At 36.0% G+C, this 72,089-nt stretch overlaps 1 protein-coding gene and 1 pseudogene across 2 annotated transcripts; both read left to right on the forward strand.

The window, feature by feature from the left end:
• Positions 1 to 226: 226 nt before the first annotated feature.
• On the forward strand, positions 227 to 46,488 carry LOC124366484 (PAN2-PAN3 deadenylation complex catalytic subunit PAN2-like). Of its 2 annotated transcripts, none has more exons than XM_046823072.1 (14): positions 227 to 391; positions 7,021 to 7,235; positions 8,091 to 8,260; positions 9,445 to 9,565; positions 14,709 to 14,905; positions 22,613 to 22,820; positions 27,157 to 27,443; positions 30,093 to 30,189; positions 31,587 to 31,805; positions 32,104 to 32,352; positions 33,080 to 33,245; positions 34,756 to 34,917; positions 45,633 to 45,805; positions 46,324 to 46,488. In XM_046823072.1, exons 1-14 carry the CDS (start codon positions 337 to 339, stop codon positions 46,471 to 46,473), a joined length of 2,469 nt encoding a protein of 822 aa, XP_046679028.1. In that variant the 5' UTR covers positions 227 to 336; the 3' UTR covers positions 46,474 to 46,488. The 2 variants fall into 2 exon arrangements, with proteins under 2 accessions (XP_046679028.1, XP_046679027.1); XM_046823071.1 differs by having other exon boundaries at positions 228 to 391; positions 34,753 to 34,917.
• On the forward strand, positions 4,599 to 4,704 carry LOC124367038 (annotated as a pseudogene).
• Positions 46,489 to 72,089: the final 25,601 nt, after the last annotated feature.

Consider the following 72,089-nt stretch of genomic DNA (forward strand, 5'->3'; position numbering starts at 1 on the left):
GTTATTTTGTTGATAGTTCATTTGACCTGCATGTCTCAACCCTCAATAATGTAGATAAAAAAATAAAATTGATACAGAAAACCAAACTGTTGTTCTAATCTGCTTTTCGCGCTTTGTATAACAGTTCCTGAACGATAGTTATGATTATTATTTTATATATTAATATAGTTTAATTGATGTGACAACCATTGTTTCCTCTTTATAAAATTACAACAAAATAAATTAGTAAACAATTTACAAAATGGCGGTGGGTATTTTGAATTGAGGGGTTAGTTTTTCAGTACGAGTTTTTAATTAAAGTTTTAAACTTTTAAATCACTAAATTGTTTTTATAAGATGGATTTACGGTCATCAAGGTTACACCCATATGAAACGGGAGATGATATATTATGTAAGTTATTTGAATTTGGATGAAAGGACATGTAGTGACTGGATTGGTTTTTGCCTGTTTCTAAATTTGTCAAACGGGCTTGAATAATGATTTTAATAAATAATAATATTGTTCGGTAAAGTAGCTTGAATTACTATTTTACTATTTAGATGTGTCTCCTGCCCTTTGTGCTAATAGGTCAAACAATATTCAGTCCTAGCCTCACTCCGCTTTTTGTTTTGGTGAGGAACATCGTAGGTATTACCATATTTTATTTGGCAGTTAAATTTACAGACTGCCAACCTGATTTCAAAAATTCTTTTTATTTATGGATACTATAGACAATTTTAACCCTTGAAATGGGTAAACGAACCTGCACTCGCTCAGTTGTTTTTATTGAATGGGTTGATTGTTTTTATCCGAATGATTATTACAATTTCAACACGACTTCAACTTATAGCCTAGTAATTTTTAATGCAAGCAATAAATAGTCTATTTTACAAGAGCGGTTGAGCACTGCTATCCAGGCAAGCTGTAAATATTGTAACGTTTTTGTGATATATAGGCCATAGTTGGTTTTGTTATTGTTAAATTTATGTTATTAAAATTGTAATGTATTATTTTTACTAACTACCGTACAAAAAATAATACATTAATAGCACATTATTATTATTTTTTTAATGTACTGTAACTACTGTTATGCACAATTGGTAATTATCATATTAACGGCCGGAGCGGAAAAATACGAGTTTTGCGTTATTAACTTATTGGAATCGTCCTATAGAACAAAAAAAATATAAGGTTTGATGGGGTGGAAATGAGAAATAACGAAGTTCTAGAACATAAAAAATTAAATAACTATTCAGTAATATCTCCATGTTCTACATCCACATCTAGCGCCACGTGACCTTTTGTGACCAATGACCATGATTCAACCTCGTGATGACGTCATCGGTTGCGCCGCTATCTTTGCAAACGTAAATGAAAAATAATACTGAAATGAGCAGAATTTTGATCAAAATGAACAATGTTTTTCTTAATTTTGAGCAACAAATTAATTACTTGTTATCGAAATGAGACGAGTGCCTCCGGCCATCAGCGCGGGCTTCGGCAGCACCTTTGATGTTGCCCCGCGCTGATGTCAATTAAAGAAAAACATCCCTCGAGATAGTACCTATCAGTAAAATATAAAATTCTAGAAGGGCTGATCAGAAATATAAATTGAAATGTAATGCAAAGGCAATTATGTAAAGTTAAAAAACTTAATAAATCATGAAAAACTCAAATATAAATATATAGATGGATATTAACAGAGAACACTTACCATTAGTGTGTTGGCGGATATAGCTGAGCAGCAGCAACAAAAAAGTGGATTTTTAAAAATTGCAACATTTAAAACTTCTTTTCTTACTAATTTTTCTAATTTTCCTATTGCAACGAAACAACAAAGTCTCCCGGTTTAAAAACAACACGCGACTGCACGACGAACAAATACACTCATTATTAAAAATTCCATGTTCAATTAAAAAGGAAATAATTTCGTTTCGGTTAAAACGTAAACTCTTTACGTGCCCTACTAAACACTCCAACACACACAATTCACTAGGGTTGGTCGAACTAGTGGATGGTTGATTCACCTACTGAACACGATATCTTGTGAAGCACTGACTCTGCCCCGGAGAACTCAGATAACAGATACGTTATCAGGCTGCTATCAGTCCCGGCCGCAGATAATATTCAAGTAAACAGATTATCCAGACACAGCACACAAACTGAACATTAAAATATTAGAAACTTAACCACTTATGAATATACCCCCTAAAATCATGTTATTTGTAATTTGCACCCCCTAGTACTATATATATTTTTTGTTCAGGAGGGTAAGCAGAATACGTTGGTAACGTCAAATTTGTGATTTGCCGCCCCGGCCTTTTATCTTACAGCTATGGCACAATTATACAATATCGAAGTTTTATAGTATATCGAATCGTTCGATAATAACAATTGAATAACAAGTGTAGGCTGCTTATTAAAGCCTCCCACTTTGAAGATTAAGGGCTGATCTGTCGTTCTCACTGTATTCTCTTGAGAACAATCCATCATCCCATTTTAGTGTCAGGAATAAAGGCCTATAATTTACACATTGTGGATTTATTACTTTTATTGTGTGTGAGAGGGCTCTACGTGATCTTCAAAGCCTACTTGCAAATGTGAGTCAGTCTAAATTTTGTTTGAATGAATTTTTTTGTTAAGAGGCAATTGCTTGGTAAAATTACAAAATGTGAGTGTTATCATGCAATCTGAGACGGACGGGAGCGTTTAGATTTATTGAACATGAACCAGGACTTTAAATTACATTAAAATACAAAACCAATATTTAATACATATTATTGTGAGGCCTTTCGATATCCAAGATACCTTCATCAGACACATCACAAAATAAATACAAAAAGTAAATTTGATTATTAATAATAGTTAACATATGTGATTTAATAATAATTTGTCTTGGGTGGCGTAGTGTGTAAATATAATTAAATTATTACTGGTATTATACTATATAAATTTTGAATGTTATTTTTGTAATTTTCGTTTTAGTAATATTGAATTTTGAATTGGTCCATCTTCTTGATTTAATAGATCTTCTGTGTTTGTTTGATTTATGTAATATGACTCCCATGCATTTAAATATTTTGGAGTGTTAACATGTTTTAATAGTTTTAAGTTTTTCTGTGATATAGTATGTCCGGTATTGATGCAGTGGTGTGCGACGGCAGATTTTTCTTTTCTGTTGAATTTAATGTGGGAGCAATGTTCTTTATATCGTGTATGAATTTTTCTTCTTGTTTGTCCAATGTATTTTTTGTTGCAGTCATCACATTTAATTTGGTATATACCTGATTTATTAATAATTTCTTCTTCATCTTTTGGATTTTTTAATTTATTCTTCAATTGACTTGTTGTTTTATATGTGATGTTTTTATTTGTATGTTTTTTGAATGATTTTTGTACATCTTTAGATATATTTGTCCATGTAGTGCTTATCCAATTTGTGTGTCCAAAGTGTTGTCTTTGACTTTTTGTCATGTTTCTTTTTTGCTTTTTAAAATATATGTTCGACTAAATCTGTTTTTTCGATATAAAGAACATTGCTCCCACATTAAATTCAACAGAAAAGAAAAATCTGCTGTCGCACACCACTGCATCAATACCGGACATACTATATCACAGAAAAACTTAAAAACTATTAAAACATGTTAACACTCCAAAATATTTAAATGCATGGGAGTCATATTACATAAATCAAACAAACACAGAAGATCTATTAAATCAAGAAGATGGACCAATTCAAAATTCAATATTACTAAAACGAAAATTACAAAAATAACATTCAAAATTTATATAGTATAATACCAGTAATAATTTAATTATATTTACACACTACGCCACCCAAGACAAATTATTATTAAATCACATATGTTAACTATTATTAATAATCAAATTTACTTTTTGTATTTATTTTGTGATGTGTCTGATGAAGGTATCTTGGATATCGAAAGGCCTCACAATAATATGTATTAAATATTGGTTTTGTATTTTAATGTAATTTAACAGTGACCAATATAAGCTCCATCTACAGCATGAACCAGGAATGTTTCAAATCACAATGCTCACTCGATTGGGTACAGATTTTGTGTGATAATGATACCAAAATTAACTAATTCATTTACAACAACATTTTGCCAAAATCAATTGACCCTGTAGTTAAGGAAAATTTATGGGTATAACCATATATTTTTAGCATCTGTCTAAGAATTTCTCCTTACACCTTAAGGATTATTGAGATTTAGGGAGAAATTAAAATGGAAGGCTAAAAATGTATAATTTTTTTTATTTTATAATGCATTTCTGTTTGTCCACAGTAGCATTGTGTTTTGCATAAACAACTAGGGTTAAAAGTGGGGCTATAAGTTCAACAATTTAGTAAACAAAATATAATGTTAATCTCTTTTACTAAAAATATTAACTTTTATAGTACTTTTTTTTTTTTTTTTTTTTTTTTTACGATAGGAAAATGCATTATGCACCGTCAGGGACAGGTGTTCGCCCTGGTGTGTGGGACTCTCACCCACTAAAAACCTACCGGTCCAGGCATTGGAAACCCTCTCGGGAACGCATCTCTGCAACTACTTCAAGAGGGTGCCATCGTTCGCCCAATGGGCATTACTTCAACTTTGCGCAGTGGCAATATCGTAACCAATGAAGTCCATCTGAGGTGCGATTATTGCTTATTGAAAACTTTTATAGTACTTAGTTTTTAAAGTACTAACTTTAGTACATTGTAGTGACGCTATTCTTTGTACCTTGTACATATTACAGAATAAAGTAGTTTGACTATTGACTATGCAAAAAAACTGAAATAATCATGTGATGCCGCGCGGCCTGCCGTAATCGGGATTCTCGAGAAAGATAAGATAACAGCGACAACAATACCGATCATAATACCTGGAAATGCATGTAAGTTTGTAATTTTGTAATTAAAGAGTTGTTTTTTTCGTTCTATCATGTTTTGTTTCTATAAATTTATATTTTTGTGTTCTTCATACTGGTGTGGTCGGTATAATCCCAAAGTACCAAAATAAACAATGCTAAGTTTAGGGCTGGAGTGTAGTAAGCAGCCACCACCATAATTAAATCAGGTTACCATATTATCAATTAGAAATACATAAACTGTTGAATACAAAAACTTTATAATTAAAGTTATTTACAATCCAACAAACAGTACTCCAGTGGTTTGCAAGCTACCTCAAGGGACGAAGTTAGACAGTGGAACTAAAAGAAACAGTCAACGAGTTCATAAGTATAGTTCAGTCTAAACTTCTGCCAGTCAGAAGAGAGGTTCCACAAGGCTTGGTCCTTGGACCAGTCTATTAATATTATTCATTAACGACTTCACAGAACATCTAGGAGATTATTGTGAAATGACGATGTTCACTGATGACACTATGCTACTCACAGTTAATAGTGATATAAAGCAACTAAAAATAGACTTCTTCATTGCCTTCAGTTTGGCCCAAGACTAGACAATTAAAAATGATCTTGTTCTCAATAAGAATAAAACAAAACAAATATCATTTGGCAGTAAAAAGCTCCAGATCTCCAAACATCTGACAATGTTAAACATCAACACATACCACTTGATGAGAGCCTGAGCTAGAAAAGTCACCTGAACAACATATGCCTTAAGCTTAGGTCAGCTCTATTCCCACTGAAGAGAACTAAACAGACCAGTAGTCCTGAAGCCACGAAAATTGCATACCATGCACTTTTGGAAAGCCACTTACGTTACAGAGTAACTGTTTTGGTTGGTTCTTCAGATAGAAATCTTTGTGTCCTAATTATGAAGAAGAAAGCACCAGGGATAATGGCAGGAATATGACCCAGAGAGAGCTACAGAATTGTATTTAAAGACTGGAAATTATTGACAGTGACTTCCAGCTACGGTATACACTGCAGAGCGAAGGATCCTCCTAAACAAAGACGCCTGCACAATCACTTCCCCAAACGAGCAGGAGACTACACACTTCCTATTCACCGAACTGCCTTATTTGAAATAAAGCTGACCTATGTTGGAATGAAGCTGTCCAACAAGCTGCTTGACTACCTGAAAGATAACAACCCAAGAACCATGAAGAGAATCCTTACCCATTGGCTACAGAACCAGGCCTTCTACATATTTGGGGAATTTTACTAATGGAATGACAATCTTTGACTTGGCTAGACATCCATGTATTCTTATATATTTTGACCCTTTAACATAGCTCAATGATATTGTATAATAAACAGTATTTTTTATTGTCTACAATAATTGATTATTGCTAGCACTTATTAATATGTATTGTATAACAATATTGTTTCAAATTAATTCGAAATCAAAGTAGCGTAAATTCATTTGTATGGTATTTTAGTAATTACCTCAAGTACAATGATGATGTATATGTGTTATTTATGTAACAAGTTGTCAAATACGTTAATCCTTCTAAATAGTATGAAGTAAATAAATATTACACTGTTTTTTTGTACATTTTATAAACACACATAATCTAGATAGCTTTTTATTCATCGTTCAATTATTACTTTTTTTAAATATAAAAAACAGCTGATAATTTGAAGTACCTATAACGTAATTTGGAAGTGCCGACGGCCCGAGTGATCTAAGACGTTGGACTTTGAGTCTGAGTTAGAGATAACACAGGTTCGAATCCTGTCTGTGACCCTTGCACTTTTTATCAGTACCATCGACCTTGTACTGTATCGATTCTCCCCCATATTCTGTTTGATAAGATCCTCGCACAGGCCAGTGGCCCATGAGGACAGGCAGAGTAGGGCTTAAAAGGGGATCGGCTTCTTTACTTATAATTTTTTTTTTAATTCGGTTTGACATTTTGGTTTTGGTAGTTTAATTAATCATGAATATCGGTGATGGCCGCTTATTATACTGCCAACCCAGTTTAGTTGTCTGTGGCAATGAGAAATGGCTTTATGGATTTATTTTGTAAAAATATTACATAAATAAAAAGGCTTTGTAATAAACTTTATTCAACAAATTTTTTTAAATGGATTGCTAACAATGTTTGAAATTTTTGGCACAGTATACGATGATGTAGTGTCTCATTTCGACGAGAGCCAGACATACTTGAGTGACGAGAGCTTTGTGCCAGTCAATGAGCACTTTGTTCCGCCCGAGTATATCGACGGTGAGTTCCAAGAACGAAGAACAATCTTGGCTGATGGCGCCGAGCAGTTTGGGGTCACAGCAGTCGCCTTTGACAATCAGGAGGAGCTGCTCTGGATGGGAAACCAGGGGGTGAGTGCTCTATCTAGAGGAAAACATTGGTTGTGCTTTCTAGCACAACCGTGATTCCCAAGCTACATTTATACTGGCAAATAAAGTTGAGAATTTGCCCAACTGGTGATGATGTGAACAAGGGTAAGCAATTTTAATAGTTAGGATTGTCACAAGTACTTGTGACAGAAGCATGTCTGGTTGTTATGGGAGTCAATGCAAAATATTTTCATGGATGACAGTTAGTGAATTAAAATTATAATGTCTGACACTGCTCTTCTATTTTATCAACCAACTGTCCGACATTGGTCATGAGCACAGGGCTTACTTTTTTCCTCTCCAGTTCTCATGATCGGCTATCTGACACTGCTTGCGAGAGCTCTTGTACCTGTTAAGACTACCAATTTTTACTGTCGGACAAAACTAGCACAATTTCCTGTCAGTATAAACGTAGCTTTAAGATTAAGCAATGTGTCTTATATGCTTTAGATATTTTAAAGTAAAGTACAATTTGAATTGATTGTGTTTTACTTCAGTCTAATTGACTAGAATGCAGAAATAGATCTACATTATGTAACTACTCTGTAGTGTTAATAACAGAAATGGAATGGCCTTATGCTAAATTATTCAGTAAAAAATTAAATTTTATGGATGGTCTTGTACTAAAGTAATTTTTTTGAATATTGCTACATTGGCCAGAGCTTTTGCACAAAATTTAGATTTGAAAAGTAGTATATGATAACGTTGCTGTAACGTGAGTGAACTTGATCACTAAGATACACTCGCTTTTGTTATTGAATTCTGCTATACTAATATTGGAAATTGTGATCTATACGCAAAGCATATTTTAAAGTAAATACATACTCTGCCATCTAGGGTCATGTTACTTCCTACTATAGTGCGGAGCTTCAGAAGCACACTTCATTCCAAGTCCACGCTACAGAAGACATCCGATGTCTGCACACTTTCGAAAACGGAGTGTTGGCTTTGATGCCTAGTGCATTACGATGTCAGATGCGTCGTGGGATCCCAATCTTTACTCACAGGTCAGTGATATATCTAGTGCAAGTCAGGAACATTTAACTAGGTATGATATTAGTTAATGAGCGGACCATGTTAATTTGATAAAATTTGAACTAAACACTCAGATAAATTTGTCTTTGTTGAACTTTGTTGAAAACTACCTTAAAACTATATTTTACCAGAGCTCCACTTCTTCATTCTTAGTACACAAAACATACCGTACTCAAGTTTTATTCTTGTCAGAGGTTCATTGTCATGAAATTCAACTGCAGATTTAAACATTATTTGAAAAAGATATAAAATGTCAATTTGCCTCAATGAAGGTTATTTACATTTAAAGTTTGGTTTACATCCCATTTTTAAATTTTAACAGTCCTACTCACAGATCATAATAATAACAGAAAATTTATCCCTTTTGGGCATGGGGGGTATACAAACAAAGCTTTTTGCTTCCAACGAACTGCTCTTCACTAAATTTCCTATAAAAAGTTCTCCAATCAACATAGAGAACTTCGAAAACAGAAGTTATACTAGACATGATTTCAAAGATTAATTTTAAGGGTTATTTTAATGTTAATAAGTAAAACAAGAATATATGATACTTTATTTTCTTACGATTAGCACTATTATTAGAGAATTACTCTACTTTTCTACATTGTTGCCACCATGTTCAACAAGCTTTTGAAAACCCTCTCCATGAAAGTGTACCATCAATTCAAATAACCATTGATTGGCTACCTGTGTAACATTGTCTCCATTCCTTGACTGCTAATATTCCAAGGGGACTATTATGAATGAAAAGATAGCATTCAGAAGACATTTTTTCAGAGTTATAACATTAAGAATTCTCTTACTGTGTCAGGCTTACAAAACAATGTGATAAAGTCATTATTGAGTATTGTAAAGTTGGTGTTGCAGTTGTTCTCAACTATATTGTTTTACCCTGAGTTGATTTTAGATTTGGACAAGCAATACAATTATGTCACCATTCAGAAAACTTGATCTTGTACAAAAGAATATGATGAATGGAACACCAGAACAGTAAGGAGTAGTGCAGTTCGTCTATGATTGTCATATATCTAGTAAATATGCAATATTAAACTACAATATGTGAAGTATAAAACATTGTATACAGTATTCAGTATAGAATTTTATTGAAAGTAAATGTTTTTTATTTTTTAACCTAGTATGGTAATGAAATTTTCAGCTCTGAGAACATGGTTCAGATGCAGTGTTTGCTACAACTCTCCCCCCAGACCTTGCTGCTGGGCGGACACACCCATAAACTCATAGAGTTTGACCTGAACACATACCAAGAGGTTAATCTGGTGAGTTGAACAGTAGTGTAGATGCAGTGTTTGCTACAACTCTCTCCCCAGACCTTGCTGCTGGGCGGACACATCCATAAACTCATAGAGTTTGACCTGAACCTATACCAGGAGGTTAATCTGGCGAGTTGAACAGTAGTTTAGATGCATTGATTTTCGTTTTAATGGTTGTGAGGGGTGTGAAAAACTAGGCATAAAAGGAAGGTAATTTAAGAGAGCAGAGATTTGGAAAATAGTTAAAGGGTGTTCAACTTAAAAAGAGGCCCCAAGTCTGTGTAAATAACAATTTATCTATTGACAAATGCATTGTACTGAATAACAACAAATGTTGAAAATGTCATCCATCCATTTCTATACACTTGTAAACTTGTTTCACTATGACCCTAACCACTATTCTTAGCTGTGCTCTGTTTATTTTATTAATTGCATTGGTAAAGGTTTGTCTTCAATTCCTCTAGGGTATGAGAATGGCTCCTGTAAACAATTTATTTTAAGTAGCCTCACAAAAAGAAGTCAAGACTACCTAGATCAGGGGATCGTGGTGGCCACAGTCGAAATTATTCTTCAATCAAAATCCTGTAACATATCCATACTAGAGCGAGCTGTAAGGCAAGTGGCACCATCCTTTTGCAGCCAGCAGTAATGCTCATCCTCTTGCAATAAGCCTATGAACTGTTGGATATTATCTTGGTAGAGGGCAGCATTCACAATTGTTTACAAAAACAAAGGTCTTCTTTGCCTTGAAACCACACACCATATGCCTATTTATTTGGGTGTAGGGGAGTTTCAAAGAAAATTTGTGGATTGTCAGTACCCCAGGTCCGGTAGTTTTGAATAACCTTCAAGATGGAACCAAGCTTCATCTGTAAAGAACACTTAACCTAAAATGTCAATGTTGCCTCTAAGGAATGTCTGACTATTAGTGAACCCTTTTGACATTATCAGCATCCTTCAGTTCATGGTAAACCTGCATTCAATATGGATAACATTTCAGTGTTTTCTCACAACAGTGTGAGCTGAGCCTAATGAAATGTTCTTTTCTCAGCTTAGTCCTTATGTGGAGATCTGATATCTTTATGTGGAGATCTCGTAACTGATGCGCTGATATCCTGAATGAGTTAAAATTGACTGATGTCTGTCATGATGCTTCTCTAACATTGAACCTGTTTCATGAAACTTTTTAACTAACTTCTGCATTACACTTTTAACTGGTGCTTCATTTTTAAATTTGGCCACGAATCGTTGCCTACACACAGCAGGAGATTTCGTCATTAACTAAGTTTAAATTATGAATACACGTTCTTCAAAAGTTAAGCGCATTTTAACCAACTATACACTAATAAGCAACCTAACCTCACTTAGTTCAAATTTCCATGCTTGACCTTCACTGGTGCAACTGCAATACACGGGGAATAAACAGCCATCCACCAATCCAGCTCCAGTCATACCAACATTAGAAACAGTATTTAACCTGTTTCACATAAATATATGCATTTCCAAAAAAAAAAATTAATTTTGTACAACCTAATGAGCAATGTGGCCTCTTTTAAATTGAACATCCTGTACTTGCTGTCATAATTATTAGTTTTAGATTATTATCAGCAACGTAGCTGGCTGGTTTTTACCTTCCAGTTGAACCTACAACGTAATAGTCTCAGGTTGGTGTAATCTTCTGTAGTAAATCAGTCTGTGGTGTTTATGTTCATAGTAAACCACCTCAAGTTGTTACTGTTATCTGTACTAGATTAGACCATAGACAATATACTTTATTTGTACAATTCATAGAGAATTACAAAAGCGCCAATAAAAAAATGTCGTAATAGCATAATTACGGTTTTAAAACATGGTCTCATCAGGTAAGTTCAAATTAGTTATAATGATGGTTCAAAGTTCTCCAGTTCAAAAATTCGTCAATAGAATACAAAGAATGTTTAAAAAGCCATTTTTTCAGCTTGGTCTTGAGGTTCTCTTGTGTTTTAATATCAGCAGGTAGACAGTTAAACAGCTTCGCCCCCATGTAGGATGGTTTCTCTTCGTAACGGGCTGTACGATGTTCTGGTAGTACGAAGTCAGCAGCATGTTGTGTGTTGTATTGGTGTAAATCATGACATCTTAACAAGTTCTTCTTATGTGCAAACATTATTGTCTCAAAGATGTATAATGACACCACGGTCAGGATTGAAAGTCTTGCAAAAGCTGCTCTGCAACTCTTCCTAGGCTGCAACTCTGCTAGAACTCTGACACATTTTTTCTGTAAGACTAACAATATGAATGTTTGCTGCACTGGAATTACCCCAGACCAAGATTCTGAAGGGCAGAAGGGCAAAATACGCAATAGTTGCAGTGCTGATGTCACTTATTGATTTCACTCTTCGAATCAGGTGAAGTCCTGAACTCAATTTCTTACAGAGGTTGTCAATGTGTAAGTTCCATGTTGAGGCCTATGTCAATTATAACTCCCAAATACTTAGCTTCTTCAGCTGCATCGATATTTGGTAAAAGTCCTACTTCATGTTTTCTACTCCCCATGACTAGTTGTTTTGTTTTAGTTTCGTTAAGCACCAGGTTATTAATGTGGCAGTACTGAGTAGCCATGTTCATTGCAACATATGAAGAAACTTCAAGTGATTCTGGATGTTTATCACTAAGCAATAGAACAGTATCATCCACATACATAATAGTGGATGCATATTCTTCCAGGTATGTAGGAAAATCGCTTGTAAACAGTATAAATAAGACAGGACTGAGGACGGACCCTTGAGGAAATCCTTTGGAGGTCATTAGCGGACTAGATCGTACTAAGCGAGTTACACCCTGGTCTGTATATTTTAAATCAACCACCTGTTGTCTATTTGTCAAGTAACTACTGAACCATTCCAAAGAAGTACCTGATACACCAAAAGCCTCCAATTTATTTAGAAGTTGTTCATGGTTAAGACATTCAAATGCCTTACTGAAGTCGAGTAAAAAGGATGTAGTGATATGTCCTTCTTCAAGATGATCTATGATATACTCTATTAGACTTACAATAGCAGTTATTGTAGATTTACCCTTTATAAAACCATGTTGTCAATCAGTAAGCAGATTGTACTGTACAAGATGGTCAACAAGTCTATTTAAGGCTACTTTTTCAAAAACCTTTGAAACTGTGGGTATCAATACTATCGGGCGATAGTTGTTTGCATTAGAGGTGCTACCCTGCTTGAAAAGGGGTATTACTTTGGCAAATTTTAGTCGGGATTGGAATTTTCCTTCTACAAACGACTTGTTTATTAGGAGTGTTAATGGTTGAGCTAACTCTTCACTCAAAATTTAAGTAATTCTGAAGAAACTTTGTCAATTACAGATGATGTTTTTATACGAAGTTGAGCTATTATATGGCTTACCTCTTCAGTTGTAGTAGGTTGCAGTGTGAAAGGTGGAACATTAAAATGAGTTATTACAGGTACAGAAGTTGGTCTTGGGTTAGTTGCTAGAGCATTAATTGGTGTATGTAATTGTTTAATTTAATAACCAAAATTGTTATTTTAATTTAAATAATTCAAGTGTCAAATTACCACATGTTATGTAATTTAGGCTATTTCAAATCAAGTCTTGTCACTTAAGATACTACTCACCAGTTATAAGTCCATAATTTAATTCGATTCACTTTAATTTAAAGCTGACATATATTTAAGCATTTGTCTCGCATTGCTTACCAACTTCATTTACACAATCCTGTTGTTCAACTAAATGAATTTCATAGGAAACACGTGGTTTGTCTTTTAACAGTTGAAAATGACAGTCATTATTATTATTTATCGAACCAAAATACATTACACGGTGGTAGCGTTTACAAATCTTAATGGGTGATCTTGTTAAGCATTTTAATTTATCACTAAACTTCAAATTTTACTTAAAAACATGTGTTTCTTGAATATAACCACACCATTAATAACTTTTTTAAATAGCCCTGGGTCACTTTTTATCAAATCCAGATTGTCTTGTGCGATTTCAAGTCGACAGTTCTTTTGGTCTTCTGTCAGCAGTCAAGGAACAAATTTTGCTGAAACACGGTTTATTTTTAAATCTTTGTGTAAAATGTTACAAACTGATGATTTTGGTATTCCTAAATATTCTTCCAGCTCTCGGACAGTCAATCGACGGTTTTCATTAATTGCTGCACGAACATGTTAAACATTTTCAGCGTTTCTGGCCGTTGAAGGCCTGCCAAATCCACCATCACTCTCAACTGATATGCGGCCATTTTTAAACCGCCTAAACCACTAGTTTATTTCTGTATCGCCCATAGACACGTCACCATAAACTTTCCGTATCATAGTAATCGTCTTTGATTCTGAATGGCCAAGTCTTTGGCAAAATTTAATGCAAATGCGCTGCTTAACACATTCAGTCATATTGAAATGCGACGCACACACACGGCAGTACTGTACGGAACAGAGCGCTGTGACTCACTGAGTGACCGGATCGTATTCAATGCCTAATATGGGAAGGAGTAGGATCGCCCCTCCAATAACCGGTTCGAGCCGGTCGGTTACGCCGTGGCCGCCTACTGGTCGGCGGTCAGATACTTTTTGGACAGACCTCGTATATGTTACCGTTGCTCAGACCAGAGAAAAGGAGAAGGCTGTTATTTCTCCGACAAACGTTGAGGCCCACAAAACAGGGGTCACACACCAGAAACCAACGGAAGTCGTCGTTAGCTCTTCAGCCTCCAACCCAAACCAATATGTTTAAATTTATTGAAATACATTTGTTTTTTACTTTATCAGCTGCCCTTGGTTCACGTTTAGAGGTTATACGTCAACTTTAGCTTACCGTTGTCACAGCGAACCATTTAAAAATGGAATTTTATCGATGTTAAACTGTTACAATTTATAATTTTGAAGCTGCATACAAAATAATTTTTAATATATTCTTAACATTAAGTTTTACATACGTTTTAAGAGAAGTTTGAAAATTTTTTGTGTTGAGGACATTTGAAATATTGAAGTGTGTAATGACTCTACAATTTTATTTCTCAATTTAGTTACAATGTTAGGGTTAAATCCCTTTAAATAGTTAATTTTGCAGCTTAGGGTATAATGTAGGTCTAAAAATATGTAAATTACTAAATGAATTCATAATGAGGACCGTTTTGCAGCTGGATGCAAGCAAGAACGGTTGTGCGATACTGCGGCAACATAACCGATTTGTGTGCTGTGGTGACCCTAGTGGCAACATAGAGCTGCGGGACCCGGGCAGTCTTCGGGTTGAACATTCCTGGGACACTCACACTGGCAGCCTTTCAGATTTCGACATCCACGGGAACCTGCTGGTCACCTGCGGCTTCTCCAACAGGTCAGGACTGCTAACTTTTTAACCGAGAAAGTTATTTGCTCTGGTCTCACGTTAAACTTAGAGTTCATTCGTTTTTGTTGGTTGCTGAGTTATTGGATTATCTCTTAGGATCAATGAACGATTGTAAGAAGCTGCAAAAGCACACTCAGTCCATACATACTTTTTGAGGGTTTACTTTCTCCAATCATGAAATCTGCAACCTCATCACCTTCAGACACTACATCATTTTGTGTCTTTAGTGTATTGTTTATAATTAACAATCAAATAATTTACTTTATAAAAAAGAAGATGCTCAATCAAATTTCAGACGTAGTCATAATACTGCCAAGCCTCCATACCTCACCTTAGATTAAACATTTACGAATGGACTTGCTAAACATGATTTTTATACTCTTTTGGTGACAAGATCTCAGAGCTATTATATTAATAGCTTGTAGTATCTTTATATATAAACTGAAGCAATTACTCAAAGGCAACTGTTTCACCAGTTGTGCATTTGTAACATAACAGGGAATACAGATTCACAGTTTCTTTATATATAAACTGAAGCAATTGCTTAAAGGCAATTTGTCCTAGAATTGCGAGGACAGTCATCTGCTTTGACTCACTTAGAAGTTTATTTGCGATTGAGTAAATGTTTTTCCCTTGGGGCGGCCTACTGCCATGCACTTAAGCCTCAAGGGCTTTTTGCGCACCCCGGAAACACACCATGAGGCCCACCAGTCTACAATTTCAGCAGTTCCACAAACTGCCGAAAACAGCCTATCAGGTCCTCCTGGGAAAATTCACCACCCCTGTCCAAACTACCAAAGATGGCATACCGCTCTCTTGCTATTGAAGGGCAGGTGCTCAGCAGTTTTCTCCTGCTCATTACACCTACAGAGCGGAAGAAGGATGCCTACTCTGTGAAGATGCTTCCTCAGGTGACCATGCCCCGTGATGAGACCAATAACCCGAGAAGACATTGATTTATTTAATGAGAGAAGGTCTGACGCCACCCTGGAGGAAGGTGACTGTAATACCATTCTACTCGACGCCACCCTGGAGGAAGGTGACTGTAATACCATTCTACTCATTCTCAAGCCCGGATGCAACCTCCCGGATGCTCTGCGTGAATCCATTTCGAGACAACCCTAGAGGATTCACACCTTTTTTTTTTTTTTTTTTTTTTTTTTTCTTCCTTGGGGCGGCCTACTGCCATGCACTTAAGCCTCAAGGGCCTTTTGCGCACCCCGAAAACACCATGAGGACTACCAGTCTACAACTTCAGCAGTTCAACAAACCGCCGAAAACAACCTATCAAGTCCTCCTGGGAAAACTCGCCACCCCTGTTCAAGCTACCAAAGATGGCATACCGCTCTCTTGCTATTGCTGGGCAATCAAAGAGCAGGTGCTCAGCAGTCTCCTCCTGCTCATTACACCTTCCACAGAGCGGATCCTCCTGAAGGATACCAACTCTGTGTAGATGCTTCTTCAGGTGACCATGCCCCGTAATGAGACCAATGACCTTGGAAGACATTGATCTGTTTAATGAGAGAAGGTCCGAGGCCACCTTGGAGGAAGGTGACTGTAATACCATTCTACTCACTCTCAAACCCGGATGCAACCTCCACCTTCTCCCATGCTCCGCGCAAATCCATTTCGAGACAACCCTAGAGGATTCACACCTTGGAACACCGCAGAATGTTTGAGGGCCCGTCATAATTGACCCTGAGCCCTGGTTGGCCAGGGCATCAGCTTTTTCGTTCCCAGGAATTCCCTCATGACCAGGAACCCAACAAACGGTCACATTGTTGATTCTGGCAAGGGAGGAAACGGCCTGATAGCAATCCCAAACTAGTTTGGATTTGATCACGCAAGAGTCCAGCACCTGACTGTCCGTGAAAATATTAATCGTCTTGCTCCTATATCGGATACGAAGATTCTCACGAGCACATTCCATAATAGCTGCGACCTCCGCTTGAAAAACTGTTGGATACGGACCCATAGGGACCTCCAGCTCCATACATGGTCTCACTCTCAGAATTCCAGCGCCTGTGTCGCTTTTTGTTTTAGAGCCATCTGTGAACCATTCAAGCTCCGCTGGTGGAAGAGGTTTCCTTCCCTCTGACCAATCATCCCTAGAGGGTACAACAATTCTAAAGGGTTTGTCAAAGGAAAACTTTTGTGGCATCTGATCAGAGATCATATGCAGAGCATCCTCCTGTATCAGGGTGCTAATTCTACAATGCCCACCACTGCAGCCCAACCAGAGTGCCATCTGCTGAAGACAGTAGACACTCCTCCTGGCCATAGCTCGAATGACAATGTCCGGGGGGCAAGGTTAAGACAACAGTCCATAGCCGCGCATGGCGCACTAGGAAAGGCCCCAGTGATTGCAAGGCAGGTCATCCATTGGATACCCGCCAGACGAGCTACCACCATCTTGGCCTCCGTTTTTGGTCACCAGACAACCGCTCCACACATTAGTGCAGGTCTGACCACGGAAACATAAAGCCAGTACAAGAGCCTCGGCTTCAGTCCCTAGGGCCCACCTATCACACGTCTGCATTGCGTTAGAGTCCATTTCCCCCTGGCAATGATCCTTTCTAGACGAGGTCCCCAGTTTAGAACCCTATCTAGGGGGCGCCTAGGTACTTGACCTCGGACATCAGCTCAATGGAAGAGCCTCTGAATAGAAAGGGACCAATGCCCTCTATCTGTTGCCTCCTGGTAAAGGCAACCACAGCAGCCTTGGTGGGGTTGACAGTGAGGCCAACCTCATCAAACCAATTTCCCACCATGTTCAGAAACAGCATTGGTCAGTTCCGTGATTGTTGTGTTGAACTTGCCACTCACAAGAATCACAATATCATCTGCGTACCCCTGTGCAAAGACACCGCTACTATTCAAAGAAATTAGCAGGTCGTCCACAATCAGGTTCCACAGGAGAGGAGAAAGGATGCCACCCTGCGGACAGCCCCTCATAGTCTTTGCAATAACACTTGCTCCCATAAGGGTTGTGACAACCACCCTGTCCGTGAGCAAGGCCATTATCCATTCACACACCTGACCATCAACACCACGTCTTGAGACCGCATTGATAATCACCTGAGTGGCTGTGTTGTCAAAGGCTCCTTCGATGTCTAGGAAGACACCTATGGCTACCTCTTTTGCTGCCAGCATCTTCTCAATCCTGCCTACCAATTGATACAGGGCCGAGTCGCATGACCTTCCTGGAGTGTAGGCGTGCTGATTAGGATGTAGAGGTCGCTCCAAAAGAGCTCCCTCCCAAACAAACCTGGCAACCATTTTCTCCATGGTTTTAAGAAGAAAGGAGGACAGGCATATCGGCCTGAAAGACTTCGGCCGATCCATGCCACCCCTCCCCTGCTTCGGTATGAACACTACTCTGGACACTCTCCAGGATAGTGGAATGTACCTGAGGGCCACGGAGGCTGTGAACAGTCTGCACAGCTGGGGAAGGAGAATATCCAGCCCCCGCTGCCCCCGCTCACCCTGTCACCCCCAGAAGCTTTGTAAGGACTGAAATAGTTGATCGCCCACTCGATCCTTCTGAAGGTCATGACATGGTGCGCCAGACTCCACTGCAAATGAGTGGCGCGCCCCGTATGTCTCCCCTCACTGTCGAGTGGTTGATCACCCTCATGAACAATACAGTCCGGAAAGTGTGTTCCCATCATAACTTTTAGAACTCCTTCTGGTTCAGTAATGTAAACACCTTGATCATCCTTGAGACTACTAAGCGGCGAGACGGGATTTTTTGCTAGTAGCTTTTGTAGCCTTGCACAACCCTGCACACTATCGATATCGGTGCAGAGCTTCTTCCAGGCTAGCCTCTTAGCCGTACGAACCTTATGCTTGTACAGTGCAAGAGCCTCGTGGTAGATCTCCCAAGTTTTGGCTCTCTTGAATAAAGCCCTGACCCTCTTCCTCAACGAAGCCAGTTCAGAGCTCCACCAGGCTACTTTGTATCTATTTCTATTAATAACCGGGCAGCTGAGATCAAAGGAGCCTACTATCACAGAGGTAAGACTGTTGGCAGATTTGTCAAGCTGCACCGTGTTGTGAATCCGTTTCCCATTAGTGGAATCAGATTCTAACTGTGCCCTGAGGTTTTCCTTGTATGATACCCAGTTTGCGTTCCTCAGATTCCTATACTGAACTTTTTCCAGCACCATCTACCAGAAGAAGACTGCTCATCTACCAAAATTACCAAGGTTCTGGAATCTCTCCCGTGTGGACATCTCCAACAACCCTCTAGTCCGACACAGAGATCCTTGCATTTTGTTTCTTAATAGCCCCAAGAATGGTTGCAGAGTCCTTCCCGGCCATGGGACCATCAACCCTGAGGAAGACCTTGATAGATCTTATGAGTTCTTTGTAGACCCCACAGATCACACCTATTTCCCCATGGCCACCGATCCCCAGCCCTGGAGCCAGACCCTGCAGCCAATCTCTGGTCTCGTCATTGCCACACAGCATGACGATAGCCCCCCTTTCCGGGAAGCACCTCTTGAACTGCCTAGACACCCTCTGCTGAGAGAACCTCGTCGAGGATGCGCCCCAGCAGCTCCATAACCTCCTCCTCCGAGAGGCGTCTCTCAGGAAAGCTCACACGGACCAAGGCAAGCTTGTGTCCCGTCAGAATCTCCCTGAAAGTGTCTCCCACTCCCTCCTCCGTTGAGGGATTGGTATTCATAGCACACTCTGCTTGCTCAGGAGGTGCGGTTGAGCGTCTCTTTGGCAGGGGTTTTTCCGCCGAAGAACCGCCCGAGCGCCCTCTCTTCCCACTAGGAGGAGAGACAATGCCTGCAGTTGCCTCACTCTGCTTTTTCAGCTAACTTCTTTCGTTAGCTGACATCTTGCCCGTGTGCCTCCTCCATTCACTGTCCGGAAGCCAGGTACCATCAGCTTTCTTTTGCTCCATCGCCCAACGCTTGTGCAATTTAAAGGGGAGCTTGAGGTTGTAGTCCATTACACATGCTTCAGTGTCTGTGCCCATGGACTCAACCTTTGTGCCTGAATCATCGACTGCTGAATCATCGTCGATGGTGGTAGCACTTGAGGAACAGGCAGATACATCCAAGGCCTGGTTGCCGGATGCAACTGCCTGTTGCAGTATTTCCAGATCAAGATCTGTTGGTGTTTGTTTTTTGTATTTATTAGAATCCATAAAAGGTTCCACGAGTACCGAGGAATAAAAAGTCCGCCCAGCCAGAGCCCCGCATGACCAGGTAAGGCTATTTACACTTTGGGGGGGGGGGGGCTCCGTTAACGACGTACAACCGCTGTGCCATGCATCCCTTAGGCACGGGTCGTCTCACACCGTAGGATTGGGGGCCCTCAGTCAAATCAAATTTGTGTGGTGCGATTCCAGGCAGACCAGCTGAGACTGGTCATACCCGGACTGGCACCACTACTGCACGCTGCTGAAGGCCGTCACTGCGCAGAGTGCACATTCGGGGCACTAGCCTAGATCATGGGGTTCTGTCGAAAGCATAGCCACCTCTTGCCGGACGCTAAATAAGCGTTTATCCGAGCCCAACCATTGATTGGATTCGGATCCCCCTTCGGTTTTGAGCGACACCTTGGTGGTGCCACCCCTGGAGAGGTACTTTCCCAGTTCATTGGGGATCACCCGAACTAAGGTCAGCCCGTCTCCTAGGCCCCTAATGTATCTTAATTTGGCACTTTAAAAATTTGAATTATCCAAAGTAAAATTCAAATTATCCCCGATTTTTGAGCATTGTTTAGATTTAAAATGGTAGGGACGAAGGTAAATATTCGAACTAAAGAAGATTTTGAATTATACAAGTTTGAATTATCCAGGTTCCACTGTGTAGCTTATTAATAATAGCTATATGGATTAATAAGAGAAACTATGACAGACAGTCATAATTAACAGTACAACACAATATCTGTCATAACGGAATGTAAAATAACCTGCTAATCGTCAGACATCTATCTGGTCGTATAAATAATTAGCCAGTGCCTTTGCAAACTGAAATGAATTAATCGATTTGATTAAATTTGATGGATTATTGCATAATATTTCAGGAGCCAAGAGCCAAATAGCATTGTATAAAGTACACATTCCCTAAGAAGAGAAATTTGTCATCAGCTGTCCTAGTTGTGGGGAATGTTGAAAGGAGAGAGTTGAACTGTTTAAAATATGAAGTAAATTTTTTTTCAGATCTTTTTTTCTTAGCTTGACGTAAAATCAACCATCAGACATGTAAATAAATGTTAAATCAGTACCAGCTATCTGCATATAGGCACTTAAAGTGATAACTTTCTCACGTCTAACTAGTTGTCTCATAGTGGTTAGCATTTCCATGGCATTAGATGGATTATTGATCATTGGCGTAATCAAAATTTAAAATTAGATAATAGCTTTGTATCTGCAATCTGCATTACACTACTGATTAAGCAATTCAATTCAATTTTGTTTATTGCCGTTAAATAACATATGTTACAATAGGCTTTGTCACATAAGTAAATTAAATAGTAGACATTTGACTTCAGTGTAAATTTGATGTAAGATAATTAGTTGTTAATCAATGTGTTTTGATCTAAATATAACAATTAACAATATATAACAATTAACAAAACATAACAATTAACAAAACATAACAATTAACAAACATAACAATTAACAAAATTAACAATCAATAAATACAACAAATAATAAAAATTACTAAATAAGAGAATAAATTATGATATATAAATATTACACCTAAAATATTATGTTGTCTAATGAAACATTGTAGAATTCATCTAAACTATAAAAAGCTTTTTTTAAAAACCATTTCTTAAGAGCCAATTTAAAACTATTTACAGACAAAGACTTTACATTTAGAGGTAATTTGTTAAAAAGCTTTATGCCAATATGTATGTAATTATTTTTCGTCTTACTTAGATGTACAAATTTTTTATCAATAAGGTTTTTATTTCCGGTGTTATATACATGTTTACTGCTTCTTAAATTAAATTCTGCATAATGGTCTTTAACATACATAATTGATTGAAACATGAACACACAGAGTAACGTTAGAATACTCAGATCAATAAAATGCGGTCTACATGATTCAGTGTCCCGCACTTTACAATAATTTAATATTTACTAAAATTTAAATGTAAACACATGTTTCTGCCTCTTTGATGAACTTCAGCTGAAAGTGTTAACAGCTGTTAAGTATCAGTTCAATTTATATTACATGTTGTAGCGCAATCTGCGGGATCCAATGTAAAACACTCCAATATCAACAACAATTTATACATAAAAATTTAATTAAATAGACTATTTAAATAGGACCAAATTGTGAATCTAAACAATTCTTGAATCCCCTTCAACGCACACACAAAATTTCATCAAAATCGGTCCAGTCGTTTAGGAGTTCAGTCATATACACACCTACACAAGAAATATATATATATATATATATATATATATAAAGATGACTCAAACAAGAAAACACCTGTTGGTGAGGTTAGGTAATGTTAAGATTATTCCATGTATGTTTAAGAATGTTATTTGTGCGTCTAGTGGTTCCTTAAATGTTCTGTGGTTGTTTATACAATATCTAAAGTAACTGAAGTTATACTTTGGATATTTAATTTTTTATATTATACACAATACTGCTTTAAACACGTTTGATCTGGCCAGAAAAGTTGTCCGATCTGCACAGTGTAATTTGTCTGTAGACAAGGTGGCCTGACTGTGGACCGGTTTCTGATGGTATATGACCTGCGAATGATGCGAGCTGTAAGCCCCATTCCTCTACTGCTTGACCCGCTGCTGCTACGGTTCATGCCGTCGTTCTCGTCTCGCATCGCCGTCGCCTCTTCGCTCGGCCAGCTGCAGCTCGTTGACACGGTCACTCTGTCCGAGCCCGACCTCACCGTCTACCAGGTGAGCGAGTTCTTAAAATGTGCAAAGCAATTTGTGTCCTGTGTCTCAGCTTTTGATGGAAGTTGTAATGGATTCTTCAGGGCAACGATGTGAGTTTTATGGCCAAGTACACACGAGTGTCCGATGTTGTGTCAACACTGCTCCAGCATCAATCTGGAAACACGGTTTTGGCCTGTTTGTCTGTGAACTTATGTGGATACATCGCGAAAGGAAGTACAGGACTCATCCACTGGTGCAAGTCTTTAACCCTTTTAGTGTCGGAGCATGATACAAAAATGTTTGTACGAAAAATGCCAGAGGTTTCTCTAAAGGTACTGCTGAAAAATGCCAATCCTATTTCAGCAATTTTGCAGCATTTGACTAAAATATCCATAAACTAAAAACTGGATTTTCTTTACAGATACATTGTTTTATTGAAAACAAATAAAATATGCGTATACAGCTAATTTATTATATTAAACAAATCACAAAAATGGTACTTACGAAAGAAGTACTGGAAAATGAACTGAATATTTTTTCAGTTTCCTATGTACAACTAAAATTGTATACATACATAAAAATTATAGTTTTAATTATATTCTATTATTTACAAAACAGGAAAGATAACACTACTTGTTTTATAAACCTGTTTTCACTTTTTATTGTAGGCCTAATCTAAACACATGAAATTCCAAACACAGTTTGTAAAACATACAAGCTATCAATGAGTTCTGAATAAGTGAACACTTAAATTTAAAAACTTTATTTAGAAACAAAACTGTTAACTACAATGGAAAATAATTCATAAATCTTATATTTAAATGTTGTGTTATCTCTAAAAATTAAAATATTTATTTGCAGTATGTATATATTTAGTTTCACATGACTAGCATTATGGAAAATATATTCCACTTGAAACATAATATCAATTGAAATAGAAAATTAAACTAAATACAAACATAAAAAGTTTTGATTAATATTTTAAAAACTGTTAAAAGTTATATTATTTTTTAGAAATCTACATTTTCAGTTTTTTATGTTACACTAAATTTTTAACTAAACATCTAATTAATCTTAAAAACTTACTATAAATATTTTTATCTTGTAATATGGTTAATTTTGATTCCTTATATACCAACAAATTTATATGTTGGAAAATTATCGAAGTAAAATCTTTTACTGTGAATGTCTGTATATACGGACATTGGCAAATTTCAGTAGTTTTCGTGATGTTTGTATTGGCGTTTCTCTGTAGTTTTTCTTACGGACGTTGGTGCTAAAATGGTCAAGGTGGTATTCGTTACTTATTTATAGACTTGAGTAATGATGAAAAAAGGATGTACAACTATTTTTGTTTGAGTGCTAAATCTTGACGAACTATTTTATCAAAGCCGTGGATACAGTCATGCAGCTTACAGCACTGAAACTCGATGTGTACGTTTAGTGCTCATGTATACGAGCACATGTCAAATTCAAATTCAAATCTTTATTTGTCATTAGGCTATATTACAAGCAATAGACATTGTCATACTAATACTAAATATACTATGCAGTATACAAATTGTCATAACTACAATAATGATAAAAATCTTCAATAGAATATGGTGCAGTCCTCACCAAAAAACTTGTAATTATTGTTTTGAATACATTAATACTTAATTTTTTTACATATTCAGGTAAACTATTATACAATTTAATTTGCATATATTTATGACTGTTTATCTCTTTTTGGAGTCTGGTACTTGGTAAATTAAGATTATCACAATTCCTAGTATAGTGGCTATGATACACATTGCACTCAACAAAATCAGATAAATGTTTTTTAACATATAATAAATTACACAATATATACAAGCTAGGTACAGTTAAAATCTTAAAACTAATAAAATATGGCTTACAACTTTCTATCTGACTTATACCAGCCATAACTCGAATTGCCCTTTTTTTGGCATAAAAATACATCGTTAGCTCCAGGACTATTTCCCCATAGCAATATGCCATAGTTCAAGTGACAATTAAAAAATGCAAAATAGGCCATACGCAAACAATCAGATTCAACATTATACGCTTAAACAATAAGTATAACACTCTAGATAGTTTAGTAATTAGCTGCTCAGTATGATAATGCCAACTAAGTTTTGAGTCTAGATGAATACCGAGCAACTTGACATGCTGATTGACTAACTCTCCTTCTACTTTCCTTAATGTAAAGATGATTTGTTCTGACTTATTATCATTAAGTATTAACTCATTTGCTGAGAACCAGTCACCAGCCCTTTTCCACTAATAGAGCAGATTCATGTTTCACATAATCCAGAGAGTAACCCTCAACCAGTGACAAACTGCACACTGCCTCCAAGCACACCAAGATGCAATGTTGGAGCAGAAATGTGATTTCCAAATGCTGCAGCAACGTATCTGAGTCCTGCGAAAGGCTTGTATGTATTAGGTCTAAATAGAGCTGTAGATGCTGTGTGAATCAGTCATCAGGTGAGTTTGAAGTAATAAATATTCTGTGTACTAAAACTATTGATTCTTTTGTGGGCTCTCTTTAACCTGTTTTCCCTTTTCTTTCTTCTAGTCGTTACTGAAAACGTAATAAACGTACATTACTGGTTCAAAGCTCCAGAACAAACTATGCAAACAAAAAGTGTGAACGTGACTGGGAAATAAATTTATCTGTAAATATACTTTTAGATTGTGCGAATGGATCATTAAAAATTACATACAGATATTACTGTGATATATCAATTTCTATTTTCTGTGCAAAACAATACAAACCAGTGGATGTGAGTATGATGAATAATGTTTACAATACATGTATGTATGTATGTATGTATATATATATATATATATATATATATATATATATATATATACACATATTAACTTTACAAAATTGACTGATCTGAAAGGGAGATTAATTAAAAATTTGCTGCCCAGTGGGATTCTGGTTTGTTCTTTTCCTGTGTGAAAGAACAATTTAGAGTGCAGTAAAAATTTGCTTGTCACTTTCTGAAAGAGAAGCAAATTTTTTCAGCTGTATACTGTGGACATGGATATTGTGAACTGAGCTGTGATGCTGAAGAGTCCAGTTGGTGTCCTCCTGTGACCATTAGATGGATCCTCTTATCTCAAGGGGAACATAACTGGGTCTGCTACTGAAACTGTGACTTGTTAAAAAAAATCTGAACTGAATGGAGGGCCAAATTTTAGAGAAACAAGCAACTCTAAACCAAGCAACTGAGGGTTTCTTAACCTTCAAAGACTTTAAACGTGTAAAAGTCAGCAACTTGCTCATCATCTATCATTCTGAAAAGAATTATGATATTTAAATTGTTCTTTTTCAGCTCTACTTTTCTGTTTTTCTTATGGTTTTTGGGGGTGGTACAATAAACAATAATGCTGGGTTAGCATCGTTGAGCTAATATTTCTGGAGCTTTCTATTCTCATAAGCAATAAAAATATAAAAAATAAACTGCTGGTAATTTGGGCTCCAAAGAGCTTAAATGAATTGTTTTGGAAAGTTTAAAAATTAAAAATGCTTACTGTCAATCCTTACAAAGGTTGCGGTCCAGGTAACCTCTTCTACTATCCAAGCATCCCAGACTTCCTAGATGTAACATTTTTAACTGAGAAGAATTACCAAAACACAAAGTATCATAAAAATCATTGAAAGTTTTGTGTCCATTGCTACTTAAAAGCTAATCAATTGTATAGAAAATGAAAATTGTACAGTATTGATAAAATTATTTTAAACCAATTAACAACACAAATTACCTTAAAATCCATTTCCGATTGTATCAAGTTTATGAACAAAACATATCCAGCATAGTGGTGACCTATCTAGAAGTACATGAAAATTTTACAAAAGGTAATAAGACTTGTGTGTTCAAATGTTGGAAAATAATAATAATAATAATAATTCTTTATTTTGTCAAAAAACACAGAATATACATTTTGCATATACATATTCATGCATAATAAAATACATTTACATAGCATAAATCAAAATAAATGTTCTTACATTAAGTAACTACAATATGTTCATTTTAAGATGCAAAAAACAGTATCAATAAAAGATAATATAACTTAAAAAAAAACTGTATTTAAGACAAGATAAAATAGGAACCCCATAGGCAAAAACCAGTATTGGGATCTCCATCACTTAACTAAAGCAAAAAAATCGGCTAGCAGCGACACGCAACTCGTATTAGGAAAAAAAATTTATTTTACTCAAAAAATAATCTCTGTTTAATAACTCTGTGTGTAAAATAATGATGACTTTAACAACCATGCAATATTTTTCAAAATTAAAAAGTTAATTATCTGTAAACTAATCGTACTGACTGGTTAGGTGAACACCGGCAACTCACTGTCTCTTGCCCTGGATGTCTCCACTTCCTGTCAAGCCCTGGCCTTGGGTGATTCTGGTGGCAGCATACATCTCTTCACCTCCCAAAACAACGCCATATTCAATGCCTTCTCTCGGCCCACTGAGTTTGCCGATCCCATCGAGCCATTCGATTCGATCAGCATCACAGATAGTCTGGCCATACTGTCATCCGTTCCCCTCGTCTACACCTCGCCTCCTACCACCATGCTCTCCGACTGGCCCAAGAAGTTCCTCAAGAATGTTTGCCGGTAAGTCCACACCTCAGTTTTATTGTAAGAGATTCATTGCAGGATTGACTATGTTTTCCTGTTTAAGTGCAAATTGAAGTAGTTTGTGCAGTAAAGAAGATGCAGTGATGTTGAATCTTTGGAGTGGTATATTTCCAATCACAAAGCAAAAAAGTGACTCACGTTGTAGATGGACATGAGAAATTTGAGCTGTAGCCTATGAGAATTGAGGCGAGTTGAAAGAAATGTTTTTCTAAAAGGAGTGATAGCCATAATTATTGAACTGCATGAGTAAAAGCATTGATATGATCATGTTACCAGTCGATGCTGCAGAGTGGGGAAAAGACGTTCATTCAAAAAAATTGTGATATTTTAATGTACATTGTATTTTGAACTCTCTTTTTTGCCCTTGCAATAAAAAAATCACTATCACAAACTATCTGTGTGTGTAGGTATGCTGGTGTTTCAGCGTGTTTCCCATTATCTATACATTTTTACGTAATTGGAATATATTCTGGAAGCTCACTTTATAATCTACTATTTCTATAATTTAAAAGGAGAATCTCTGCAAATTACTTTGAAGTAGCGTGGTATTCTTAGGCTCCTCAAAAAGGATAAATTAATTAAGTAGAGTTTAGAGTTCAGATGAAAGTATTTGATGAAGTATCAGGTGGAGTGTCTGTGTGTACCGGCGAAATCATTCTCTCGTACCGAAAGTTCGTCCACCACTAGACCAATGACCTGCAATACTGGGTTGCAGTCTGCCCCACGGTAGTGCTGTGTTGGTATTCATTTGTTATCTTTTTTATCCTGTATTGGATATATTTATTTTCCAAACATCACAGAAAGGAAAGTTATTAGGTATACACTATGTTTCATCGACACATCGAAAGCCACAGATATAAAAACTAAGGAGCTTGAAATAGGTGATAGCGATAAATCGTCACCGAATTTCTCGCATATCGCTAGCGATAAATTGCTAGAGCATCGTAGCTTTGTTTGAAAATAGACTAGAGAATCGGAAATTTTCAACTGGGAAAATCTCCTGAAAAGAAAAAAAAATCTGGAAAAATTCCTATTTGAAAAGAAGTTTTGAGTGGCCACCCTGTCAAAGCTTTGCTTTTATGCCGATGATAAAAACCTAGTGATGTCATGAAAATCTCTGGAAGAAATTCATACAATCAATTGGACATATTAGAAATTATTTTAAAAACCACAGTTTCTTTTTGCATTCAATTAATAAAGTTCAATCTTTGTAACATTAGAAACACCTCAAAAAATAATGTTAAAGGACCCAACAACAGTTTGTGATTCATCCCATATTGAAAAGAAAATAGCACAAATTTTCTAGGGTTAACAATAGATCATCGTCTAAATTGTGACTAACATGCTCATAAGCTCTTAATTACAATACATTCCACTGTCTATGCACTAAGGAGAATGCACGTAAAAACTTAGAAAATTTATATTTCGCTTATGTCCATTCTCATGTTTCTTTTTGCATTGCCGTGTATAGTTCAACCGAACAAATAAATATGGATAATATTTTTAAATAAAAAAAGAAGGCAATACGGATAGTGCTAAGGCATGATGATGATGATTCAGCTAAAGACGACTTTAGCTGAATACTATTTTAGCTGAATAATATTTTAATACCTGTACTGTATAGTCAATACATTTTTTAATCCGTCCTTACAGTGAAAAACCAAAATTTTTAACTTAAATTTTAAGACACCTAGTTACCCTTACTACACTAGACCCAAATACGAGGTTATCCCGGATCATAGGCTAAAGTTTTTTTGAAAAAACCTACATATATAGGGAATACATTTTAAAAATGTATACCACAAAACATAAAAACAGAAAATGGCCTAAAGTTCAAAAAAATGCTCAAAGATTATTTACTCAACAAAGCACTTTACTTTATTGAGGCACTATCCACCTCTCTCTAATTTTAAATTTTATTTTATGAATTGAGGTTGTAAATATTGAAAATACTAATTTCAACTATAATTATTTTCAGTCTAGTAGTTTATAGAAATTTGACACTTTTCAGTGTATACACATGTACATGAAAACGAATAAAGAATTTTGAATTGAATTGAATCTTTGTCATTAGTATGATTATGAGACATAAGGAAGCATCTTCTCAGAGTCAGTGTTCTTGTAGGATCCGCACTGTAGAATATGTGATGAGCAGGAGAAAACTGCTGAACACCTGCTCTTTGACTGTCCTGCAATAGCAAGGGGGTGGTACACCATCTTTGGTAGTCTGAATAAGTGAGGTGAATTTCCCCAGGAAGACCTGATTGGTCTTTTCCGGCGGTTTCTTTAGTATTTATGTTACAGTTAGAATATTATTTAGTTCCATAGCTATAAAAAAGTGGAGAATGCAATTTATAAACAGGTTTTTTAGGATCACATGTCATTGGGAACTTTTTTTAACCTTATTTGTTTTACATTGGTCTTCTTCAGTTATGCAATTGATTTTGTTGAACACATTCAACAGTGTTATTTAATTGTAATCAATAAACAACAGCTACCTGTTAAAATTTGTAAATAGCCATGTTTTAGAAGAATGGGTTTTCTACTTTAGGATGTTATTAATAAACCGAGCTTCAATCCCTGTCAGTAGTGTTTCTAATGAAAACTGGAATTTTATTCTCACAGACCCACCCCACCCATCGACCCAGAGATACTGAGGACAATGAAGATGCAGGGGACAATTGGCTACGCACCAAATCCGAACACAAAATTGCGGAATCAGGTCAGTCATATATATAATTAAAATTCATTCCTTTAATTTGACCAATAGTGCTATGTTGAATAATCTTTGTGTAAGTCAATACATTGACTTATACGAAGCAAATGAATTTCAATTTTATGAAATATTTATGGTCCTATTAAAGTAGTTTGGTGACAACTATTAAAGGTCTGGGTATGCCCTACTATTGTTTAATGGGAATTTCGGATTTAATTTTTGAAAAACTTCAGCTTTGTTTGCACTACTTATTTTTGTATTAGAAAAAACTAAATATCAGTAAATTAGGTAAACAAAAAATTGTCAACTCTAAAACATACTTTTAAGTATTTGGTTGAGTGTTAGAATTTCTAAACTAGAGACTTAGTCTTATTATTTAGAATTTGATTTTATTAGAATGACAACAATTTGTGTTTTAATGTGTAAAACTAGCAAATTGTATGCTTGGGTTGTTGCCTTAGTGGTAGTGGCTCAAACTGATCACTGGAGGGTTGTCAGTTCATTTGTACTGCTGCTAGTTCAGTGATCAGATTATTTCCTTTCTTCAACTAACCTGTTAAAAATATTTTGAACCATTAAAATAGTTTTATAGGGCTCAGTTCTATTTGGTTGGTCGGTGGGTGTAGACCTATTGTAACCTGTATTCTTTATTTAAGTTTTAATAATTAGTGTTTTATTAAGTCCATGTTTTAGAGTTAGTGTGCAATAGTCGTGTCACAACGCTCTGGCATGTTTTGTTTACTTTAACCTTGGTTGTAGTCATGTATCAGTTTAGTCATTTACCTAAAGAAGAGATCAGATTGCAGATTTCAAAACGTAGTGTTACTGATTTTATTGTATCACTGATCGATGGCAAATATCCTGAAAAATCCTGTTTCTTCACATTGGCTGTGTTGGAGAGGATAAGACTTACTACTATTCTGACTGTTCTCAGGTTGGTACATGAATTGTGTTGCAATAAAGGTAAAATGAAAATATTAATAATATTCTATATTTCTAAAGTTGGTGGATTTGGCAATTCTTAAAATGAATGTCAGTTGTTAAAAATTCAAGCACAGATAAGCAGTTCTTCTATCATCAAAAATAAACTTCAAACTAAGAATACAATGGCTCAGTGAAAATTGTTTGTAAAAAGAAATATAATAAAAAAGTGTACACATTATTAAATTTGAACTAACATTTTAAAGTGATTTAGTCAGCTGTCGTACATCACAAGAAAAATAATAGTTTTTGTGGTTGATAAATATAGATACTAGAAATTCTCTAAATTCCATTTTTTTAAACACTTAATTAAAAGTAATTAAGGAGAGTAGGAAGTCATAAATAGGAAAAAACATTTTTAGTGTAGTACATTTTTTATGATTGGCACATTTTCTTTACCCTTGGAATGAAATCTGTGGAAGGTACCTTACATCATGAACAGCCGCAGCACAGCCCAGGAACAACGCAAGAATGAAGAAAACAGCACAACGTTTGCGGTGATCCCTAAGCGTTACCGAAAGCTTGACCTGAAGTACTCCAAGTCTGGGCTGGACGACCTGGACATGGACCAATACAACAAGACTCCGTTTAGCGGACTTGAAGCCACTCTGCCCAACTCGTACTGCAACGCTATGATACAGGTACCGTCCACCAGACCACTCACAATATTTTTTATTTTCTGATCACTGTTTTTGGTGAGAAAATCTGAATACAAGATTTAAAAATAAGTTAAAGATGTAGGTTGATAAGTTAAACTGAAGAGATAATATAGTTTTTCATTATCAAACTGTAAGAGAAAGCTGACCAAACAGCTCATAAATTAATTTGTGTCCTCCATACCAAGCTATCTATTAAAGTGATAATCATTTTGGCTTATTCATGTCAGTTTTACCTTTTGAACCAACTGAGGCTATACTAGAGAAAGTTTTCTGCTGATAGGTGCTGTATTTCCTGGAGCCTCTGAGGCATGTGGTGCTCTCACACCTCTGCCACTCGGAGTTCTGCCTCTGCTGTGAACTGGCCTTCCTGTTCCGCATGCTGGACGTGTCCCGGGGCCAACCTTGTCACGCCGGTAACTTCCTGCGGGCACTCAGGAACGCTCACGAGGCGTCTGCTCTCGGCCTCATCCTGCCTGACCAGAATAACCCTAATCTGCGCAAGAAGACCAACCTCATCTCTCTCATACAGGTTCTGAGTTCAACTTTATGGTAACTATGAGTAAATCAGTTGGAAATGCACCTCCATTGAAATTTTCTATTTAATAACAGAGGCAACAAATCGTTATTGTAGGGAAATTGAAATGAGCAACTAAAATTGTTTTCATTTCCAATAAAATTTCTGATAATTGGTATAGTAATTTTATAATATTAGATGTATCCTAACATTTTAAAATGTATTTAAGACTTTTTGCTCAAAATAAACAGTGAACATGTAATGAATCTATCCAAAATTGACTTACTGTGACATAAAAACAGATCAAGGAACAAATTAAGCTGTTACTGGAGGTATTTTACAAAGGCAACAAATCCAATTTTACAAAATTTATATTTTCCTTAGATTTTAGAATGTTTATTACGAGTATATTAGCAGAGTTTTAATATTTTTCAAACAATTTAGTTGGTTTTACCTTCTTGCTATTTTCTTGAATAAAATACTGTCCTCTGTTAATAATGGAATTTTTATGAATATTAACAGTTGATATCCAAGTGTTTGAGCTGAAATTCAGTGTTATAAGGAAGATTTGTGAGTGAAAAAACAGAACTGTTTGTTATCTGGGATCATTCTTCGGGATTGTTTGTCAATCTCGATGATGTTAGGTAAAAAGTTTACTCACAACTTCAGTAAATAACACCACTCTCATTTCATTGTTCAACGTGTCAATGCGAAGATAAAAAATTGTTAATTACTTTTTTAGAACTGGAATCGCTTCATACTCCATCAAATTCATTTTGAATTACTTGAGGAAACAAAGCGAAGGGAGAAAGAGAACCTTAAAGCTCCACCCTTTGTGTATCGAGATACTGATTTCCCATCCATTGACTTACCACGGCAGAAGCGCAAGACTCGACCGGATATTTCTGGTGAGTGTGATTTTACTTTTAAATATCAATAATCGTTTTTTATTCCCATTAAATACAATTTAGTACAATAGACATTGTAAAAATATTTATCTAAAAAATTTACTAATTCGAAATAAATTAAAATACATTACAAATAACATAACTACATACATACATAATTTATAACACGTCGACATGTCATAAGAAGCTACTAAGGTACAACCAATGCTACCAAAGTATGCATTATTTAGATAAAAAAAGGCTAAGAATGTTATAATTAATTAATTTAGAATAAAAACTACAACCAACAGTAATCATAAAAAAACATAACAAGGCACTTAGACATATAAATATTGATAAATAAAATATAAACATAAAATTGTATACAATTATTTAAAACATATTGCCTAAGGGCAATATGCAAGGTAGGTGGAATTGGTTTGTATTAAGATACTAACCAATTCCACCTACGTTGGTCCAACCAGGTTCAAGCTGACTTAACTTAAAGTTAGTCAAGAGTTTGCAGGTAATAAAAAGATTTTAAAATTCCTCAACTGAATAAAAAATATTTACTGTAATTTCAATATTTGAAGTATATTCAATTTAAATTTGGATAAACTCAAGAATCTTACGGTAAAGAATGGAATTTTTACTGTTGTCATGTATTAAAAAAAAACTGTATTTGATGAAGTTTATGACTTAATTTTGTTTTGCTTAGTCTAATTTGTGACTGATCTAAGTTCATTTTTCCCTCGTATCATACATATTTATTGCAGCTCTATTCAAAAATGCACTTTCATTTTCTTTAACAAAATCTAGATTAGAATAGATATACAATGATTATAATGTTAGAATGTTTAATTGCTTAAAAACTGTCTCTACATGAATCTTGATTTGTAAGACCAGTAACCAATCTAATAGCCTTCTTTTGTCTTACTAACACCCTCTCAGCAACACCTACTCCACCCCATAGCCTAATTCCATATGTCAACAATGAATGAAAAAAACATAGTAGCTCTTCTGATAGTAGTTGTGGAAAAGATTAGTTTTACTAAGAACAGAATAATTTTTCTGAAGAGTTCAAATATAGGTCTTTAAAAAACATGAACATATAGTAAGGGGTTTTATATTGATGTTGAAAAGGATTGCCAAGTTTTATTTCAATCAATATAAGTTGTCTACAAGAACCACAATATTACTTTAACAAATATGTTATTATATGTTGCCAATAATATAAACAGAAACAGAGAAAAGGAATGTTAAAAGGGAATGAATTTTAGGAGAGAGCTGGATCTCTATTACTGATTCTTTTTCTTGCCTGAGTCCCACATAAGGGATTAAGAGAAGAACTAGACGATTCCACAAAGTCTATACACGTTTTATATTTATCTTCTGATGGTCATTGTTAATTAAAAATTTGAATTGATTAAGACAAGCTTGAAACTTTTCTTTGTACAAATTGTGATGAAGAGAAGCTTTGAACTGTTGTTGAATGAAAGTTACTTTAGACTCTTGTGAATTCTTCCAGAAGAGACCCCAGTCAGCTCAAACATTGAGAGCAAGGACGAAGAGACAGAGATCAGCCGCATGTTCGGTACGAAGCAGATCCATGTTCACCGATGTCTCAAATGCCAGAGAGAGGTTAGCAAGGAATCCAGCCTACTCGTGTGCAACCTTATATATCCTGAGAATGGTGAGTGGTAGAGCATTGCAGAATATTTCTAGCACTGAAGATTTGTAACAAAGAAATGAGATCAAAGGTCTACAATACAAATTAGCTATCCAATTAACAATAGAGGTGGCAGTGTAATTCTCTGTAGTGACAGGGTGTGTTAGGACAACTCTTCATGTATTTTTCTAAAGCATATTACAACCTCAACCAATGCTTCAAACTTAACATGTTTTATATATAATTTTTTCTTCGAAGAACGAATAAACATATTTAGTACTGAACTTTTTTTATCATAAGTTTCTATGAAACACCAAAAGCAATGAAATAAAATAAAACCTCCATCCTTAGATTCTGTTTTTTTTTTTACTTCAAGCTTGTAAAAAATATTTCTAATATATACATTTTATCAAAAATTTAATGGTAATTTCAGAAAAATATAGTTTATATGACTTTAAAAATATATATTTATGTATATTTACAAAAAATGTATAATTGCACTATTATTAATAAATAAATAATATATATGTTAATATATATGTGTGTTTATATATGTGAATAAACCACTATATATGTTGACATATTTAAGGCCCAAAAACACCTTTTATTAATTATTTTGTTTATTAATTAACCAAAGATAAAATATAAAAAGCACTGATGCAACATACCACAATTACAATATATACAAGTGTAAATATATCCATGTTTCCTTATATTCATAGAGGAACCTAAAAATAATACCAAATCTAATAAAACACGGTATTAAGTTTGGTTCTTCTTCTTCTTTGCAAAATATGAGTTTCATCACAATAATTACATGTATAATTTTTACACCTTCAAAAATAACGTAAAATGACGCAACGTAATCAAACTGAATATCCAGCACTGCTACTTGAACAATAGGCTACTGCACTGTACGTCGGGCACCTGCCACTTTTAGAGTTCCAAGTATTTGACTTATTAGGATACAAAGTTTTCTTCACCATAGTGTTATAGTATTTAAAAATGTGTTTAAAAAAAAACTCAACTATCTTGCAAACTGTTTTCAATAGGCAAATAGACAGACTGCTTATAAATACAGCATCGCTTAACAGTACCCATCTGAAGAGTCATGCACACTGCCAGTAAGTGACAAATTCCACTAATGGCAAGAAGGCAGACTGCTTATAAATACAGATCACTTAACAGTACCCAATGAAGAGTCATGCACACTGCCAGTAAGTGACAAATTCCATTAATAGCAAGAAGGCAGACTGCATATAAATACAGATCGCTTAACAGTACCCAATGAAGAGTCATGCACACTGCCAGTAAGTGACAAATTCCACTAATGGCAAGAAGGCAGACTGCTTATAAATACAGATCACTTAACAGTACCCAATGAAGAGTAATGCACACTGCCAGTAAGTGACAAATTCCACTAATGGCAAGAAGGCAGACTGCTTATAAATACAGATCACTTAACAGTACCCAATGAAGAGTAATGCACACTGCCAGTAAGTGACAAATTCCACTAATGGCAAGAAGGCAGACTGCTTATAAATACAGATCACTTAACAGTACCCAATGAAGAGTCATGCACACTGCCAGTAAGTGACAAATTCCACTAATGGCAAGAAGGCAGACTGCTTATAAATACAAATCACTTAACAGTACCCAATGAAGAGTAATGCACACTGCCAGTAAGTGACAAATTCCACTAATGGCAAGAAGGCAGACTGCTTATAAATACAGATCACTTAACAGTACCCAATGAAGAGTAATGCACACTGCCAGTAAGTGACAAATTCCACTAATGGCAAGAAGGCAGACTGCTTATAAATACAGATCACTTAACAGTACCTAATGAAGAGTCATGCACACTGCCAGTAAGTGACAAATTCCACTAATGGCAAGAAGGCAGACTGCTTATAAATACAAATCACTTAACATGAAGTTGTTCATAGTACTGAGATAGTTTCGAATTGAGCTGTTATCTTCTAGAATGTCTAAGTTTATATCACCTATATACAATATGCTATTGTTTAAGTTAGTTAAAATATGAGTACATATTCATCCACATAGACCTTCTCAGAAGAGTTATTTTGTCTATATATACATAGTAAGTTAAAAAATAATTGATTAATAATCTTAATATTTAAAAGAAGTACATCAGCTGATATCAATGCAGGGTTTCCGTTTGGCAGGAAGTAATACTTTTATCAAAAAAGCACATAACGCCACCAGCTCTATAGTTATTGTTACAGCATGAAAACATGTTGTAATCAGGAAGACTGTATAATTCTAATTCGTCGGAACTTATCCAAATTTCACTTAGAACAATAAACTAACACTTTTTTTTAATCTTACTTAATTCTAAAATAAAACTATCAAAATTTTGTTGTATATTTCTAATATTAGCATAAATTAAACTATAACAATGCTCGGACCCATGAGAATAAAAATAACTTGTGAGTGTAATGTCTGGTCTGAGTGCTTGACTATTTTTATCCATTATATTCATTCAGGTAAGTTATAGCGGACTTATGAAAATTCAAAGTATAAAGTCAAAGAATTTATGCTTAGGCCTATTTAGAATATCAAAACTAAAAACCAATTATCAATGTTACAGGAAATATTAACTTGAGTATATGCTTAATAAAAAAGGACATATGAAAACTTACAGAGTATTTACATTTAGCTCCCATATATGTGCATTTACCTAGGACCCAGGTTAAGAATATCCTCATAGGTATTAATTTTAATACACTTATCGCCATCAGCCCTCTTGACAAAGAATTTTCCATCCCTATTCCAAGCATAAGCAAAGCCTAACTCCTTACTTTTCTTTTTGAGATCAGCAAGAAATATTTTATTCTTCGGAGACAGGTGATAATTTAAATAGACAGTCTTTCGAGGAAAAGCATTATTTACCTTATCAGCTGTCAAGGGTTTGATTGCTCTAGCTTTAGTTAACCAAGTGTCCTTCACATTCTTCTTCAGAAACTGGACAATCAGCGATGAAGGTCAGTCCCTCTTGAAGAATGGAATCCTATGGGCAGCTGCAATATCGGCATCCTCCACCTCTAAGCCTAGGGCTGCTCCGACATCCTTTACGATAGTTGTTGCATCTTCATTTGGGGTTACGGGAATGCCACTTATTTCGATGTTACACCTCGTGGAATACTGTTCAAGAGACCTAACTGTCTCTTTAAGATCGATAACCTCAGATTTAAGTTTGGTGTTTTTAGCACGGAGTTCAGCATTATCTTTCTTAATTTCGACAAACGCTTTATTAAGTTTAAGCATTAGAGAGTTAGCTGTGTCCAGTAAAGTTTTTCTCTAAGCTTAATGATTTCTTCTCCCTTTTTCAATACTATTGTTTCTAGGTTTATTTTTTTATTCCGTAAATTTTTAATCTCTTGACGAGCTTCAGACAGATTGTTATCTAATGTACTCAAGATATAGTTGAAATTTTCAAGTTGTTCTCTTAAAATCTCTTGATTAGTTGTATTAATATCAGATTCATCAACAATGCAATCTGTCATTTATTGAGCTACATAGTATGTCCTTTTCATCAATTTTTGTCATTGAAATGTACAATACTATTTCATCTTTGAAAACCAGTTCAACACCTGACGTTTTTGGAATGAGTCCTTCAGTAATTAGACGGGTTGCTTCACCCTTAAGCCCTCTTTTAACTCAATTGTTCAACAACTCAGTTCTTCAGGGGAAGTTTCCGTCGGATATGAAGCTCTCTAAGGTCATTCCGGTTTTCAAGAAAGGCAGTAGGTCTTCGCCTCAACAGTATCGTCCCATATCAATTTTACCAACCATCAGCAAAGTCTTCGAACGTCTCATTCATGTTAGACTAACTGACTTTCTAATCAGAAATTCCATTCTGAGTGACACCCAATTTGGATTTGTTCCTTCTAAATCCACCACCGATGCTATTGCCCAATTTTCCAAATATGTATTTACTCATCTTAACAATCAGAATCACGTAGCTGGTGTTTTTTGCAACCTCACGAGAGCGTTCAATACAGTTAACCATCTGAAACTCCTTAATAAGCTTGAACTCTATGGCATCAGAGGTTGTCCCCTGCTGTGGTTCAGGTCCTACCTTTCAAATCGTTACCAGAGTGTCCAGGTTACCAACTCCTTTGGTACGGCACAGTCAGATTTCGTTGAGGTCTCCATGGGTGTTCCTCAAGGTTCTATATTGGGACCTCTTCTCTTTGCCTTATATGTAAACGACTTAAGCTCTTGTGTCCCTGAGGCTCGTGTCACTCAATATGCGGATGACACCACGGTCATTGTTCGGACAGACTCTTCAATAGCGTTAAATCTTCAATTAAACACTACAATCGAAAAAATGAACTCTTGGTTCATTCGCAACAATTTATTCCTCAATGTTGACAAAACATCCATTGTTGCTTTTGACGAGGTTGACATCATTGAGGTTGATTCAGTATGTTTCTTGGGCGTTCATCTGGATGCTGGTTTTTCTTGGCGTCAGCATGTAGAGGCCCTTTGCTCTAGCTCAACTCTGTATTGTTTTCCTTAAGATGTCTTTCAAATTTTCTGAAAAGTAGTGCACTGAAAATGGTATATGATGGTTACTTTTCCTCTGTGATGTCATATGGCATAATGTCATGGGGAACTGCTTCATCTTCTCTGTTACAAAGAGTATTCAAATTGCAAATTGAGGGCTATTCGTTTAGTGTTTGGGTTGAGGGGCCTGGAGAGCTGTAGGCAAGTGTTTCACCAAGAATGTATACTAACCCTCCCCTATATTTTTATTTATTCCGTTTCAATTAACACTTTTAAACACATTTCCGATTTTCCTACCCACAATCATATATATCCCACCAGAAATAAAAATAGTTTAACAGTACCCCACCATAGTAATAATATGTTCCGCAAATCAATAGAATATTTAGGACCTACAATTTATAATAGATTGCCAGATTATTTAAAAGCCAGCACTTCACTTGCATCTTTCAAAAACAAACTAAAAGACTTTCTTGTAAAAAACTGTTTTTACTCATTCTCTGAATTTTTGTGCCCCACCCAACCTTACAAGTAAAAATATCATTAGTACTGTTTTTCAATATATTTTTAATTTGTAGTTTTACCAGATATAGCAATAACTTTAATAAGAATATTTTTAGTATTTAGTTATTTTATACATATTTATAGACTTTAAAAAAGCATACGATAGTATCTCTAGAAGTAGTCTATGGAACATTTTGAAAAGGTTTAATATCCCAAATAAACTGATAAGTCTAGCAAGACTCTGTGTAAGCAGCTCCAAAGGAAAAGTACAGGTGGGAAAGGAGTACACAAACTTGTTTAATATAAATACAGGAGTGAGGCAAGGTGATGGAATATCACCAATTCTATTCAACTTTGCTCTGGAAGAAGCACTAAAAAAGATAAAGGGGATGCCTGAAGGAGTAAAATTAGGAGATAAGTTCAATATCCTGGCATTTGCAGATGATGTAGCCATTCTAGCTGAGAGAAAGAAGGACTTAAACAGACTAGTAGAAGCCTTTTTAGTTGAGGCTGCAAAAGTAGGATTACAAGTAAACGAAGACAAGACGCACTACATGAAAATAAGCAGAAGAATGGAACAGGAAGGAGAAAAGCTAGAAGTACTCAACCATGATTTCAAGGCTACAAAGGAATTTAAGTATTTAGGAATTACGATAACACATGACAATAGAGAAGAAGTTGAAGTCCAAAGTAGATTAGCAGCAGCAGATAGAACATACTGGAGCCTTGCAAAACTTATCAAAAGCAAACTATTAATGAGGAAAGTTAAATTAAGAATTTACAAAAGCATGATCTTACCAGTTTTGATGTATGGGTCAGAAGTATGGGCACTCACAAAGAAATCCCAAAAAAAGTTAATAACCTTTGAAAACAAAATACTAAGAAGAATTTTTGGACCAGTTCAAGAAGGAGACATATGGCGGATCAGGAAGAACAGAGAACTAAGAGAAATATACCAAGATCCCGATGTGATTGCACTGATCAGGAGTAAAAGAATGAGATGGATGGGCCATGTTGCCCATAGGGGAGAAGATAAAATGATAAAGAAGGTGTGGCGAGGGGAACCAGAGGGAGTGAGGCCATTGGGAAGACCCAGGATGCGATGGAGAGATCAGGTGGAGAAGGATTTAAGAACGATTGGCGCTACACTGGAAGTGGCTCAAGATAAAGGAAGTTGGAGAGACATTGTTGGCGAGGTCAAAAACCATCTGGGTTTCGAGTGGCCACAGGAGTAAGAGTAAGTAAGTAAGTTATTTTATACATATTGACAATTCTCGATACATGTTAATGTCAATGAAAAATAAATGATTTTGATTTGATTTGGACAAACCTCTGTCGAAGAGCAAAACTGAATTTTGCTCTCTGAACAGGTTGGGCAACTAATGAAAATAAAATCACTGTTGGCCAGCGTTATTCAACAATATTTGGATATTCATACAAACCTATCAACTCTGGTTCACGTCAATAGTATTAAAAGATAAATAAAATAAAAAGAAAACACCACAATTGGAGGCTCAATTTTAAATAACTATTTAAGTTGCTGGACTCTAGGTTAAGTGTCTTAATATTATTATTAAATCATATCACTGGCCACACTACTGGTAATAGTGGTCAGTAAATTTCGAAAAAAGTTATTGTGAATTTTACTTTGTAAATTATTGATGGAATAAAATTATTATTATTATTACTTGAGTAATACAAAAACAATAAAAAGGAAACTGACTCGTCTTTTATCACCGTCTCACATAAGAGATTGCAGCACCACCTGATTAGCTTACCGTTTTTCTTTACACCAATCAATAGCAACGTATCAAGGGCTAAGCATTCAACATTAAAAACAACCTAAGAAAAAGTAAATTCATCTGTAGTTCTCGGAAAAAACTGGCTCCACCTATACCAACTCCTTGTGCTCAACATACAATACAAAATAGTTTTGTTTGTAACAATCCTTATCAAGTCTTAAGACCGGTTGACAACGAGGAGGAAGATAAAAGCAATGAACGCCAAAATGAAGAGCAAGAGAAAAACAAAATGTTAATATGCGCAGATAGCCATGGTAGAGACTTGGCCTGGTATTTAAGGCAGAAATTGCGAAACTCAAACAAAAACTCTAAGAAATTTACACCAGTCGGTTTTGTGAATCCAAGTGGAAGAACGGATCGTGTATTAAATGAAAGAAACATTAAAGAAGAACTAACACAAAAATCAGGATGTTCAGGTCATTATTTGTGGCACAAATGACGTGTCAAAGAATGAGGCAGACAAGGCTCTTTCAGGTTTTATAACAACTTTAGACCAAGTTAGGGACAAAAGAGTAGTACTGGTGGACATTCCAAACAGGTATGATTTATTAGAATGGTCTTGTATTAATGTTGAGATAAGAAAAACAAATACTGCCCTAAAAATCATGAGCAAGGACTACTCAAACGTGATCTTTGTGGAATCCAGTAGTGCGGAACGACATTTGCATACTGCTCATGGAATGCATTTCAATCTGAATGGTAAACGGTGGCTGGCGGAGAGGATTTGTGAAGCACTGGATGTTGGTGACAGTCAACCTGCAAGTGTAGCTACACCTGCGGGAAACGATCAGCTGACAACGACTGTGGCAAACCACCATCAGTTATCACAGACGACTTCAGGCTCCTGAAAGTGTTTCATCTCAACATTCAGTCCTTGAGAAGTAAAATTTTACCCTTAAAACTAACATTAGATAAGTTAAATTGTGATGTCATAACCTTAAATGAACATTGGTTGGACCAAGATGAGAGTTTATTATATGTTCCTACTGGTTACAAAATAGCCAACATTTATTGTAGATGATCTGCCCTAACTAGAGGTGATTCTTATATATTTGTGAAGGATGGTATTGGATTTAAAAGTTTCAATGTAAATAGTTTTTGTATTGAGAAAGTATTTGACATTACTGCAGCTATGATTAATAATAGTACTGTTATTGCTAGCATCTATCGTACTCCTGACTCTGATGTATGTTTTTTCCTTTATCAACTTGAACATTTTATTAAATTTGTGAAAAATAAACATAAGTGTAAACTAATAATCTGTGGCGATTTTAATATTGATATCAATAAATATACTCAGCAAGCCGAAAGTTTTCAAGATTTATCGAGGTCTCATGATTTATTTTGTCTCAATTCACATCCGACTCGAAAGAATGCATGTCTGGATAATGTAATCACTAACCATGGAGTGGAGAACAGGGATTGTATCAACCAAACTTATCAGACCATGCTAGAGTTTTGGCAAAATTTATTGATAATAGTGGTGTCAAGAATGAAAATGTTTACTTTAGTACTGTTAAAAACCTAAGTTTGGTTAATGTTAGTAATTTTAAGGATGAATTATTTTTAACTAATTGGAATTATTTAACAGAGTTCTCAAAGATGATGCATTTACTTTATTTATAGAATATTTAACAGATACTTTGAATTTGCATTGTCCTACTAAACTTGTAGAAAGAAAATCAACCAAATCTGGAAAAAATAAACTGGTTTACTCCAGAACTAAATCAAATGAGAGATATTTTAATGGTTATGTATGATAAGTTTAAGAACTGTGTAAATGTAGAAAATAAAGCTATGTACAAAAAATATTATATCCATGCTAAGAAAAAATACAGATATAAAATAGACCAAGCTAAAAAAAACTGCAAATGATAATTTCATTAAAAATTTCAAAAATAAGTGTAAAACTACATGGAGTGTTATATAAACTAATTTAGAGAGTTTGACCCTGAGTCGGCAATCTAATATAAATTCTCAAAAGTTTAATGACTATTTTGTGGGTGTGTCAGATGAGCTCAATAAGAATATTATTAAAAATAATGGTGAGGCTTTACAACTGTTAAATAATTTTCTTGATAAGTGTTTTTAATAGACAAATTTGCTTGGAGAAAAATTGTGAAACAGGACATTAAACTGTGTATATCTAAACTTAGTTCATTCAGGAGTGAAGATTTTTATGGGTTTTCTATTTTTTTTGTTAAAAAAATCATTTTTGTTATTACAGATCAGCTAGTGTATTTATATAATAAGATGTTAGAACAAGGTTTTTTTCCAAATGCTTTCAAGCTGGTAAAAATAATTCCTATATATAAGAAGAGAGACAAGTTAGATCCATCTAGCTACCGCCCCATATCTTTGGTACCCATCATTGGTAAAATCTTCGAGTATTGTATTAAGGAACAACTGTATGATTATTTCTCACTTAATCATCTTTTGTGTAATGAGCAGTTTAGTTTCATGCCTGGTTGTAGCACTGTAATGGCAGTTGAATCTGTCGTTAATGACATAATCTTAAGTTTTGAAAATAAAGCTGTACAGTCTGTAACTTTAATTGATTTGTCCAAGGCTTTCGATTGTATTTTACATAGTTTGATCTTGGATAAACTGACTCGTTATTGTATTACAGGAATTGAACCGAATCTTTTATCATCATATCTTAGCTGTAGGAAATAGATGGTTGTTCAAGGTGATGATAAGTCTAACTTTAATGAAATTAAAAATTGAATGCCTCAAGGCTCAGTACTTGGCCCATTTCTGTTTACTATAGCAGTCAATGACTATTCCTGTAATGTTCCATGTAAATCTGTCCTTTATGCTGACGACACCACACTTTTACATAGTAATAATGTTATTGAATATCTTTTATTAGAGCAAGATGCAATGTTAAAAATGGCTATTAAGTGGTTTCAAGCTAACTTTTTTAGTAGTAAATGAAAATAAAACTGAAAAATTTGTTTTAAAATGAATAATATGTTTGCAAATTTTTAAAACTGTTAAACTGCTTGGTATTTATTTAGATAGTAAGTTAAATTGGGATTGCCATGTACAAAATGTTTGTAAAAAGTTTAGCTAGAGTTGTACTTTTACTTTGTGAGCTTAAGTTTTGTGTTAGTAACGAAATGCTCATTATATCTTACTATGCTTTTTGTCGCAACACAATTTATATACAGTGTCAATTTTTGGGATAGCAGTAGAGTATCAAATAAAGCTTTTATAAGGCAGAAGAAAGCTCTTAAAATAATGAAAGGGGTACCAGACAGAGAGACGCGTCTGCCTATTTTTAAAGAATGTCACATTATGACATTGCCTTGTATATATATTTTTTTATTGTCTCATGAAAGTTAAAGAAAATTTAAATGAATATCAAATCAGAGGAAATACTCACGACTATAATACAAGAAACTTATATAGGCTTGTCTTACCACCAATTAGACTAGAAAAAACTACGAAAAGTCACATTTTTATGGAAATTAAACTTTTTAATAAATTGCCAGAAGGAGCTTGGTTTAAGTCTGTAATTAATAGCTGGTTAAAAGAAAAAGCATTTTATTGTGTCAATGATACTTTGCCTGTGATACTAGTGATATAAATTTTTAGACACGTTTCATTCTTTTGTTGTTTTTATTCTCTCGTTATTGTTATTTGTAATGTCCTTGTTTGTTAATTATTTATTAATTTATTATCCTTGTTAAATCTTCTATTTTATTAATATTATAACTTTAAAGTGGTTGTACAAAATAACTGTAATTATTACTGATAAGTATTTTGACGAAGTCAATTGCATATGTGTACTTTGTTTAAAGACTAATAAAGATCTTGATTCTTTAATTTGTTATTGTAATAGAAAAGTTCTTCTAATTGTAACAACATCTTTGGCTATTCTGTCTTACATCGCAGAAGTGGTGAGACCTGTGTCATTCTGCGAGGTGCTGAGTCAGAGCCTCTGCCCGCAGCAGACAACACCGGCGTGGTGTGACCAGTGTGAGAGGTTCCAGCCGACGGAACAGTCCCGTAGAATCAAATCTCTACCAGCCCTGCTTACGGTTAACTGTGGGATGGACAACAACCAGGTTAACAGGAATGCAATTAAATCAACTTCGAAGTAAATGGTAACAGTTTCAAAATTGGGTTGAATAAATTTAAAAATTATACGTCGGGAATTATATTTACTCAATCCTTACAATTGTATAATTTTTCAACCCTTTGAGTACCTGAACACCTCTCATTTTGACACTACACAAAGTGCCATAACCTCCAATTTGGACGTTTTAATAATATTTTATATAGTACCACTTTATTTGAGGCATTAATTGAATAGCAGTATTTGATTGGTTTTAAATTGTATATGAATTTAAGTTGTGTCATTTATTTTCTTTCTCCTTGGTCTGTATGAGCTTTATAATTATGTCAGTCTTTTTCTCCGTCAGCTGATGTAGTAGTTGAAGGTGAAGTTATTACATTATTCCAAAGCTAGTGTTTTACTAAATATATGTTATAAATGTCTTTAAAATTTAACATTTGCTGATGAACTTAGTCAAAAAGACAGTGTTTGTGTGTATATAAAACACTTATTGGTGTCGTTTCACAGGAGAAGAGCTTCTGGCAGACTCAGATGGACATCCTGGTGAAGAACGCTGCGGAGTCGTCAGCGAGTCCAGGCGGCAAACCTTGTCGATATGGCACAGCCTGCTCTCGGCCCGGCTGCCGCTTCAAACATCCCGACCAAAGAACAGGTTAGTTATAGCAGTAGTTATCCAAAGCTCCAGGTTATTTGCAGTTCCGGGTTATCCGATTATAACAACTAGACTTAGTGCTGCACAAAGGGTCTCCGAAAAAGAATGTCAGGTTTTGTAACGGCTATTACTTAAAAACTATTCAAGATAACTTTTAATGATTTAAACGTTAAATTGAAGTTTGAATAACTAAGTTTTCTTTCCGGTGTATCATGGGAGGAAATGTTAACCTTGGTATGCGCAGAACAGCTGCGTGGTGGCAGTCTGCTATTGTCCACCTGGTGTCAGTAGAGAGCAGCAGAAGGCACAGAGTGTTCTTTGGTTTGCAGAATTTACACAAATGTTGTTGTTAATTGTAACAATTGGAAATGGGGCTCAAAATGTAGATTTTGGCATCACTCGTTTCTGGTCAGCCAGTTGAATGTACTTTCAGCACACTTCCTGTGTCAAGAAACTAGTTAATCCAGCAACGAATTGCTTTATCATCTGGCGAATTTTGATCTCGATACATTACTCAAAATCTTCATACTAACAATCGATTTCAATTCTGTGTATCACAGTTATCTCACTGTGCCTTTTGTTGTACTGTAAACATCATACTCACAACTGGCACCAGGCATGTCAGTCACAATAGCAGACTGCCACCCGAGCAGCTGTTTTGTGCATATCAATGTCAACATTCCCCCTATGCTACACAGAAAACAAAGCTTTAACCCTTTTACTGCCAGACAATTTTGTTACTACATGCGCCCAACCTGCCAGGCTGTTCATCATGGGCATGTACCCAAACTGCCAGGCCAATTTTGGACATTTTGCAATGTTTCACATAAAAATTCATAGATTTGCTATTTATAGTCATTGAAAGCTAAATAATGCTTTGTTTTTTTCCTCAAGAAATGTAGTATTTAATACAATATCTAAATGTACAATTCAGGAACTTATAATATTTTTGAAACAAAATATGTACTTACCTTTTATATAAAAAAATTTTTTTTTTAGTTTGACTTGAGATTATATTTTGTAAACTTCATTCAATATAAATTAAAGTGTTTTTATTTTGAAGCTCAATACTATTTTAAGCAAATTAAAAAAGAAATTATGTAAATATCTTTAAAATTATACTTTTTATGAGTGTTTTTATGACTTATTACAAACTCACAAAATTTAAAGGCAATCTGAAAAACCACACTGTAACAACTGCTTCACCAAGTTATTGTCTTATTCAACTATTCTAAACTGTTTTATTATTCTTTTCAACTTAAAATAGTTCTTAGAATATTTTCTTAGGCTATTTACAATCATTCTTGTCATATTATAGTATAAAAAATGTAAAAATACAGGTACGTAACACTTTTACTAACGTTTTTTCCGTGTTGTAGCTGCATGATGTAGGATGGATCAAATGTTTTACACAATAAAAAAATGTTGTAATAAAACTGTCACTTCAAGAAACAACTAATCTAATATTTACACTGTATTGAGACTGTCTTTTGTCTTAGTAGTGGATTTTAGTGTGATAGCCCGCTTGTCACTGTCAACATTAGTATCCGCGTAATTATGAAAACGTGGACAAATACGCGTGATAGAACCGTCTCCATCCTCAATAACACTATCGACATCAATTTTATCACTTCCAATTTCTATTAATAGTCTATCTCATTCAGGTGATCGTAAATTGTCACCCATTTCATTTACGTACACGCACACGAGGCAAAGGAAAATCGAACGCCACGACTGTACGCCTCAGACAAATTATTTGTCGCAAATTATAACGAGGGAAGTATTTGTGGACGAGTACCAGAGATAAGATAAAAAAGCCAGTCCAGGAAAAACAGACTATAAATATCTCAGAGGCTTATAACACCGATAAGCGTTCAAAAACAAATGAGTCATCCGTACCACGTCATCCGCGTGAGGGTCACGTCATTGTGCTCTTGGTCCACGCCTCGCTCCGCGTCACCCTCACGTCGTTGATCCGCAATGAGTTAATAGAATATTACTTTACAACATGTGTTACGTATTCTGTGCTTCATTCTGAACACAGTAAACACAAATAAAAGACAATTATGTGAACTTCTATATTATTAATTAATTATTTTACGAACGTCCGGAAAAAAAGGACGCTGGCAGTTTAGGCGTAGATTACCGACGTCCGGTTTTAAGGTCGTTGGCAGTTTAGGTATAGTTTTACAACGTCCTTAAAACAGGACGTTGGCAGTGAAAGGGTTAAGCTTCAATTTAACATTTAAATCGTTAAGTTATCTTAAACAGTTTTTAAGTAACACTCATTTAAATTTCTGGCATTCTTTTTCGGAGACCCTGTACTATTATGCTATTATTTTGATGTCTATTAAGAGCTTATTATATTCTAAAGGCAATACTGTATAGTAAACACCAGCCCTTGCTGCAGGCATATACACCTTAGCATTTTTATCACCAGTTTACAAGAAATATTCATTAGAATAAAATAATGCTTAGAGAACATTATAGTTAAATTAAACCAAATATTATATTAGGTTGAGTTGAATATTACAAATCAACAAACATCCGTATTATAAATATTTAAATTTATCTGTATACAATTTTCATATAAAAATAGTAGAATAACTTTTCATTTCAATATATTGTACGTTATTATAGTAGCTTAAATTTATAACTGTATGTAAGAATAGAGTCTCCTGCTATATATCATTAAGGTGTTGAGTTTCTTCATTAAAGAAGTATTGCTGTATGGTGAACTTATTGAGATGGGTGTGTTTACTCGTACACCTGTAGAACATTTAAGGGTGTGTACTGTTCGTGAAACCAATATAAAAAAATTTTGGTTTGAGAGAAATGAAGACGGCACGGATTGATACTCCCCATCACGTTTAGAGCTATGTAAACAATCGAGGGAGTAATTGTCCCCACTTTCAACCTGGCTACCAGCGCCCATCCTAGTAAAATGTATAGGCTCCAAGATGTGCGTGCACGTATGCAGCTGTGGGACAATTCCATAAAGTGACAAGCTCACCCAGGCTACCAGCGCCCATCCTAGTAACATGTTAGACCCCAACATGTGCGTGCACGTATGCAGCTGTGGGACGAGTCCATAAAGTGACAAGCTCACTCAGGCTACCAGCGCCCATCCTAGTAACATGTTAGGCTCCAACATGTGCGTGCACGTATGCAGCTGTGGGACGAGTCCATAAAGTGACAAGCTCACTCAGGCTACCCCATCCTAGTAACATGTTAGGCTCCAACATGTGCGTGCACGTATGCAGCTGTGGGACGAGTCCATAAAGTGACAAGCTCACTCAGGCTACCAGCGCCCATCCTAGTAACATGTTAGGCTCCAACATGTGCGTGCACGTATGCACATGCAGCTGTGGGACGAGTCCATAAAGTGACAAGCTCACTCAGGCTACCCCATCCTAGTAACATGTTAGGCTCCAACATGTGCGTGCACGTATGCAGCTGTGGGACGAGTCCATAAAGTGACAAGCTCACTCAGGCTACCCCATCCTAGTAACATGTTAGGCTCCAACATGTGCGTGCACGTATGCAGCTGTGGGACGAGTCCATAAAGTGACAAGCTCACTCAGGCTACCCCATCCTAGTAACATGTTAGGCTCCAACATGTGCGTGCACGTATGCAGCTGTGGGACGAGTCCATAAAGTGACAAGCTCACTCAGGCTACCCCATCCTAGTAACATGTTAGGCTCCAACATGTGCGTGCACGTATGCAGCTGTGGGACGAGTCCATAAAGTGACAAGCTCACTCAGGCTACCCCATCCTAGTAACATGTTAGGCTCCAACATGTGCGTGCACGTATGCAGCTGTGGGACGAGTCCATAAAGTGACAAGCTCACTCAGGCTACCAGCGCCCATCCTAGTAACATGTTAGGCTCCAACATGTGCGTGCACGTATGCAGCTGTGGGACGAGTCCATAAAGTGACAAGCTCACTCAGGCTACCAGCGCCCATCCTAGTAACATGTTAGGCTCCAACATGTGCGTGCACGTATGCAGCTGTGGGACGAGTCCATAAAGTGACAAGCTCACTCAGGCTACCAGCGCCCATCCTAGTAACATGTTAGGCTCCAACATGTGCGTGCACGTATGCAGCTGTGGGACGAGTCCATAAAGTGACAAGCTCACTCAGGCTACCAGCGCCCATCCTAGTAACATGTTAGGCTCCAACATGTGCGTGCACGTATGCAGCTGTGGGACGAGTTCCATTAAAGTGACAAGCTCACTCAGGCTACCCCATCCTAGTAACATGTTAGGCTCCAACATGTGCGTGCACGTATGCAGCTGTGGGACGAGTCCATAAAGTGACAAGCTCACTCAGGCTACCAGCGCCCATCCTAGTAACATGTTAGGCTCCAACATGTGCGTGCACGTATGCAGCTGTGGGACGAGTCCATAAAGTGACAAGCTCACTCAGGCTACCCCATCCTAGTAACATGTTAGGCTCCAACATGTGCGTGCACGTATGCAGCTGTGGGACGAGTCCATAAAGTGACAAGCTCACTCAGGCTACCAGCGCCCATCCTAGTAACATGTTAGGCTCCAACATGTGCGTGCACGTATGCAGCTGTGGGACGAGTCCATAAAGTGACAAGCTCACTCAGGCTACCCCATCCTAGTAACATGTTAGGCTCCAACATGTGCGTGCACGTATGCAGCTGTGGGACGAGTCCATAAAGTGACAAGCTCACTCAGGCTACCAGCCCCATCCTAGTAACATGTTAGGCTCCAACATGTGCGTGCACGTATGCAGCTGTGGGACGAGTCCATAAAGTGACAAGCTCACTCAGGCTACCAGCGCCCATCCTAGTAACATGTTAGGCTCCAACATGTGCGTGCACGTATGCAGCTGTGGGACGAGTCCATAAAGTGACAAGCTCACTCAGGCTACCCCATCCTAGTAACATGTTAGGCTCCAACATGTGCGTGCACGTATGGAGCTGTGGGACGAGTCCATAAAGTGACAAGCTCACTCAGGCTACCCCATCCTAGTAACATGTTAGGCTCCAACATGTGCGTGCACGTATGCAGCTGTGGGACGAGTCCATAAAGTGACAAGCTCACTCAGGTTACCCCATCCTAGTAACATGTTAGGCTCCAACATGTGCGTGCACGTATGCAGCTGTGGGACGAGTCCATAAAGTGACAAGCTCACTCAGGCTACCAGCGCCCATCCTAGTAACATGTTAGGCTCCAACATGTGCGTGCACTTATGCAGCTGTGGGACGAGTCCATAAAGTGACAAGCTCACCCAGGCTACCAGCGCCCATCCTAGTAACATGTTAGACTCCAACTTGTGCGTGCACGTATGCAGCTGTGGGACGAGTCCATAAAGTGACAAGCTCACTCAGGCTACCAGCGCCCATCCTGGTTCTAACGTTTTTGTACTCTTAAACGTAGCATTCTGGACCTTGCAAGTCAAACAGGAGAGTAATAAATTATGGTTAAAAAATATTGATCTTAACAAAATAATGAAAACTCCATGTATTTAAAAAGAAAATGTTTGTTTTGAATGATAAACATATTATTATTAGATGAAATTTTAAATCCAAGGTATATTCTAAAATAAAAACCGTGTTTATATGTTGCAATGGGTTGTGATGAAAAATTCATGAAAAATATATAGTTATTTTGTTTTAAATCTTTTACATTATATTTCCAAATTTATATTTTGAGCCCTTTAATGCTGTTGTTTAACATTTATGGTGACCACAATACTGTAGCTAATATTTGTCAGATCTTTTTGATTTGTTCACTAAAATAATCTTAACCCTTTTAGTGCTATAGCGTTTAGTGCTTTTAGTCGTAGAGTGCTAGCTGCGTTTATGTCTAAAAGTGCTAGCGTCTATGTTGTAGACGCAGCATATTTTTATATTATATTGGTTCAGTTTATGCAAGTTACTGGCTGCAAACGATGACAGTTCATCCAAAAGCCATAGAATAACGATATTTGTATATTTAATTGCCGACGACCAGCTGTTTATACGTCATTGACGTGAAATAAAAAGGTCAGTTCGGATGTTTACATTGCGAGTGAACTGACGCTGTGCTTTGTTTACTCTGTTTTATCTTATTTTATCGATTAAATTGTATTATAATTGTGAAATACTACTTCATTAGTATTCCAAATCATTGCATTACTTCAATTTTCATTTTTGTTTTCCGTGTGTATTATATTTTACTAAGTTACAATGAGATTCAAGATTCAAGATTCAAGATCTTTATTGGTCTTTAAACACATTCAATAGTGCAATGGACTTCGTCAAGTTACTAAAATATTCTAAACTAAAACACTAAACTAAAACTAAAAACAAACTACTCAGATTCTACCTACTCAATCCAGCCTACCAGCAAATATATAGATCTATACAATTAATAACAATAATAACCAAACAACCAACAGATCTATATAAATTAACAATAATAAATAACTATTAACACATTTAACATGGATAAAATTTTTAAAACTCAACAATATTAAAAACTAAATAAATAATAAATAACTGAATAAATAAATACATTGAGAGACAAAATTTAAAAAATTATTCATTTATGTATATACAGATAAGTTAATAAATTAAAACACATAATATATCACGAATAAATAAAACAAATACAAACAATACAAACAAACAATTACGGTTTATAATTTAACAAATCAATGGGACACACAACGAATATTAATTTTAAAAGCATAAACATGTAATATCGCTGCTTAAGAAATCTGAGACTGAGTAATAAATATTATTCTTGAACCAGTTTCTCTAATACTCTCTTAAAATTGTTTAAAGGTACAATCCATGCATTTTGTGGTAATTTGTTAAACAGTTTAATTTTCATAAAAATATGGCTACCTCTAGTTTTTTCTAATCTTACTTGAGGAAGATCTATAAAATACTTCCTCCTCGTATTATACCCATGTACTTGTTCCCTAATTGTAAAGCTGGGGAGGACTTCTTTTACACTTACTAAACAACAGTAAATATAAAGATTTGGCAGTGTCATAATTTTATACTCTCTAAATAGAGGAACACAAGTTTCTCTGTCTGATACATTTTTTATTGACCTAATCGCTTTTTTTTGCCATATGAATGCTCTTTGTGCACTAGTACTGTTTCCCCATAAAGTTACACCATATCTTAATTGCGATTGAAAAAGGGCATTATAAACTAATAACAATGTTTCAATAGATACATAATTTCTTAACTTTCTTAGAAGATAAACTATTCTAGATAGTTTTTTACAAAGGTAATCAATATGATAGGCCCAATCCAACTTACTGTCCAAACAAATACCTAATAACTTAGCAGTTGAAGTACTCTCTTCTAATAATAGATTGTTTAAAGAAAAAAACTATTTTCTCCGTCTTATTACTATTTACAACAAGTGAGTTTGCTTCAAACCATTCTAATGCCATTTTTAATGTTTGATTTTCTTTGTCCATTAATTCATCTAAATGTTTTGTGCTGTTAATCAGAGTAGTATCGTCAGCATATAACACTGACTTACATGTCACATTGAATGAGAAATCATTGACTGCCATTACAAATAAAAAAGGACCTAAGATCGAGCCTTGAGGCACACCTCTGGTAATATTCTTAAAGCTAGATTTATCATTACGTTGTACAACCATCTGTTTTCTGTCATTCAGATATGACCTTAGTAAATTAAGCTCATTATTTCTAATTCCATAACTGTGAAACTTATCCACTAAAATTTTGTGATCTATACAATCAAAGGCTTTAGTTAAGTCAATTAACATAGCAGATGTTGTCATACGCTCTTCAAAACTCATTAGAATATTATCAATTACAGTCTCTACTGCTTTGATTGTACTTCCCCCTGGAATAAACCCAAATTGTTCTTGACAGTATACATTATTTTGGACAAAGTAAAAATGAAGTTGCTGTTTAATGTTTAATTCAAATATTTTACCAAGTATAGGTATTAAGGAGATTGGGCGGTAACTTGAGGGATTTGATTTGTCCCCTTTCTTGAATATTGGACACACTCTAGTTAGCTTTAATGCCTTTGGAAAAATCCCTTGCTCCAACATCTTATTAAATAACCATGTAAGAGGTGTTACTATTCCTTCAATAACATTTTTTATGGTTTTATTCGAGAATCCATATATATCTACACTACTTGAATTACTTAATCTAGAGACACAGTTTAAAACTTCTTCTGCTTTAATCTCATGCCAATTAAAAGTTAGGTTTGTATCAATATTTTTATGTATAATATACTTATTAACTAGGTTTAAAGCTTTATTATCAGGTACACTTTTACTCTTATTAAGATTTAAACTACTCACAATATTAACAAAATAATCATTAAAGGTACTAGAATCTATAATACACTCTGAACTCTGGGCTGTTGAATTAGACTCTTTTTTAATTATCTCCCAAGCAGCTTTACACTTATTACTAGAGTTTTCTATGTAACATTCATTCTCCAACCGTTTGGCTTGATCTATTCGTATTTTAAACAATCTTTTTGCTTTGATATAATCTTTTTTGTAGTCTGGTTCCTGGGCTGTACCTTTGCTAATTTTATATCTATCGTAGAGGGCTAATTTGTACTCATTGATTTGTTTCAACTCAGGTGTGAGCCATTTTAATTTTACCTTCTTTTGCTTATCCTTAACCTTAACATCTTTAACTTTACAATTTTTCTCAAAAGAAATCGTCAACAACTCCATAAAATAATCAAAGGCTTGTTCTACATCATTAAAACAGTTTAAAATACTCCAGTTTGTTTGAAGTAAGTCATACTTAAAATTAAAAATTGCTCTATCACTCATATCTCTAATACATTTTTTTTCAAATTTAGGCTTATTTTTACATACATACATGTCGAAAAATTGAGCAAATACACCAGAATGATCAGATAAATGTGGTTCTATAACATTACAATTAGTTTTATTTCTACTGATTGAAGTTACAATGTTGTCTAGGCAAGCCTCGCCCCTAGTTGGCTCATTGTTTAACAAATACATGTTATGTGATCTTAAAATATTTAAAAAACCACTTCACTTCTGGTTTATTTTGTCGTACATTAATATTGAAGTCTGAAGAAATTATATACTGTAAATTATTGTATTTGTCATGTAAAAATAATAAAAATAAATCAAGAGTATTTAAAAAACTGTGGTACATTAGAGTCTGGCGTACGATATAGAGTGACAGTTATTAACTTAAGTTTAGGCAAGAGAATACCTGCTACCTCAAAAAGGCCTGTTACACAAAAAGGTCTTAAATCAATTGTTTTAAATTCAATCTCTGGCTTAATATAAATAGAACATCCACCACCTCTTTTAGATAGATTATTCCTAGTAAAGGAATTAGCTAAAATAAAATTATTTGGAATATACAAAGAAACTTCCTCGTCAAACAGCCAATGTTCATTCACCATGAAAATGTCACAATAAAAATCATTCAAAAATAGGTTTATTAAGTTTAATTTATTTCTAATTGACTGGGTGTTTAAATGTAAAATACTAAGAGGTGATGTTTGTAAGTTTGCTACATTATCTGGGTTGTCGATGCTTCCCGGTAGTTTCCCATAGAGGCCTCCAAGTTTCCTGCCAATTCCACGCCAAGCGACGAGGGCTGCTGCAGTTCAACGTTGCCCTGTTCAGGGTGCTTCATGCCTTCATGCCTCTTCAGTGAAGAACCCTGAAGTTCTGCACCGCCCTGTTCAGTGTACTTCTCAGATAGTTCCTCTTCATTAAGGCTCAGCTCCATATTGACCAGAGCTTGGCTTTGTGCATTACTGCCCATCTTGTTTATTGCTTTTGATATTTTTTCTGCTAGCCAAACTTTCCCCCTGTAGTTGTAGTGCATACCCTGTCGGGTGTGAAAATGCCTTTCTGCCTCACTTGCTTTTACCAGCGTGACGTTTGGATGCTGTCGACAAAGTTCTTCCAAAGAAATATTTGTTTTCCTAACCTCTTTATTTTACACACGACCATGATTTCAGATCGTACCTATTTGGTAAGTCCACAAGTACAATATTTGTATGTTTATATTTGTTTAACGTACGAGTTAACCCCTCAAGGGCTTCGCTAGCCTCATTTCTGGCCACATCGTTTGTACCACATATTAGGATTAAGACATCATTCTTTTTCAAATTTATCGTCCTTAAGTTTGTATCATTTAATATATCCTTGGTTTCGACCTCTAGGCCTAACAAAACCACATGCATTATTCGACTTGCGCTTTTGGTTAATATGATATGCCAGGTCACGCCCATGGCTGTCGCCATAGATGTAGTATTCGGATTGTGAAACTTCTTTATCGCCCACATCATCTTCTTCCTCCTCCTCGTCAGCCACAGCCAAGGGTGAAAACCCATTTGTGCACTGTAAACCTTGAGGTGACTGTGGATGCTTGGGCCAGCCAGCTCCTCTTCTAGATTGTGTTATCCAGGGGGATGATGAACCTGAAAGGTCCATATTGGAATGTGATTGTTGTATGGCTGGGAAGCAACTCAAGCAGGTTCTCTTAGATGTTTGTATTTCTTGAATTTTATTTTCCAAACACCTGATTTCTTCCTGTAGGATTTTAGATGCTGTTCTTAAATTTTCACTTTCCAGCTTTTTCCTTTTTTAATTCCTCCAGAATAATCTGCGTCTGATAGTCCTGTTGTGTCGTGGGATGCTTTTTTTTCTGTTCATTTAATTCTTTTAACTTGTTTCGCAATTCCCCATTTATTTTTTTTAGCTGTTTATTTTCTTTTCTTAATTCGTTTTCTGTTTCCTCTTCAATAATTGAGATGAGGTTCTCGTTATCTTCTTTTTCATTTTTAAGTTTTTTTTTCTAAAGATTGTATTTGGCTTATTAGCTCTTTTTCTCTTTTATCAAATGATTTTTTTTGTGATTCAATGGTTTCTTCATCATGTCGTATCTTATCTTCGAGTTCTAGTACATAGAGAGAGCTATTGTTTCTTCGCTATATGTAGTTCTTGTTTAAGTTCCTCATTTTCATGTATGATAGATTTGTTAATCTCATCGGCAAGAGAGGGAGAATTTACTTGATCAAAATTTTCTTCATTATTTTTAATTAATACACCTTTAGGGATTTCATTTGTTTGCATGTTATCTTGACAAGTTATACATTTCCACTCTCCCACGAAATCCTCCTTTTCCATAGTTTTCACATTGGATAAGGTCAAACTTACGCATTTAAAATGAAACCATTTGCTGCATAGGCCAGTACATAAGATTGCTGATGACCTTACATTAATTTCACAAATTCCACAAGGAAATTTTGCCATATTATTTCTGTGTGCCTAATGTGTGTCTTAAAAACTTTTGTACAAATAGTCAAATTTGTTTACAACAACAAAATAAAGCTTTAAATTAAAGCAAATTTATTTTTCAGTGGAGCAAAAAGATTACACTCCTAGAGGGAATTGAACCAGGTATCTCCCAATTAGAAGTACAGCACTTAACCTTCTGAGCTATAGTAGTTATTATCAGGGCAACAGATAAAGCCAGATAAGCTGTATCAGTACCAGCTGTTTGGTGTCCAGATAACCTGCTTACACTGGAAAACCCCCAGTCCTATCTTATGAAAAATGAAAAAGTCAGAATCAGTTGTTGGTTGTTGTTAAATAGGGTTTCTTCCTTCAAATATAATCAAATAGCCAAAATTGAACTATAAAGTATGACTTTACTTAAAATACCTGCTACCAAAATGTGCTGCAGAAAGGTTAGTTTTAGGTTGTAACTTTAAATATTTGATGATTTAAATAATTTTAACTTAAAAACAGAAACTATTTGTTAACCACTTTAACACTGTCTTGATATACAATTTTACCAAAAATCTTGACAGAATTCACTTTAAATAAAAAGTTTAAACACTTTCAAATGAACTAGTTAAAACACCTATTGACACACCTATATCTTGACTATATCTAATTCTTGAGTAGTATACTTTGGCCGTTCCTGGGACAAAGCACCCGAGAGACCGGTTCTGGGACAAACCGTGTGAGACCGAATCTGGGACAGAATTTTTTAGAGAGCGACTAAGAGTGTGAGTATGGGTGGTCAGAACCGCGCCGCGCGAATCACCACGCATGTCATCGCTGTCCCGCCACCGCGCAGACACCACGCGTTTTTATTTACCACAATTGTGAGTATGTATGTGTTTGTGATTTACTGATCAGATCTAAATAGACGATGTTGTTTACATGGTTGTTCTGGAGCAGTTGGTTGTTTTGGTCTACAAGTGTGATTGTGATCTGTTGAATCTTTTCGTAAACCGCTCCGAAGAGGTATGTAGTGTTTTTCTTGAGGTGATTGAGATATTTTGTAGCCGTGTGGTACATTAGGGGAAAAGGAGTAGAGGATTGCTGTCTCTAAATGTTTGTGAGAGTGAACATCATGATTGACAAGGCTGTTGTTAACAATATTGCAGTGTACCTCGATGACATCAACGGCTCTGAGATTCGGTGGATTCGATGCAATTACATTTTCATTTGAGTTGAAGTAAGACGATTCTTTTTGTAAGTTTGTTGCATCAGGTTTTTCAAAACCTAAGAGATCACTAACGGTTTTATCCAAGTAGAATTTAATTGGAGAATTAATTGATATTTTGTCACCATCTTTAAAGATCTTGAAATCGTCAGAATTTATACTAAGATTCAACGATTGTATGTAATCTCTGAAACTCTTTTCAAGTTTTTCAATGGTCCAGTAACCACATTGAAGTATCAGTGGTTTCGGAATGAAATGTATTTCCCAAAAATAGACTTTTGCATGTTGCAACAAGTTTGTATATGTTGTTCTCAGAGTAAAATCCAACAAGAGCCATATAATACTCTGCGTTTTGGATCCAAGTGGATGGGGTGTTCTAGATGGAGAGTCAGTACAGACTCAGTTCCAGTTAGTTTGAGTAATGGCATGATTGCAGTTTTTTTATATACTTATAATTCAATACAAGTTTTAGATGAAGTTGCTACCATCATGGAAGTCTTCAAAACCTCTTTCCATATATTTTTTATTTCGTTGTTGAATTTTTTAGAGAGAAAGGATACGGGAGAGTATGAGAAAGAGAGGATTGCGTGAGGGAATAGTAGAAAGAATAAAAGAACCTGTACGGCATATGTAAAAACAGGGTAAGAATTGAAGAAAAATATACAGATACTTTTAAAACAGAGAGAGGAGTAAGGCAGGGAAGCATATTGTCACCTTTCCTTTTCAATATTATAATGGATGAAATTATTCTAGAAGTACAAGGAAACAGAGGAGCAGAAGAACTTAAGACAATAGCATATGCGGATGACATAATGATATGGGAAAATAGGGAAGAAGAGTTAGAACGAGAGTTAAACAAATGGGCAAAAGTGGCGAAGAAATATGGTTTAGAGATGAACATACAAAAATGTAAAGTAATGAAAGTAGAGAGAAGGGATGGAAATAACAAAGACGTGTTAGTTGAAGGAAAAAGACTTGAAAAGGTGAAGGAATTCTGTTATTTAGGAAGTATCATAAACAGATAGGGGCACAATAAGAGAAGAGATAGGAAACAGAATATGGAAGAGTGGAAAGTTTTTCAATATGGTAAAGAAGATTGTGTGGAGTTGGAACATTGGGAAAGAATCAAAAGTATTGATGTATAAATCTTATTTCCAACCAATTTTTATTATATGGAGCAGAGACGTGGACGTGGACTAAAAATGATTTAAGCAGATTGCAAGCTGCAGAAATGAGATTTTTAAGAGGGATAGAGAAGACTACAAGAAGAGATAGAATAAGGAACGAAATAACTAGAGAAAGATTGAAGGTAGTTTCACTGCAAGAGACAATGGAAGGAAGAAGAATACAGTGGATGGGGCATGTGAAGAGGATGGGAGATAATAGAATGCCTAGAATAGCACTGGAGAAGGAGGAAGGAGGAAGAAGACCAAGAGGAAGACCGAGAGGAAGATGGGAGGATCAAGTGTGGAAAGACATAGAGAGAAGGGGACTACAGAAAATACAGGTGGATGAAGAGGAGACCTGGAACGATAGACTAAAGTGGAGGAGGCTGTGTACGACGACCCGTGAGAACGGAAACGTCTGACGATGATGATGATGATGATGATGATGTTGAATTTTTTCTGCATGATGTATATCTTGCCTTCTAATTCACTCAATTGAACTTTGACAACCACATCATATGGCTCCACTGCTTTGCTCACTTGACCAATTCTCTGGTGGTTTTTCAGTAGGAAGCTGCCCCATATCTTTTCACCATTTACGGTACTAGTGGGGACAATCTCGATCGCATTTATTATTTTTTCCGATTTTACCAAATGCGATTCCAATAATTTCTTGACTTCGGATAAATCTTGTGAGACTTTTGATACATCACTTGCAAGCTCAATTATCTCGTCAGGAGAAGGGTCTGAATTGGGTTGAGTTGGTATTGATCCAATTTCAATTTCGTCTCCAAATCTGTTGAAAATAAAACCATGGTTTCCATGCATTTTTATTGTTTCTTATACTACGAAGAATATGTTCCCAGTCCTCACCAGCTGAAATCTCGTCGTAGAACCTCCAGGCACAGATGTCCACAGATAGGAGGATCGTCAAACCCCTGAATACGCTCTGAGTTATAAACCAACCCTTTTGGCCCCAAGTACCTGACTACTTCTATTGGAGGATTGACATCGCCATATGAATCAAAATAGAATTTCTTTTCACCACGTTTCACATAACACGTCCAGTGAGTACCACCAGATGAAAAGTCACCAAGATTTACAATACCACGTTCGATATTTGTAGGTTTGTCTGGAAGTAACTGTCGCATGAAAACACCTCTAAACTCATTAATGTTTAATATACCTGCTAATTTTTCTATTTCACCAAGAGACAGCGGGAAGATCTCTTTTTTTTATTCACAGACAAACAATGCATCAAGCTTCCGACCAATACGTCGTTTCAACCCTTTTTCAATAATTGTTGTCTAACTCCTCATCGACTAAAACTCTTTAACCAAGGTATAAATTTTTCTCTCAGTAAAGGAGCCACCTTTCTTCTTATTAATGGAGAGATGAAACGTTTACCTCCAGGAACTGACGAATCCACCATTTCCATAATTTCCTTCAAAAACCCTCCTTGTTTATTAGATATGAGTTGGTTGTAACTTAGAAGCAATTGTAAACCTTTTTTTTTCTTAACGGCTCTAGAAACGGCTTTGTGTTGCTCTCCAGAAAGAAGTATACGATCACTTCCGTGAGACAGCTGTTCATTAGATAATCTGATTTACTGTAGGTTTCCGTCTTTTGTACGCTGTACGAAGCTTACGTTTTTGAGATTCGGATAGCCGAACTGTATAATTATGCTGACTTTCCATTCTATACGCTTTCTTATATACAAAACACTGACATTGAAAACAATAATTGCCCCCCTACTAATGAAAAAAAAAAGTTTTTATTTTACTTTTTTTGTTTTTTGTTGTTTTTTTTATTTGTTTTTACAGGAATTTGATTATGTTTCGAGTAATGTCATATGAGAAATGTGCCTCAGATACAACGACAACATATGCTGTGGTGCCGCTGCTCCCCTGTGGAGATGCAATAGCTTTTACAAAATCTAATTCAATCTGAATGTCACTTCGAGATCTGTCTGTTGTTGGTTGATGTAGATGTGTGTCAATTACAACCAAAGGTGAGTTATCAATAAATTCTTTCAGGTTTACTAACACGTTATTGTCTCCGAAGTTTATTTTTCGGAACCCTAGGTACTGATCGTACATGATCCTGTATATACCATTAGTAATATCAAAATTCTGCAATTCCTGAGGGTATCTTTCTCCATTAATTTTCACAGGACACATTTTTGATGTTGCAGCTGTCAAATCTACTAGGATCTTTTGCCTGGGTGTTTGTTCTGTTTGTCTGAAGTGCGATTATAACAAATCTAGGATTGTACACATTTCTGTAAAACACTTGTAATATCGAAGCTGAAACGATGAACCGAACACCCCTCTTTTGTCGATGCATTGCCATTGAAAGAAGTTGTAGACTAAAGCATCCTTGTCACTCAGATGTTTCAAACCATCAATTAACTGGATTTTGGAAAGTGCTGGTATAATCGACTATGGGGACTCGTAACACAAACGACTCTATCACAATTTTCCCATCACCAGGATCCGTTGCTGTGGACCCTGCCCCTTTCCAGTGAAACAACGCATCATTATCTTCATTCCTAGTAAATGTGATTTCAAAACCTCCCTTGTACATCGGGTAACGTAGGTGGTCAAAGAACCCTAATCCTAAATGGCCCAAGTGTGCCGAGTGCCTCAAACTTCCCACCATCCTGTAAACGATGATGAGAAACCACTACTTGAGAGTGTTTGTTTTTCAGTGTTACTGTAACTAACAATCCCCTTTATTAGTGCTGGTGATGCCGGGGAGTTCTACTGTGTCGATCAATGTATTTGTGTTTCCTCAGCTCTATTCTTGAAAACAAGAAGGCCGCGAAGTTGGTCTACCAGTTTGACGGTAGAGTTAGTTTGATAATCAGGATCCATCAGATTTTTGCACATACTTTCCTTGAATGTGGTACATTATGCGTGAATCATAAAAATGCGTCTCCATGATCCAGTTTGAATGTTGTATTGTTGTTGGGTGCATTGAAGTTTGAGCTCTGAAACTGGCATTGCAGTTCTATACTCACTTCTTGCTATACCGCTCGAAAATTCAATATACAGTTTTCTCCATCACTGGTTTTACCACTGATCACTGTTCTAATATATCCTCTCTTATATATAGGGTAAAAAATATTTGCTTTCATTGCTTTATATATCTGATGGGTAGATACATCCTGAAGTTCCTAACCCCATACCGAGTTTAACGTTTCAACCACATTCCTCCTGTTTGTTGCTAGGCCGACCATACGCTCATTCAAGTCAGCATCATCTGAGGTAACCCTCTCCCAAGCTTTCTTTTGTAATATTTTGTCCGCCTCCCACCTGTCTTCTGTGTTTTTATGATCCCTATACCATATATCATGCTTCTTACAAGCTTCATCGAGGGGGTTAATTCCCTTATCTCCCCTAGCAAGTCTCTTGTCAAGCTGGGTGCCAGGTCCACAGTAGTTGTACGTATCAAGATTCCAGTTCTTGGGCGCATGTAACTCGAATGGTAACTTGTTTAATGATGTCGTTCAAAAGCCCTTTACCTTCTATAACATGTTCAGGCAAAACAGACAAACATCTGACTAGGTACTTCAACCCTTTAGGTGTAGCAATTAGGTCTTCCATTTCATCGTGAAGGAAATCAAACCACAGACAGTTTTTCATTATGAAAGTTGTTGTTCCCAGCTTCTTCCTGAGCTTGAATGTAGTGTAACCTGTCAATGAGGTCTTTGATGTTCTTTATGTACCTATATTCGACCGGACTTTCATTGTAAACCTTTAACCCTGAACCAATTGTTGCACTTTTCCATTCACCAACTCATCCCAAATAGGTTTTATCATATGTTTCCACTTTAGTCCTTGACTTGATTTGAAACGACCACTTTTGGGATTGTTTCTTTGGAAAAGCGAGTTTGTCCTCACCAATATGTCCTTGTAAGAGTTTCCAGTCTTCATCGGTGTACAGATCCTTCTCTACTATATTGTTTTTCGTCAACAATCTCCAAAGACCCTCAGTCCCTTTGTATTTCTTTTGAGAGCTGACTAATATAATGTCATCATAATCAAATGTAATCGGTTCGGAACCGATCATCGGCTGCTCTAGATTTTCATCGTACCAAATACCAAACTGTTTGTCGTTGGATTTTGGAAGGTATCGAGCTCCTAGAGAACCAAGTGTTACTACGTTAGAATCCATCAACTGTTTCATCGATTGCTCTTGAGGTTGTACTTCTGGCTCATCATCGTAATCTACATCCTCAAACGTTCGACGATCTGATGCTTGAGGTTGAAATCTTACCAACTGTTTCATACGGTTTTGACTACGTATCTTTTGTGTTTCCAATTCTCTATGTTGTTGTTCCCTAATGGCTCTGGTGATTGGTTCGTACTCTTTCTCATTTTTCACGAACATCTAACTCTTTGAAATGGGTCTGAGCAAACTCACTTTGTAATTTTCCGGTTTAACTCATCCAACTTTCTAGCTTTAGAAACAGTGAGCGGTCGATCATGTGTTATTGATATGTTACGATTGGCAGAACGTCTCATTAGCATTTGATGATATAGTATTTTGTTTGAGAAGTTTTTTAATTCATCCTGTTCAGCACGTTTGAACTTTGCAGCCAAGACACTCTGAATTTTTTCAAGTCGCCTTGCTTCTTTTGCGTCTAGTTTATTCGCCATGTTGTATACTTATAGTAATAGACACAGAGTTATTCTTCAAATCTTTTCAAGTCACGTTTATGAACGTCAAATTACGTTTATACTTAAACGTCAAATTACGTTTATGAACGTTAAATTACGTTTATACTTAAACGTCAAATTACGTTTATACTTAAACGTCAAATTACGTTTATACTTAAACGTCAAATTACGTTTATACTTAAACGTCAAATTAAGTTTATACTTAAACGTCAAATTACGTTTATGAACGTTAAATTACGTTTATACTTAAACGTCAAATTACGTTTATGAACGTCAAATTACGTTTATACTTAAACGTCAAATTACGTTTATGAACGTCAAATTACGTTTATACTTAAACGTCAAATTACGTTTATACTTAAACGTCAAATTACGTTTATACTTAAACGTCAAATTACGTTTATACTTAAACGTCAAATTACATTTATACTGGTACGTTTTACAACGAAGTATTATTCAACACTTAGTTTCCTTTTTAAATTGCACATATATTTCCTTTCTTGTGGTTTAGCTGTAGTATTAATAGATATGAATCCATGAGGTGTTTTCCAACACTCAAAACAGAGAGCCTCAAATTGGTTGAAAGTCATGTCAGAACCTACAAAGTCCTGGAACACTCTCTTTGTATAGTACTTGTTCATTGTAATCAGACACAACAGATTAACATTGTTTCGTATGACCTGCATATCAACCCGACCATAGCTCTGACTCAGGTAGACACAAGAAATCCCTTTATGACGTCCTCTAATGATATAGTCTTTGATTTTAGTTTGCTCTTCTAGGAGGCAGTCATCGAATACCACAAGTGAGTTTGGTTTGCAGTCATCGATAGAAATGAGATCTTGACAAGAAGAATAGAAAAACGCAATGTGTCTTCTAAGGTTTTTTTCTAATCTACTGTATTGTTCACGCAGATCTACATATGCAGGTTGTTCTATTGAACGACTAAACACGTATAGATTCTTGAACGGAACTCCATCTTTGTTGTAAATGAAATTCAATAACAAGTTCGTTTTACCACACCCAGACGGTCCTACAATAAGACACCGTAACGGTCTAGGTAAAAATTGGTCTTCGAATTTCTCTCTGCAATACACTTGAATTTCCATAGTATGTTCTCTTACATACATTTAAAATTTAACAGTTTTCGCATATTCTATGATGACCCCATGCTAGGGTTCGGATATTGTCTTCGAGTACGAAACGCTTGTCGTCCTTTGATGAAAGTACCACTTTATGGTGTTCTACGCTGTAGAGATTGTGTGCTTGACTCCGAATTGTATTCATCGTTTTGTAGTGCTCGATGTTACTAAACAAACAGTCTTTATAGTTGCTAAAGGTAATTTCATTTTCAACTACAGCTTTTTTCACGCCCTTAGACCTCTTTATGTAATGGTTGTCTTCTATATTGCTCGCATACATCTTGGATCGTAGTCCTACAAATTCTCGCATGATTCGACCATTAAGTTCATCTTTCATTTTACCCAGAACTTTTTTGTTTACGTGGGGGAGCCCATATTGGTTGGGGTAGTCACTTGTATCAAATAATCCAATTAAATGTTTCATGTCTTCGTAGAAGTTTTTCGTTTTGATGTCATATATCAGGGAATCGGTATCGGTGTACACCATTTTTATGTTAGATCCATACTTCTCTTTCATTACATTGTAGTGGAAATCATACATCAGTGTCTTTGATATGTCTAGAATACTCATACCTACGTAAATAGGTTTATTTAACAAAAGTTTTTTCTTACTAAAATGTACAGCAACTAGGTTTTCTGTAAAGATGGTTCGACTCTTAAAGTTCGGTTTGCTAACCCATCTTTCCACTAATTTGGATTTAGTACCCAAACGAATGTCCACAGAGTGTAAAAACTCTAGCAAACATCCTCGAGCATATACAAGCACACAACAAACAGCTCGTACTGATTGGTGACATCAATATAGACAGACTGAAGAATACGGTGGATAATACCACTTTAGAAGAAGAACTTACTTCTCACCAAATCAAAAGACTGCCTTTACCAGCCACCCGCATCACCCATAATACTGCGACCTCAATTGACTGTATATGCACAAGTTTACCAGAAGACAACATCGACACAGCCATAATTCAGTCCGGACTCTCTGACCACACTGCACAAATTTGCAGGATTCACAGCTTTGAATTGAAAACTTCGTCAGAGTATGCTTACAAAAGATGTTTCAGTAAATGGAACCTTGATACGCTTACATCTATCCTTTACAATAAAAATTGGGACCAAATTCATCTCGCTAGTGACTCAGATGCAGCATACAATATCTTTCAAGGGATCCTACAAGCGTCTCTTGACATTGCCTGTCCCAAAAAGAAATGTATTAAGAAAAGAAAAAAGAGAACTTTCCCCTATGACAATGAGGCAGAAAATTTTAAATTTGACTTTCTAAAGGCTCTACATAAATATGAAACAACAGGAAATGTGCAAGACAAAGAGATCATGGTAGAAAGAAAGAAAAATTATGACAAGAAACTCAGACAATTAAACCAAAACGCAAATGCAAACTACATCAAATCAGCTGATAACAAGAGTAAAGCCCTATGGAGCCTTATAACCAATGAAAAAAGAGGAAAAACCCAACTAAAATATCCACAAATGCATATTAAAATTAATAACAGAGAGACTGATAGCCCTCAGGAAATAGCTGAACATTTTAATACTTATTTTACTAATGTAGCCGAGCTGACGCTGAAAAAGAATAGACAGGTCATAGGGAACCATGACATAAATGCACCTGACCTTCGAACAGAAATAATCTGCCAAGAGTCCTTAATTCTTACACCAACAAACAATGACGAGGTCAGGGATATTATAAACTCCCTTAAATCAAAACAGTCAAGTGGAATGGATGAATACTCATCTAAGCTTGTCAAATACTGCAGAAAAGAACTGACTCCACCTCTTGTAAGTATAATAAACAAATCATTCAGCCTAGGCCAGTTTCCCTCTGCACTTAAAGTTGTCGAAAGTATACCCGAAGCACAAAAAAGGATCTACAAATGATGTGCAAAATTATCGTCCTATCTCCCTGATTTCTACATTTTCAAAGATTATTGAAAAAGTTGTCCTCATCAGACTTATGACACACCTCAAGAAGCTAAATTTAATCAACGACTGCCAGCATGGATTCTCAAAGGGAAAATCTACCATTTCTGCCATAATCAGCCTAATTGAAGACATTATTGACCAAATAGACAAAGGACAATACATCTCCGCACTTCTTCTCGATTATAGTAAGGCATTCGACTGTTTGGGACATGACCTCATCTTAAGGAAACTAACATTACTGGGAATCACAGACACAGCAAATAAATGGTTTGCAAGCTACCTGTCAGGACGAACCCAAGTAGTTGAGGTACAGACAACCACACTTGGAATTACAAAAAACACACCAGTCAAAACCACTTCCTATTCTCCAAGGAGTTCCACAAGGGTCTGTACTGGGCCCTGTCCTCTTTATTCTATTTGTAAATGATTTCCCAACACATACCCAAGATAATAATACATCATGTGTAATGTACGCAGACGACACAACACTCCTGATAAGGAATCTCACTGCAGAAGGTGTTTGTGCAGCTGCTACAGCCTCTCTAAACAAGGCTCTGAATTATTGTAAAACAAATGACCTGGCTATAAACCCACAAAAAACAATACAAATTAATTTCAGTAAGAAAAGGGACACTACTCCCAGCATCGCCAATGTAACAGTTGAAAATCATGTAAAATTTCTTGGAGTCATTCTGGACAGAAACCTAACCTGGACTGAGCAAGTGAACAATGTCTGCAAAAAATTAGCATCTGGAATATATGTTGTTCGACGCATTAAATGGATCAGCAACTTGGAATCAGCCAAAACAGCTTACTACTCATTAGTAGAAAACTCACTTGAGGTATGGACTTGCGGTTTGGGGTGGCTCCTCAGTTGGAAACCTTAATAGAGTTCTTACCCTACAGAAAAAAGCCATCCGAGTTTTGGCTGACTTAGAAACCAAGGCAGAGCTGCAGACATGCCTTCCAGACACTCCAGATAATGACTGTTACTGCGCTATACATCCAAGAAGTTATCATGTATGCACACCAGAAGAATCTCAAAACCGGAAAGGACCTTCATCACTACAACACACGTTATGCAACAAGCTACACTCTACCCATACACCGCACAGCACTTTTCGAGGAGAAACCAACCTATATTGGGCGAAAGCTATGGAACCATCTACCACAACCATTAAGAGAGCTTCAGGGTAACCCTTTTAAAAAAGCACTCCATGACTTGCTTGTTGGACAGCCTTTCTACACCATTGACGAATTCTTGAACCAAGACTGGAGGCCTCAACTGGAACTCAACAATCGCTCTCAAATGTGATGCATCATCGGACTCAAAAAATTATTTTTTCTAAAACAAGTTTATCTAATTTCTGACTCTATTACTGTTCTTGATGAATATGCTTAATAAAGAAGTTTGTCTATTGTCTATTGTCTATTGTCCACACGATTTCTCATATTTTCCATAGTTTTTTCCAAAAACTGAGTTGTTCATTAGTTTGAAAAAGTCTTTCTCAAAATCATTTTTCGCCTTTGTACGCTCCATGGTATTCAGATTAATGTACGGTTGCAACCAATTGCTTTGACTGAAACTAAGAACTCTATGAACATGTTTTAGTTTCATACCCAGACTCAAATAAAGCTTTAAATTTTTGTAGTGTACGACATACTTTTCTTTGCTGTAGAGAGTTGTCAGAAGCTTTGCCATTTTCGATCCTGGTGGGACTCTACGTTCTGGAGCGAGAGGTAGATCAGAGTGTACGTCGTGTAGTTCTTCAGGATATTCCAAATCAACTTCTAATATGTAGCCTGTGGGTGAATCGTCACTAACTTTCATTACATCGATGTCTGTACTGCTCCACTGAAAGTTTGCATATGGTAGTTTTACAGACATTGGCCCACCCATACAGGTTGTTTGCATCCAAGTACATGAGGTAGTTGTTTGGTTTCGATTTGTCGTAGTCTTTCATGTAGGGATTGTTTGCCTTCGCATATCGATGAGAACACTGTGAAATACCACCACGAATACCCTTTTCAACCATGAGTACCATATCGATGTCAGTCAATAGGGACAGTTCGACTTTTGTAATTTTTAGCATTGCGTTCCAAGCCAACCCAGGTGCTGTGAAATACCATGCAGGATCTAATTTGTATGTATTGAGACATACATCCCTTGAAGTTTTCCATAACATCTGCAAGCAGCAAGACATCGGTTTCGTTATATAGCATTGTATATTCTTTCATGTTCTGAATGTTAAAGGCGGTCCATACATCGCACGCATGTTTGTAATCTTCATTTGTTATGTGTTATTTATTCAGGTCTATTGTAAAATTCTTCTTGACTAGGTAGTGATGTTTCACTATATTTTTCTATACTGTCCATGTAGTCGTAAGGGTACACTCCTTTTCGTAGCAATAAATTGAGGTCCTTACCATTGTAATATGTTGAGATGTGTTTGAATTGAGATCTGGTCAGATTCTTTGCCAACCTATCGAGACTTTGTGACATAAACTTGAATGAATCGATGAATCATAGTTCAATTCCACCTTCCACACTGACCGTAAAGGAAATGTACCGCTCCTCGTTGTTGGGTATCAATGATATGCGATTTTCGAACTTACCAAACTCTTTAATGAATAGGTGAGTGTCGTAACCTGCTAAATTATGAATGAAAACAGGAATGAACCTAGGTTTTTTGAAATTGATGTTACACTTGTTGTGAGCTGCTCCTCTAAACAAACCCGTAAAATGGTTATGGTCTCTAACACGATCATCACCAAGAAAATTTCCACAGATATGACACGTAGTAGTAGATTCAAACATTTCCTGTTGCTCTTTTGTCATCAACTGCATGGGGACTATTGCTTCACTCTTGTAAAGTTCATTAATCCTTATCGACTCCTCAATCAATGATTTTACAAATACATGTGCAGCATCGTGTCCAAAGTATTTAATCGGTGGTTTGGAAAAGCCGTCCTCTGACACCCCATACATACAGAAGGAAATGGCATTATGTTTCTGATATTTAATAGTGAACGACTGATGATTACCATTACAATCCACTTTACACGGTTGACATGTTGAAATAGGTGCTAGACAGCATTCAAAGTCTGCGTAATACACAAAGGGCACTCTCATTGAGCAATTGAAATCTTTAAATCTAATTACAGTTCCTGGCTCTGGTAGTTCCAATTTCACAGCATCGTGTGTGTTACAGTCTTCTCTATGCTTGATGAGTAAATCCTCTCTCGTAAAGTGTTGTAAACACCTATTGCATATCCACATCTTATGTCCATTTCGTGAGATCTGTGAACTAACCAAACGGGACATATCTTTGATCCAGCAGTAGTGAGTGTTTGTTTTTTCTCTGATAAACAGTAGATTAACATGTTTTTCCATCTCGTTATCAGTTATTCTCAGCGGGAATATATCGAACTTGTCATCATAAGCATTGACATTAACAGAAATTCCACTACGTTTTTCAAACTTTGCTATATCATCAAGTTTCATGGGGCATTCGCAAGTTGCTAGTGCATGAAGCAGCTCTCGTTTGAAAGGTTCGTAATTGCTGATTCTTTCTGGATGAACCTTAACTGGATGTAAAGCTGCCAGAATAGACCACATAAAACATTTCTGATCTTCGTTTTTTACATTAATAACAGCCTTTTTGGATTGAATCCGTTTTGGTAGAACCACATAGCTGGATCCGTGAAAAGGAACGTATCGGTTGACTCTGATCTCCAAGTCTTTCACACTTTTTAGTGACCATTGAGAACCGTTTGCCTCAAACTCCTCCATCTCAACCAACATCTTAAAGTTTTGCTGAGTTATAATAGTCAGACAGAGGACGTTGTCGAGTAAAGAATTTCATTTTTCGTTTTAAAGTTCATGACTTGAGTCACCTCCACATCGTTTATTATTTTCTTGAATTCAGCATGATAAACCATGTTTACCTTAAGATTTTTTTTTCTTTTACAGCTTCCTGAAGTTTTTCAACAACGAGTGGTTTTGCATGTCTCAAGAAACATTTTTGGATCTTTGATCCCACGTTTGTTCATAATCACATACGTTTTCAATCTTCCCGTGAATGCCGACTGGACTTCTGATATTTCATCAAGTATTGTCTGTGACTCCTCTGGAGTACGTACCGGAAACCAGATGAGGTGTTGAAGGTGATTCTGTTTCAGACAGAAA

This window comes from Homalodisca vitripennis, chromosome 7 (assembly GCF_021130785.1).
Source record: "Homalodisca vitripennis isolate AUS2020 chromosome 7, UT_GWSS_2.1, whole genome shotgun sequence".
NCBI lineage: Eukaryota > Metazoa > Arthropoda > Insecta > Hemiptera > Cicadellidae > Homalodisca > Homalodisca vitripennis.

What these genes read in the sequence shown, in the direction of transcription:
- LOC124366484 (XM_046823071.1), top strand. Translation starts at nt 337, where the DNA reads ATGGATTTACGGTCATCAAGGTTACACCCATATGAAACGGGAGATGAT. An exon ending in AACGGGAGATGATATATTAT is followed by an intron (nt 392 to 7,020) that starts GTAAGTTATTTG and finishes TTTTTGGCACAG; the next exon opens with TATACGATGATGTAGTGTCT. An exon ending in ACCTGCGGCTTCTCCAACAG is followed by an intron (nt 14,906 to 22,612) that starts GTCAGGACTGCT and finishes ATTTGTCTGTAG; the next exon opens with ACAAGGTGGCCTGACTGTGG.